Source organism: Scardinius erythrophthalmus, assembly GCF_964197995.2.
Source record: "Scardinius erythrophthalmus genome assembly, chromosome: 2".
Lineage (NCBI taxonomy): Eukaryota > Metazoa > Chordata > Actinopteri > Cypriniformes > Leuciscidae > Scardinius > Scardinius erythrophthalmus.
The window spans coordinates 41,929,366-41,990,481 of record NC_138222.1 but is presented as its reverse complement, the minus strand read 5'-3'; the positions used below and the strand labels follow the sequence as shown (position 1 = coordinate 41,990,481).

At 38.9% G+C, this 61,116-nt stretch overlaps 2 protein-coding genes across 3 annotated transcripts in view; one reads left to right on the top strand and one right to left on the bottom strand.

The window, feature by feature from the left end:
* Positions 1-837: 837 nt before the first annotated feature.
* Positions 838-45,920, top strand: kcnc1a (potassium voltage-gated channel, Shaw-related subfamily, member 1a; the record flags this gene model as incomplete). 2 transcript variants are annotated; one of them, XM_081355081.1, is made up of 4 exons in its annotated part: positions 838-1,416; positions 27,967-28,897; positions 41,969-42,154; positions 45,781-45,920. In XM_081355081.1, 4 exons carry the CDS (start codon positions 847-849, stop codon positions 45,918-45,920), a joined length of 1,827 nt encoding a protein of 608 aa, XP_081211207.1. The 2 variants fall into 2 exon arrangements, with proteins under 2 accessions (XP_081211207.1, XP_081211206.1); XM_081355080.1 differs by lacking the exon at positions 45,781-45,920 and adding an exon at positions 43,934-44,061 and having other exon boundaries at positions 847-1,416.
* Positions 45,921-58,760: 12,840 nt separating this feature from the next.
* The window catches only part of tph1b (tryptophan hydroxylase 1b), a gene marked incomplete at both ends in the record, with an annotated part of 4,890 nt that continues 2,534 nt past the window's right edge, over positions 58,761-61,116 (bottom strand). The window contains 6 exons of the mRNA XM_081355579.1: positions 58,761-58,935; positions 59,020-59,153; positions 59,666-59,761; positions 59,866-59,992; positions 60,563-60,698; positions 60,839-61,035. Of these exons, the coding sequence (XP_081211705.1) occupies positions 58,761-58,935; positions 59,020-59,153; positions 59,666-59,761; positions 59,866-59,992; positions 60,563-60,698; positions 60,839-61,035 (865 nt within the window). The remainder of the gene's footprint in view (positions 58,936-59,019; positions 59,154-59,665; positions 59,762-59,865; positions 59,993-60,562; positions 60,699-60,838; positions 61,036-61,116) is intronic.

The following is a 61,116-nucleotide window of genomic DNA, read 5'->3' as shown; positions in this document are numbered from 1 at the left end:
GGCACGCGCGGAAAAGGAGACTGAACATATTCATATGGTGAAAATAAAGAGGATACGACCAACCACTCCCGAACAAACACCGGAGGACCTCGCCAAACTGGACATTGTGGAGTCAAAAAAAGATTTTTAAAGGACCCCTCCTCTTCCACTTCAAACCTGACGTCTCCTGTGCAAGTATAGCTTCATATCCAGGGGCAAAACATTTTCTAGATGTGATGTCTGTCGTGATTGTCAACAAACGGCTTCTGGTTGTGGGCATCTGGACATGCTTTGAAGAAAAGGACTGATGTCAGATCGAAAAACCGCTTAAAATGTGACCGTTTCTGTGTAGCCTCGATCCCTCCACTTTGTCGGATTTGAGGAGTCTACTGGGAATCAGGGCAGTGCATGTGTTTCGTTTTGGAAAGAGGAGGGAAAGCGTGCGCCCTGGAGCTGTCCGTTCAGAACCACACACACACACACACACACACACACACACACACACACACAAACACGCATTACTCTGCCACCAGCGGTGCACCACAAGCCAATAGCCTCGCACCTCATCTGGACCTGATGGTGTGGAGCGCAGATTTATGACATTCTCTGCATGCATTTTGTTTGATTAACATCCTTATTTTCTAATTTTCTCTTGGCATCTGGAGGCAATCTCTTATTCACCTGACAAGAACATTCAACGCTCATGCACCGATTTCCTGCAGATGACTTGCCTTTGCGCACCTGCTTTTCTGCGTTTATTCATCCCAGTCTCCTTTTTCAGTTGCCTGTCAATTGTGCACATGTATCCTCCGGGTCTTTCGGCGTTTTAATTCCTGGCCCGGGCTCGAGATATGCCTAAAAGACGAGATGGGCCAGGGCGACGAGAAAGACCGTGTTGTGATTAACGTGGGAGGGATTCGACACCAGACCTACCGCAGCACCCTGCGCACTCTCCCCGGCACTCGTTTAGCGTGGCTCGCCGAGCCGGATGCCCACAGTCACTTTGACTATGACGCCCAGATCGACGAGTTTTTCTTTGACCGCCACCCCGGAGTTTTTGCACACATTCTCAATTATTATAGGACTGGCAAGCTGCATTGTCCCGCTGATGTTTGTGGCCCTCTTTATGAGGAAGAGTTGGCCTTCTGGGGCATCGATGAGACAGATGTGGAGCCCTGCTGCTGGATGACGTACCGGCAGCACCGGGAGGCCGAAGAAGCGTTGGACAGTTTTGGTGGAGGGCCACCTGAAATGGGGAACGATGATATGGACACAGAAGTTTTGGGTGATCCAGGGGATGGAGACGATGAACTTGAGATGACTAAACGCCTTTCCCTCGGCGACTCGCCTGATGCCAAAGGTGCAGGGTTGTGGCAACGTTGGCAGCGTCGTGTTTGGGCGCTGTTTGAAGATCCGTATTCTTCGAAATATGCAAGGGTGAGTTATGAACACACGTGGCAGCTCTGTCTTTAGCCCTGATATTCACTGTCCGTAAGCACGTGTTGCATTGGATAAGAATAGCCTGTCCATATTAAAGCGTTCTTGAGTTGATGTTTTGAGTTAGGTCAAAAAAAAAATACATTAAAAATACAGGTCATTTTATATATATATATATATATATATATATATATATATATATATATATATATATATATATATATATATATATATATATATATATACACATACACACACACACACACACACACTGAACAACTGTCCGGAGACTGTGATAGACTAAAAGGTGAAGGAACAGAAGAATATTTTTGAATAAATAGTTTGACATAATCTTTTGTTATTTCTTGAAAACAAGCAGTGAAGCAAATATATAAATATTTATTAACTTTTGAAAACATTTTTCCTCCAAATCCAAGTCATGCTTAACCGAGTGAAAAACCGACATGGAGGTAGCCATGTGACAAGATGACAAGATCCGTGTTTAGCCTATACATTTTACTTGATGTTACAGCACTTTTCATGAATTCAGAATATTTATGTTATAGGCTAAACTATAGTATTTTAAGACTATTTAAAAAAAAACCTATTTATAAAACATGTTTAAAAAGATAATAACATGGCACATGTCTAGATTTTTAAAGGATTTGTCCTTGTTATAATTGACATGATTTGAATCACGCAATGCTTTTGTATGTCACTTCTGCTAAAAGGCTGAAAGCTGAGAGGCAACTGGTTGTCTATAGCCTATATCTGACAGTGTTTTCGATTGAATTATATTCCTTGGTTTTAATTTAGCGTTATTAGCGATAGGCCTATATCAAACCGAAGCGACTAAATTCAGTCACCCTAGGGAAAACATGTGCAGTCATTCCAGGCGTCTTGCATGTAGCCATTGATCGACAGCTCCTCTGACTGCAACACTGCTGTGCCACGCGCCGTGAGATGCCTTGCCTTCCCAGCCGCGGGCGTGCTCGTGCACAAATTGATCACTCCGGGAGGACATTAAAGAGAATACATCACGAAGCAAAGGCTTTTCTTTATTTATGTGCCCATGCTGCTTTGAGATAAGACACACAAGGCCGATAACATCATTCTGATCAGGAGGTCTGAGTGACGGCACTTGAGATGCTAGATGATTTAGTGTTACATGTTGAGCATTAGTTCGGTCCTGTCAGACTTTTATAGTGGGCATTAGCTGTTGTAATGTGTACTGTCAAACAGCAGGGCTCTAGCAAAGCCAAGGTCATGGTTTCAATTGCAGGGAATGCAAAAACTAATCAAATATATACCTACTTTCAATGCAAAGTTGATTTTTTATAAAAGTGTTTGCCAAATGTGGTCAGTCAACAGACTTTTATGCATTCTGTACATGGCAATTAATGGCCAGTCTGGTTTGGACAATAATCCGAGTGTCCTGTTTGTTTTATGCCTGATGTTAAGATTAAATGTATCAGGACTACTGCCAAGATCAGGGTATTATATATCGCCCTATAGGCGACGGAACGCTGATAAACGAGTTAAGGAATGTCGATGTACAGTTAGAAGTAGAGTAGATTTATGCCAGGAATCAGTCAATCAGATGAAATTATTCTGTGATTAGACAACATTGAACTTCTCAAAGCCAGAGGCAAGGGTATTTGAATTGTGCTATTACAAGGGAGTATGCTTTTGCAACAAGAAATGTATGACCATACCGCTTGTTTGTAAATTATTTGTATTTTAATTGTTAACAATAATTCACAAAACGCTCATTTATTTGATGCTATTACAGGTTTCCATCTTCACAATTTTTCAAAATATGCAGCAAATGTATGTTTTGTTAGTTCATTTGGATGATGAAAACAGTCACCAATATATTTTAATAATGTGGCACATAACATTATTTTGAATATGAATAATTTGAATATTATTAATGTCGTTTCCTGTCATTATTTGTATATTCATGTTTGTTTTTTATGATTGATGTTTGTGAAGTGCTCTGAATCAGATCTGAGCAAGTCAGCCTTATAGCATACAATCGGTGAATCAGCTATTCAGCACATCTGAATTAATAATAAAAAATGAGTCATACATCTGAATGAACTGCAGGCTTTACCCAACACACAATGGACATGCCTCAGACATTCTTTATGTTTATTGTTCCTGCACGTGTGTGGGAGCATGATATTGAGAGCGAAAGAGTGAAAGAGAGACAGAGTTGTTGTTATCTCGTTGTCATCTGGCAGATGTTTGCGCTGGTTCCCAAAGGCACCTGATATTTTTATGTCCTTGGCAGGCAAGATGCTGCATTTTACAGTGTATGTCTTGGGAATAAGTTGTCATGGCAACGGTTTCAGAGCTCTGATGAAACCGATGAAAGCTGGTCTTCCTCGTGAGATTTCAGGAAAACGCGGCAAACTTCTCTGGAGGCTTTTTGATGATGATTTGTCTATGTACATTTTTGCCACATGTTTCTGTGTTGTATTTCATATCCATCATTTAGAATGTTTTGTTTATCCAGTGACGAAATATAAGCTTATATATTAATAAAACGTTGGAATGAAATAAAAATCTTCAAGCACATTAGAGAAAGTGAGAGCTGTTATTAGTTCCCAAAGGTTTAGTTTGTAGTAGTTAATAGTTGTTTGGAGGCTAATAATGATTAACAAATTAACACAAACCTTTGCCAGACCACAACTTATACCACATATTATTCATACTTCACCAGATGAATTATACAAATAACAAAGGCAATTTGCTTAAAATACAGCCCATACTCAGACGTCTTCCCAGTTGTGTTATGCGATATTCCCATAATGTCCCATTCTCCCAGGAGGCCATCTAGGTCATTACATGCTCCAGTGGACCTTGCCTTGTATAACAACAGGAAAAGTGTTGGTAATTAATGCACTGGTCGATATGTGAATGCACCTGCTGAATGATTCCTGGATGAGGGAATTGGCATGTCTCCCAGACTTCCTTCTTCCTTCCAGGCTCTCCCAATGGACGCCCCACCAATGTGGGATAGAGAATAGATGCTGGGATTTACAGCATCTAGTTATCTTGTCACACTTGTCTTGTGAGAAACAAAGCAATTCTCACTTTCCGCCACATCTGCCTGTGGTTAGCAACAACTTTTTAAACAAAGATAAAAATAAGGGAGTTTGAGCTTTTTTCATGAGCAATAATGAAATATTTATTTAGCAGATACTTTTTCCAAAGTAACTTGCGTTTAAAGGTAAAACAAGCAATTAATTATTAACAGTGCTGCAATAGCAAATTTTAAAATGTGATTTGATGAGGAAAAAGCTAATGCATTGCAGGTCTATTAACATTTAATAAAAGATCCAGGCCTTAAGGGTTGTAAAAATACAGATCCAGTTAAAAGCTTATAATGGGAAGTGAAAGTATAGGTGACACTAACAGCTGTTTTGGATAAACAGTAATATTTTATTTCTGATTGTACAGAATTATATATATATATATATATATAGGAAATAACTATATGGAAATAACTGGAATCTGATACTGTGTCGTGCATATGGGAATAAAGTCGCAATAAAACAGAAATAATTCTTCTGTATTGTGGCGTACGTCCAAGTGTAACGGATTATTTGGAAAAAAACTTGGTTCTATCCATTGGTTGTTGATTGGACTTTACAATGTGGGTGTTACTCAAAAAGAAATAGAAATGGAAGTTTGCAGTCAATTCTGGAGGGGAACTGGTTTGTGGACTAAATGATTGGAGAAGTCCTGCATATGTCAGAGAGAAGTCTTGTCAGTTTTCTTTTTGTCGCTATGTACAGAAAATCTTACATTTAAAGAAGCACAAAGACAACTCCAAGTGTCTTTTTCAGTCCTCTGTTTTGTCCTGGCTCTTATGAGTTTGTTGTCAGACTCTTGTTTCTTTACCTGCAGAGAGGGAGGATTCACACATTATCACCTTTACCTCAACACCCCGACTCCCTCCAGCCCGACCCGCTCACCCACTGTTCAGATACTGTCATAAACACAGAGTAGAAAGCACTTTCCTCTCCAAACTAAATCACAACAAGACTGTCCTACCTGCCCCTTGGCAGATCTCAAACAGCCTAATTACGAACAAAACAAGTTCATAGATGCCTTGCTTTTTCTAATAGTGTCATTGAATGTACTGTATAATGACAGGCTTTAATGGTTTGATACAGTTCTTAAAGTAGAAATGTTTAAAAAGATTTAAAATGTAGGGACAACTATATGTATATATATATATATATATATGTATGTATATTTCTATTTATATATATAAAATAATAGTGTTTATAAAGTGATGGAGTTTGGATATAGATTGTTGGGGCAAACTTAAGTTTTAAACTTGAGTAGCATGAAATCTATGAAATCTTGTTTGCCATATAGTGACATTAGAAGGGGGATTAATAATCATTTGGGGGAGGAAACCCAACACATACTGACAGAGCTGACCAGATACAATCATTTATCATGACTTTCGGTAATTATAATATTTATCAAAGAGACAGGGCTCATATGTTCTTGCATGGGCCACAGATGAAAATTTAAGAGGGTCAAACACTTTCATTAGTCATTTAAAAAACAATTTTTTTTTTACAAAAATATAAGAATTGAGGAAATATTTGTACAAAATCTGCCCATATATGTTTGAGAATATTAATCCAAAAGTAAAAATTTATATCTTAAAAGGTTAAACTCATGAAATCAAGTGACAATAGTACTAACTAGTACTACTAGTACTTGTGTAATCATAATAATGTGCACAATCGTGAACTGTGCTGTTTGGACACACATTACAAGTCAGGTATACAATCTGTTATAATAAACTGGGTGTTTTTGTTCAGGCCAGGTTACACACTCCAGCTGTGTGTGCTTTGCTGGGTGTTTGCAGACTGTGGGTACCAGGGCTCCAGAAGATTGGAGAGTGATCAGGTATAACAGGTCCCTCTATGTGTTATTTGTTGTTCGTTTATGCTGAACCATTAAGCATGGCTGTGATTTAAATGGAAAGAGTCTTTGACTGTTGCCTGGTCCAGCTTTTAAACTGAACATGCAAGCTACAATGGAATATCTCTGCTAGCAGTGTCTTTCATAGGACAAAAAAAAACTCCTTAAAATGCAATGCTGGGATCGCCTCTGATTGTAATGTTTACTGTCAGTGTTAGTTCTGCCCACCTTATTTTTAAAATAAGAATGAGTGTGGCCATTTTTAACTTGAATGTTCAAGGCTTTCGGTGTCAGCCACTTCCAGTTATTTTAGCTGTACAAAAAAGTCTGTTATGCTGCATGATGTTGCAAACTGATATTTGTTATAAGGTAATTTTAGAGTAATCATAAACACACTGCATAGTTGCGCATTTAGTTTTACAGAACTTAGATATTCTTAGTTACCTATTTTGGATAATGAATCAGTCTTGCACATTCACAGGAAATAGCTTACTCCTGCTTTGAAAAATAAGGTGGGTAAGTGCTGGAATATTTCGAGACAGAGTAAGAAATTGGGAACATGTGGTAGTGCATTTTGGTACATACACAGAAGTGGATTTATGTAATATGTATTTTTTATGTAATATAAGACAGCATGAAAAATTGAAACTGAAAGAGGTTTCCCAATCCCTGAATTCATTTTTATTTAATAGAACACTTTTCTATCTGCCTTGTGGCCACAGGCACATTTATTTCTTTTTTTCTTAGAATTTATTCCCTTCTCTGTCTCCCTTAGTGAGTCATTTGTTTACATGCTCATTTTCATTATTATGGTACAGTTCAAGTTTTTCTCTTGGAGATGGTATTCAAAGACATCGGACATTAGCACTGGCAGCCATGGAATGATTAGGGGTCAAGGCTAGTGATAAGACAGACCTACCTGTTGTGAGACGTCTAACCCTTCTCTCATCCGAACCTTGGAGTGAGACTTGCACAGATTCTTGCTATATAAATGCAGAACAGAAGTCAGCCCCAGAGGAAGCCTACAGTGATTAACGTTAATTAGACTGCAGTAGCAGAGCAGAGCCCAGACCCCCTTAATTACCGGAGAGAGTGGAGAACCTTGACACAGCTTGCATGGCAACCTCCGGCTCATTCCACTGAAAATGATCTGCTGAGAAAGGGACAGAGTAAGGTAGTCCTTATCTGTAGCCAAAAGGCACATTACACAAACACACACACACACACACACACACACACACACACACACACACACACACACACACACACACAAATAGCAGAGCATATACTGTAATATACAGACCCTGCTGTGCCATTCTCCCTAATTTTTAGGACACCCTTTATTTCTGACTACGGTACCCCGCCCCATCGCTCCCAGTTCTGTCTATGAGCAGTAAGTAGAGCAGGACACCCTTTTAAAAAGCTGCAGGGCAGTGGCTCTAGAGACCCAGCAACTGTGAATAGCCTTGATACCATGGGCCGTGAGAATTTGGTGATAGATGCTCAAACTGGGGCACCCAAATGCGAAGAGTCCTGGTTTTATGATGGATTTTGCTCAAGGCAGGTGGAAATGCATTAAAGGAATAGTTCACACGAAAATGAAAATTCTGTCATTAATTACTCACCCTCATGTTGTTCCAAACCCTTAAGACCTTTGTTCATCTTCGGAACACAAATTAAGATATTTTTGATGAAATCTGTTGGCTCAGGGGGGGGGGGGGGGCTCCATTGACAGCTATTTAATTAACACTTTGAATGCCCAAAAATGTAGGAAAGACATTGTTAAAATAGTCCATGTGACTACAGTGGTTCAACCTTAATTTTATGAAGCGCCAAAAAAACTAAATATCGACTTATTCAGTCATGTCTTCTCTTCTGTATCAGTCTGTATCGCGTTCACGAGAGCACCACGATGCATGCGCGTGTTGATGGCGCAGGAGCTGGCGTTCTGACATATGACCTACAAGCCGAGGAAGACGCACACGAGGTCATGCATACGTTGTGGTGCTCTCGTGAACGCGCGTTGTTTGGTTGTTATAAAAAGATGTCAAACTGAGCTGTCATCAAATATTTGATGAATATTATTTTAGAAATTTCTTTTGTTTAATATTTGTTTTTCAACAACTAGAGTACCTCATTTTGTGCATGTCTTAATTTGAATGCTAGATTTGCACAAATTAACAGATGTCATTGCACAAGCTAATTATGAGTCGTCATCAGACGATTGATGATCTCATGTGCGACTTGATTTTTTCATCATTATTTACTTTTCTATATTATTTAAAATACTAAAGTGACATTTTTTTGTTGTTGTTCTGGATGTCCCAAATTGGATAATAAGATTTGCAATTTTCAGAGAGTTCAAATAAATGATTGTGTTATAAAAACAAGGAATGCAAAAAGTGCAGCACGGGGTGTAAATTCAGTATCTCTGTGCTCTTTGGGTGTAGGGATGGTTCAGCTCATTAAAAAAAAAAACAATCCAAGGCACTTGAGTAAATTCTTTTTAGAAAAATATAAAAAGTCTTTATTCTTTCATGGCTTAGGTATTTTAAAAACAGATGACAAACAACGGCAAACCAACGCGTTGTAGCCAATGAGCCTTCATCAGGATTTTATAATCTTCATGATTGTGTTATATTGTTGTTACATTTGTGAGTAAATAAAACTTTAACTGTTTGTGTAAAATAGGCATATACATACATAATATCAATATATCAGGCCCCTGAATCTAATCAAATCATGGCATGTTTTGAGGCATCAGCAAATATCATATTGCTGACTTGGAGAATCAGTGTCAGAGCATTATTGTGATGAAACGTCTACGGCCAAATCACAGCCGTGCCGATATAGAGCAACGATATAGGGCAACAAACTCACCGGATCCCCTTTTTCCTTCAGCCCTGCCTTAATTCTTTGTGTCATAGATTCAATAAGGTGGTCGAAACATTCCTCAGAGATTCTGTTCCCTATTGACATGATAGCATCATACAGTTGCAGCAGATTTGTTGGCTGCACATGATCGAATCTCCAGTTCAATCACATCCCAAAGGTGCTCTATTGGATTGAGATCTGGTGACTGTGGGGGTCATTTGAGTGTGGTGAACCCATAAGACACCAGTTTTAAATTATTTGAGCTTGGTGACGAAGCACGTTATCCTGCTGGAAGTAGCTATCAGAAGATGGGTAAACTGTGGTCATAAATGGATGGACATGATCAGCAACAATACACAGGCTGTGGTGTTTAAACAATGCTCAATTGGTACTAATGGGCCCAAGGTGTCCCAAAAAATACCCCCACACCATTACACTATACCAGCCTAAACTGTTGCAGGATGGATCCATGCTTTCATTTTGTTTACCCCAAATTCTGACCCCACCATCTGAATGTTGCAACAGAAATCAAAACTCATCAGACCAGGCAACGTTTTTCCAATCTTCTATTATCCAATTTTGGTGAGCCAGTGTGGATTGTAGCCTCAGTATCCTGTTCTTAGCTGATAGGAGTGGCACCCGGTGTGATCTTCTGCTGCTGTAGTGCGTCTGCTTCAAGGTTCGATGTGTTATGCGTTCAGAGATGCTCTTCTGCAGACCTTGGTTGTAACGAGTGGTTATTTGACTTACTGTTGCCCTTCCCAGTCTGGCCGTTCTCCTCTGACATGTATCATTAGGCATTTTCGCCCACAAAACTGCTGCTCACTAAATATTTTCTATTTTTTGTTCCATTATCTGTAAACCCTAGAGATGGATGTGTGTGAAAATCCCAGTAGATCAGCACCAACAACCATGTCACATTCAAAGTCACTTAAATCACCTTTCTTTCCCATTCTGATGCTCAGTTTGATCTTAACCACATCTACTAAATGCATTGAGTTGCTATCATGTGATTGGCTGATTAGATATTAGCATTAACAAGCAGTTGAACAGGTGTACCTAATAAAGTGTCTGGTGAGCGTGTATATAATATATAAGATATCTTCAATATAGAAATGATATTATAAAAATATTATTGTTTGTGTCCAACAGAAGTTGTATAGGTTTGGGAGGATGAATTTTATACCCTTAAAGAATCTCATAGAAATAATTTTAACTGACAAAAGGTTAACTCAAACAAACAAACAAATATGTTTATTAAGGTAACTTGAACTTTGCATAAAATCTGCTATTTAAATATTCAATTTTCAAATAAGAAAAAAGTTCATTTTACAACAGTATGTCTATAGCAGTGTTAATTTAGAATTTATCCATTTAATTTATGGTAGATTTAAAATCCTGTTTTATCCTGAAGGGAGATCCCAGAATAGAACAACATATTAATCGGTGCTTAAAACAAAGCACACAGTGAGAGCTTGGGGTATAAAGTAGCCTACTTGCAGGAGGGGCTGGAGAAGCGGTTTCACTGCAAGAGACGTTCACTGCAGCTTCTCTATGAAAACAGGAAGATAGCTGATATACCTTTCTTTTTAAAATGCACTCTATTAGTCAGACCACTGTTTGTTGTTCGGAGAGAGTTTCTACCTTTGTTTCTGTGACTACAGTAAACAATGAGTTAACATGATTCTTAACCCAACCTGTCCAGCAGGGGTAATTCATCTGTTTGAATATGGAAAATGAAAAGAATCAATATCACAGGTAAACATTTGTGCTGACAATGCCATTCAACAGTGCATGAACTGGTCATTGAGAATCTACCACCTGTCAGCCTCACATAAACTAATGCTCTAATGGCTATTGGGGGGTGGCTTATTATACATCTAGCAGAAAGGTATTTGTGTAAACAAGAGAAGATAACTGATACCTTTCGTTTTAATGGACTTTATGCTTCCTTTGCAGATTAGTCAGACCACTGTCGACCACAATGTTGTGTGCTTTATTGAGGCAGAGCCAGCTGTCTGTTTTCCACAGTCAATAAGCGTGGTTATATTTTTAACCAAAACACTCCAGCAACAGCGTTTTATCTGAATACAGAGAAGAGTGATGCTGACAAAACCATTGAACATGGACATTAATAGAGAATGTGAAGCTGATGTAACGCCGTGTTGAATTCTGGGTAACTATCTTCTTTAGACGGCATGCATATAAGAAGGATTGTTCTACATTTCTGCTAGGTAGTTTTTGTGATTGTGAAAAATTGCGCTATTATAGGTCATTCATGCTGCATCATGTATTGCCACAGTAACTCACATCATCGTTCAGGGAGAAAACTGGACAATGTAATATGCAACTCATTCAAATGAACTTGCATGGTACTCCAAGGAACATGGCCCAAAATTAATCTTTTAGTGTTTTCATGTAGTGTTAGTGTACGATTCTCCTAGACAGAAAATGTCTTTACCTGCACAGACTTTTTCACATTTGCATACATTGAACTTCATGAAGACCTTCTTTCCATTTTTCTTAAGAGTCTCATTATTATTTGAGAAAGTGCTCCAAACAATTCAGTGTGTAAATTGATTCAGACTGAATCATAAACCAATTCAGACCATTTCGACCTGTTCACGTAAAGAACTGATTCTAAAGTGATTCTTTCAAGAATCCGGCATCGTATGAAATAGGAGACACGTGCCATGCTTTAATGTTGTTTGGGAAAATATTTATCTTGTTGTAATCTCCCGTTGTGTACACTTGAGGATTGAATGTAAGAGGTCAGGCAGGGGTCCTTATTCCTTATAAGAAACTTGCGTTAATGAAGGGAATCATTATAAATAAATGTGATACTGTTTGCTAGGGGTGGGAATCTTTTAGAATCTCACGATTTAAATCAAATCCTGGGCCCCGAGGATTCATAGAAAACAAAAATGGAATCATCCATTTTCCAAACCACTGGTCCAATGTGGGTACAGCATAAAAGAGTGATGCTGGTATGACGTCAGAACCCGGAAGTCTAATTCGCCACTGGTTCCTTTGAGATTTTTCTATGGGTTATTATCATGAGGGTTTTCCATTTATGAGTCAAATAAAGCCTGTGGTAAACATAACTTGACAATACTTTGACGTTTTGTTCTACATAACAAGCACACACACCCCAAGCTGTTTCAGTTACTTATTAAAATTGTATGTTTTTAAAAATTAACATAACTGCTTAAAAATTTGCGTTTCTGCTATGGGTGTGTGTAATTTACATTTCATAAGTTACTTTTTAAGAAACATGCGCAGTAGCATTCCAACACATTTGTTATTGTTCACGTCCTTGAAATGGTCTATTGTTCGTTAACACGGCATCTGCTTGCACATCTACATAGAAGGCGCTTCTCGTGTGTAAAAAGTACGTCCTGTACACATAAGAAGCGGCAAGATCGGAAGAAAAGCTTGACGTGCAGGTAACTACATTATTTAAGGCTATTTTCTTTTTATTAAGATATTGATATAGGAACTGTTGTTGTCAAGTAAGCTTCATTCATTAAAGGACATTTTATACTTCTGCGTCGAGTGTACGCCGTAGTGTACGTCGTAGTAGCACACGTAGGCGACGCCGTCGTGAGCATTTATACTTCTGCATTATGTCTGTGTTGCTCTGCAGTTACACCGCCGAAACGCTAGTTGGCGGCGGCGGGCTTTGATGTTCCACTGTGTTTAGATTCCTCGCAGCTGTTTTGGGGAACGTTGGAGGAAATCTCTCTCCACGAATTCGCTGCCATCTGGCAGTCTTTGTATTCTGCTGAAGACGAGTCATACAGATGGCTGTATTTCCGCACCTCTTCAACCAATCGCTCGGTCACTTGGTCCATTTCCATGTTCTTCAGTGAACTTTCACTGAAATTCTGAATTTAAAAATGGCGGGCGGTGCAGAAGAACAGGCCGGAAATGCTTAGGAGGAAACGCAATGCTACCAAGCCGACCAATCACAGATCTTGCGGTCCGCGTCGTTGCGATGTGTAGTTACATTTTTGAGGAGGTGCGCATCAGGGTACGGCGTATGGTTCACGCCTATGTGTATGCTACGCCGTACCTACTGCGCGCACCCGACGCAGAAGTATAAATTGGCCTTAATGCTTTCCCTGTAAGCATTGCATTCTCTAAACTGTCCAGGTGCTGCACTGCTCTCGCAGTCAGTTGACTGCCACTTTCTTTGTACTGACAACATCACGTTAATAACAAACATTTAGAAAATCTTTGTTTTCTTTTTTTTTGTGAATTGCTTCGAATCGGTAGAAGATATAATCACGTCTCACATGCGAATCGATTCCACCCCTACTGTTTGCTGAGATGGACCTGTGTTTTATGCACTGAGTTGATGATTTTGCACATGGATAAATATAGGTAGGCTAGAAAGAGATGTGTGCTCAGTTGTGTTGATACGAGTTGCTCCATGAATAGTCATTTGGACAATGCTGTTGTCATTTGAGATCTAATGGTGATAACATGAACAAACACAAACATGATGAATGAAGCTATTTAACTGGTTAATTAACTGACCGACTTCATAAATCTGTTTACGAATGTTAATTTTGTACAGTGTGCTAAAGTAACTTACACAGCCTTTATTACTTCCATACCAGTAAAACCATGTCAGTAAGCTTGGAGGTGACGTGTACCTGTGCCACTAGTGACACTGAGCAGAATTGCAAGAATATTCATTAAAAAAATGTAAAAATAAATAACAAAACAAAAAATGCAATTAACATGTCTCAAACCCTTCGACTGCAAATGCAAAAAGCATGCACATGTGAGAGATTTGAGAAGCCCCTTTCTGGGCAAAGGCAATTGAATGCATCAATCAAAGTGTTCTACATTTTTATTTTTTACATAACAAATAACAGGCAGCCAGCTAATCAGGAATTACAATAAATCATGTCAAAATCATGTTTTCTCAGACTGAGACAAATTATTTTGTGATTTTTGTAGCATCCTGCTTCTGTCTGCATGCTTTTTAAACGACAAAATACATTTGCACTTAGAAGCGGTGGATTTCACTCTTCGATCAATATCCAGAGCTTTTAAAGAGACGGTGTGTCCCTGTGTACTGCACACAATGAGCAAGAACAGGCATCTTTACACATTTACAAATTCAATTCTGTAAAGACGCAATGCTGCATCTGTAGGTCTACCAAACCAAGCATCTGACTCACTTCATGCCCTATATCAGAGGCAGCTCAATGCTATTGGTTAAGCCAGTGTTCTGTCACACCCATCAGGCCACTCAAACTAATAGATTTAAACTGACTGATATAGAAATGTCACCTTTAACCATGTACATATCATCCAGTAATGCTTCTTTCATTGTCAAGTGTCTCGTGAGCCACTCTGCTGCTAGCCATGAACACAGAAAACCCAACTAACCAGATGAAAGAGTGTCAATAGCACTTAAAGGTCCCATATTGTACACCTCTCTGAAGTTTTATTTTAGGTTGTGATGTCCTTAAGAATATATATTTGCGGTACAAGTACCAAAAACCATCCCAATATATTTTTACAGCTTGGCCTGACTAATTAATATTCATGAGCCTCTCTTCTGATTGGCCTGTTGTTTTCTGAGTGACGCACGGCCAGGCCAATCACAGGTAACTAGGGTCATGTATGCTGTAGCCTGCTGTGGCTTGGTGATGCTCACAAGGTAAATAAAACACCTGTAATGATGGACATTGCTGAGGGAATTGTTATCCGGCCTTATATGTTCTAGCTGGACTCAGATCCCGAATCAGCGTTGACAGGAGACAAACAGCCACCACCTTACTTTCGGCGTTATTGTAAGAGTATAATAATTACCATCACATCAATGCTGCACACAGATTTAACATTAATGCTAATTTAAACTGTTTGTAAACAAACTCAGACTTTTTTTTGTCAAATCATTTAAATCTCCAAAATATGTACATTAATAGCTAGTTATACACTGATTCTGAAACACTTATCTGCTTTATAATATGTAACGTTAGCAGACAGACACCGAATGCAGTAAGCTATGCAACTATTGCTTTCCTACTGATACAGTAAGTTGACGTGCTACAATTTCTTTTACAATGTTACTTTTTTCTGTAAAAGTTGTACTTGTGGTAAATGTGCAAAGATGCCCACAAAACGAGAGAACATATGCTGCAATTGACACCCAAGGTAAACTTGTAAAACTATGAACTGTAGGGACTGCAGCATCTTTGAGGAGTAGCTTCTTTGAAAAACCAGCATTGAACTGTGCCTGATTGATTGATTGATTGATTGACGAAGCAGTCACTTGTGAAATGTGCAGAATAGACGGTTAAGGTCGAACTGAATTGCTGTGGTATTTCTGAATTAATACACATTAGCCACTAGGGCTGTCACTTTTATGAAAAAATCCTGTTCGATTTTTGAGACATAAGTGTTCATTGAATCGATTGTAAAATCGAAAATTGAAAAATAAAACGCCATATATGGGCAAATCCACGGACAACTAACAGGCATTAGGACGAACGTAAAGAGGGCGCGCCGCGCCTGACGCGCACAAGTCAGCAATATTTCTGATGATTTATTGGCGTGAAGTTTCGCGCACAATGACTAGTGCAACATTCTCGAAAAGCAATAAGCATAGTGGAATGCCATAGCACGCAGCATATGAAAAACATTACCTCATTCTTCAACATGGCTGTGTTTACGATTAGAAATGCCAAACAAATTTCGCCTATGTAGGCGATAGACCGTTGCCCGAATCTGTATCTGAATGCATGAGACTGTCTGAATACCGGGAAAATTCACAGTTTTGTAGTAAAAAGAGACACATTATGCAGAAGGATCATTGCTGTTATGCGTGTTTGTCAGAGCCTGCAGTTGCAAATGACGCGCGTTCGCTGCGGGCATAACATGACGAGCTGGACGTGCTCCGAGAAAAGACCGTTAAAATCGATTCCCTATTTTCGTTTTCGAAACTTGCATTGGTTGGTCCGATAGATTGTGCAATCGATTTTCGAACGTAAAGTGACAGCCCTATTAGCCACTGTTCTCTTATATTATAGTCAGGGGACCAATTCTGAAAAGGGCTTCCGTTAAGACTTTTGCGGACATGTTTTGGTACAAGCTGTCACCCTATTTTTTTAGTTAGAAGACACCCATAGGTAAGATATTAGGGTGGTTGTCAAGCTGAAATTTTTTTTGTGTGACTTGTACAAGCAATTTCAGGCCAATTTTTTGGTTTCCTGCTCAACACGACATGCCAACAGTAAATGTTGAATATCTCCACAACCACGAGGACCATATTCATAAAAATGGTATCAAATGAAAGCCAACACTCATGGGATGTCTGCTGAAGTGTCAGAATGAACATTTATTGTACAGTGTAAGAGACAACAGAACTAGAACATGAAAAAAACTATCTCCGCCTAAAGAGAACCAGTTTTCAAAGTGAATATCAGCTTGGAAACATAACCTAGTATCCCAAAACCTCTATCAATCAGTACCCATACCTACGGGAATTAGTCAAGCCAAGTTTAAAGCTTGTAGGGAGAGATAGTGCAATGCTGCACAAGTTATAATACTTTAATGTCAAGGCGGAAATTTAGAACTGTAGATGATGGTCTATGGTGCTATTTGACTTAGTGTACCAGGTTGTAACACAAATTATATTACATTCACATATCACTATAATTATTAATTCCATCCTAACAAAACTGCTCTCTCACTTATTTAGGGTTAGGGGTTAGTAACTAGTTAGTAATAACTATGTAATAGTCGTATGGCAAAGGTATGTTTTTCCCCATCAAAGCAGTGGCTCTCAGGTTGGCAGAGGTTGGCTCTCAGGTTGTCAGTCTCATCCCTTTGAGACTGAATGGATTGAATAAGCAAGGTCAAGCTAAGGGCAATGCAAATAATGGTGTGTGTCAATTATATTGCAAAAATATTGCACAATATTATACTAAGATAATCTCCAGAAAGAGCACAAAGACACCACTTCCTGAAAAATCACTTCAATCAAAGGGCTTTATCTTGGCTGTATTTTCCATATTTGTCTTTACAAATGAAACATTTTTCCCAATCAATATCTCTTCCTATTTGTTTTTCTTTGGACGCTAGGCTTACAGCTTCCTCTGGATCCATTTTATCTCATCTGAAGGCAAATTACATTTTTCACTACACTAGTCTGATTGGTTTCTGAGTGGATCACTACAATGTCCTCTGACATAAGCTAAGGGCTTTGCTATAACAAACTTATTAACGCTTTTAGCTATAGCAGACTGTAAAATAGGCTGCTGTGCAGCAAATAAATTAAAAACAATATTTCCATTACACATCTGCACAAAACTTAATTTACCTATTAGTAAGTAAGCTAGTAATTATGAAAGTAAATTAGCCTAGCTATACACTCACCTAAAGGATTATTAGGAACACCTGTTCAATTTCTCATTAATGCAATTATCTAATCAACCAATCACATGGCAGTTGCTTCAATGCATTTAGGGGTGTGGTCCTGGTCAAGACAATCTCCTGAACTCCAAACTGAATATCAGAATGGGAAAGAAAGGTGATTTAAGCAATCTTGAGCGTGGCATGGTTGTTGGTGCCAGACGGGCCAGTATTTCACAATCTGCTCAGTTACTGGGATTTTCACGCACAACCATTTCTAGGGTTTACAAAGAATGGTGTGAAAAGGGAAAAACATCCAGTATGCGGCAGTCCTGTGGGCGAAAATGCCTTGTTGATGCTAGAGGTCAGAGGAGAATGGGCCGACTGATTCAAGCTGATAGAAGAGCAACTTTGACTGAAATAACCACTCGTTACAACCGAGGTATGCAGCAAAGCACTTGTGAAGCCACAACACGCACAACCTTGAGGCGGATGGGCTACAACAGCAGAAGACCCCACCTGGTACCACTCATCTCCACTACAAATAGGAAAAAGAGGCAACAATTTGCATGAGCTCACCAAAATTGGACAGTTGAAGACTGGAAAAATGTTGCCTGGTCTGATGAGTCTCGATTTCTGTTGAGACATTCAGATGGTAGAGTCAGAATTTGGCGTAAACAGAATGAGAACATGGATCCATCATGCCTTGTTACCACTGTGCAGGCTGGTGGTGGTGGTGTAATGGTGTGGGGGATGTTTTCTTGGCACACTTTAGGCCCCTTAGTGCCAATTGGGCATCGTTTAAATGCCATGGCCTACCTGAGCATTGTTTCTGACCATGTCCATCCCTTTATGACCACCATGTACCCATCCTCTGATGGCTACTTCCAGCAGGATAATGCACCATGTTCTGATTTTAAATCGAAATCGATCGAAATTAATGCTCAATCTCGATTATCGAATCAAAAAATGGAATTGTCGATGCTGCCACGCCCCCATGTCATGGCAGCTTGGCTTGCCTGTAATAGGTAAATCTCCTTTTCTCGAGAATATTGAAGCCTTTATTTTAAAACGCATTGCAGCTGCACAGCAAGAGCATATCTCGTCTGAGCGAGCTGATTGTCTGTGCTGCGGCAACTGCACAAACCTATGGCGAGTTAGCAGTGGCGTACAGTCCAATTTGGACGTGGCTGGAGAGTATAATTTACAAAAATACTCGCCAAAGGATTTTAGGTTTAAATCGACTGAAGCGAAGTACCTGATATGAGCGAAATAGCACGGCAAGGCAAAGCAGTACTCGTTCCCTTATCTCTAAGGGAACCGAGGTTACGCAAGTAACCAAGTAGCCTACGTTCCCTTACGAGAACGTTCTCTCGTACTGCGTTGCAAACGCTGTGGGAACCCAATTTAAAACACCGTGCTATTCGCCTGTGACTGCTCTGAGGAGTCCAGGGAGCCCCGGGACTATGATAGCCAGGTAATAGGTTATATTGTTTAAGTTTCCAATTGACTGAAGATATAAGTTATTGTTACATTATGTTGTTAATAAATGTTTTAAATTTGACAATGTAGTGTGTGGTATTGCGAACAAAGGTCAGATATTATTATATTGCATAAAAGTCTTAAAATGGCATAGCTTGTGCTTTCAATTTATTTTTTTAAAATCGAGAATCAAATCGAACCGTGACTTTAGAATCGAAAATGTAATCGAATCGAGGATTTGGAGAATCGTGACACCCTTACTAAAGAATGCTTTCAGCACCTTGTTGAATCAATGCCACGTAGAATTAAGGCAGTTCTCTAGGCGAAAGGGGGTCAAACACAGTATTAGTATGGTGTTCCTAATAATCCTTTAGGTGAGTGTATGTCTGGTAAGTATATAGCTAGTTGGAAAACAGTTTAGCTTACCTGTTTCTGGCAACATTTGATGGTAGAATGGTAGAATCTTGAGGTAAATGTTTGTGTAGACAAATATATCAAGTTAATCTGTTGTGTGATTGTGTGATTCACTCCTTTATAAAGTTTTGTTCAGATTGTACTGTTGACACCTGCTGCTGTGATCATCTTCTCTGGATCTGCTGCCTCAATCTGCTGCCAAATCACAGCTGCGCTGACACAACAGTGCCCCTTGTGGTGTGATACTCTTGTGGTATTTATTGATTATTATTTTTTAATGATCATGCTTGCACATAAGTTGGATTATATTGCACATTTGCCCAAAATTACAATAGGTAACATGGAAGAAAATGGAAGCACTTTGGGGAAAAAAATCCGCTTTTACTACTTTTAAGAATATAGTGTTAAAATGGACAAAAAAACATTTTCTAAGCTGACAACCTGGCTAGAACACATGTTGAGGGGATAAATATTAATACTGGATAGGTTGTATACTTGTACCAAAAAGTGTCCGACAAAGTTTTAATATCAGTTTTGGCCCCCTGACTATTAATGTTGTTTGGAAGCCTGTGCAATGATGTAGTTTCATGACAGTGGGCAGCGCTCGGGGTGGAGACTGAAGGCGGTGACTGAGTAGTTCTGACATCACATTTATACGGAAGTCACAACGGCTTGTGAATAGGCACAGCTACTTTATGCAGGCTGTGTGCATTTGTCTGTGGATTGACTGTTTTGAAACTTTTATGGTAGTTTCATAGCCCCCAGACCTCTGTTATCATGAAAAAGCTAGGAAATTTCAATTTTGACAATATGGGACCTTTAAGGTTTACCAATGTTTAAGAGGAAGTCAACGGAGAGGCTGTGTTTACATTTTGAGAGAAAAGTGTTGGTTTGGGTGTTACCTGTGACTAAAAGAGTGTGGAAGAGGCTGAGCTTTATTGGCGGCATTTAAAGGAAATAGGCTCATTTTACAACTCCCCAGAGTTAAACAGGTGAGTTTTACCGTTTTCGAATCCATTCAGCCAATTTCCGGGTCTGGCAGTACCACTTTTAGCATAGCTTAGCATAGATCATTGAATCGGACAAGACCATTAGCATCTCTCATTCCTGCGTAATAATCAAAAAACTTTGCTGCCGTACAATGGCTCCAGCAGGCGTAATGATATGACGCAGCGCCTGAAAATAGTCCCCAGCTCGGTAGACTATAGGGTTAACTATTTTCAGGCGCTGCGTCATATCATTACGCCTGCTGGAGCCATGGTACGGCAGCAAAGTTTCTTGATTATTACGCAGGAATGAGAGTATAGTTCCTAGCCATATCAGCCTAGAAAATCACAACTGTTAATTTTCCGTCGGTCTTAGTACACAATGTAACTACAGAAGAGTCAAGTTTTAAATAGGAAAAATATCTAAACTCTTTGGTCATTTTTTTGAGAGAGATGCTAATGGTCTTGTCCGATTCAATAATCTATACTAAGCTATGCTAAAAGTGGTACCGCCAGACCCGGAGTTCGGCTGAATGGATTCGAAAACGCTAAAACTCTACTGTTTAACTCTGGGGAGTTGTAAAATGAGCCTATTTCCAAAAAAAAGTGGAGTATCCCTTTAAGGCCATAATAAAATTACAGTTGAGGTTTGTGATTGAGTATGTTTAAATAAACTCAGTTCAGGCTTCTTATCTACAGTTAGTTTGAAGTTTATTATGAGATGAAGTCAAGTAATTGTGGTTACTAAATTAGTGGAAAGTCTTACATGTGCAATGGACAATGTTAAAGAGGTTAGCCCTTCTTAAATATTTGAATGAATTGCTAAATATTTTAAGAGAGGAATTGCTACCTCTTGCTCCTTCAGGAATGGCCAGCACCATCATCCCCATTAATCTCCCATCAGTGGAGAGGGCCACTTATTTCTGTTTTGAGGAGAGGAACTTCATTGTACATTAATGGCATAACAGTGTAATGTACATTTAACAGCCCTCCTCCTATCTGTACATGCCATCTTTACTGACCTGGCAAGCTGGACAATCTGAGGCTTGAGTGGAACATACTGTATACTGAATTACTTTAAGCTAATGGAATTTTGTTGCGATTCAATGTCAAGATTGCTACAAACACATACACAGGAAGTTTGTGTTAATGTGGCCCACATCCTTTTTATGTCTTGCCTGAGTGTTTTTATTTTCTGTTAAAATATTTAGCATACATAATTTAGAGAAATGTGATTTGAAGCTTGAAAGGGCTGTCCTTGCTAATGCAATATTAACTGATAGACAGGTGCTTATGAAAGAGTTTGAGACTGGATTTGGCATAAACACAAAAGTGGAGTTAAAGGGATAGTTCACCCAAAAATGAAAATTCTGTTATCATTTGCTCTCCCTCAAGTTGTTCCAAACCTGTATGATTTCCTTTCTTCTGCTAAACACAAAAGAAGATATTTTAAAGAAGGTTGGTAATTAAACAGTTGCTGGTCCCCATTGACATCCATAGTATTTTTTTTTTCCTACTATGGAAGTCAATGGGGTCCATCAGTCATTTGGTTACCGACTTTCTTCAAAATATCTTCTTTTGTGTTCAGCAGAAGAAAGAAAGTCATACAGGTTTGGAACAACTTGAGGGAGAGTAAATGATGACAGAATTTTCATTTTTGGGTGAACTATCCTTTTAAGGATGTAAACTGTGCATGAAAAAATGCCTTTTCCTATAAGAACCCTATAGTTTTGTCTAAAGCTTAATGAGCTTCAGAAATTAACGGGGGCTTGGGACAAAATGCCCCAACATTAAAAAAAGTATGGCTGATTGATTGATTGTGTAAGAAAAAATGATGTGGACGTCGAAGATCTCAAAAATTAAGTTTATTACAGCATAGCAGTGGCAAGGTACACGAAGCACCTTGGGTTCACCGGCATCAGAATGAACCCAGAACATCCAAATCTTAAACCTTTTATCCTGTTCTTAATGCAAATTAAGTTGCTCTTGTTGCAACAGCTGTGGTCTGTATGTTTTTTTTTTTTTTTTTTTTGTGGTCTGTATGTTAATGAAGTTGTGACACCTCATTGTCTGAGAAGGTTCTCTGTGTCCCACACCCATTCCCATTCTACAATTGATGATGACCATTTGCTCAGGATGTGATCAGCCCAAATGGTGAAGAAACAATATAACTTGACTTCCTTCATCTCTATGATTTAAAAAAAAAAAATAAATAAATATATATATATATATATATATATATATACATTTTAGGTGACGGCCTAATTACTTCAAAATTACATAATACAATTCAAAAAATTTATTAAATACCATTAATTTTGTTGAAAATAAAAATAAATCAGTTAGATCAACACAATTGAATTGGTTTAGGCTAAATAAATTTAATTTACGTTCTTCTGTTTAAACAAGCAGTTTCATTCATCATTATACACAATAATGAACAAATAATAAAGGTGTCAGCATTGACATTTGTACAGATTATAGTATTGTATTGAGTAGAGTATTGTATAGTAAAAAGTGCCCACAGCCAAAGCACAAGCTCCACTCTTCAGCACACAAAATTCAAAAACATTACAGAAACTCCTCTAAATATCCAACATAACTGAACGTTAAACACTAACATGTCTTTCCCTTTACTGGAAAAACACATAAAATAACACTTAATACCTAAATGTTCTCTCCTAATGTAGTCCCTTGTAATGCATGCAGGGAACTACAGATCCACTGCCCAGTTAGTTGTCAACAAAAATGATTCATGTAGTCCCAAAACAAATGGATAAGTAAACTTCCTTTTTAAGTATATAGGTGGATTGAACATAATGAGATTAAGTTGAACATAATTTTAAAAAATCGTGTTACTTTAGCACATTAGCACTTTATATAGTGTTTCAATATGGGTAGAAAAATATTTTCTCATAAAACTAAAAAATGCCCCTGGATATCAGGTCAGTGGACAAATACCTTTTTTAAATACTTATTTTTTCCTACTAGTATGACCTGCAGAAAGATCCACTAAAAGAGTCCCAAAGATGTTGGTGCTCTTGAATGACTCTTGGAACACTGTTCATTTACTCAGAATATACTGTATATTGTGTATTTTAATAATAAAAATAGCCAGACAAGATGGAACAGCAAATGGAAACAGTCTACAGATATGTGAGATTGATTGACATCGGTGTGTTTTTGGTATTTTTTAGTAAAGAAAGAAACCAGCTTTGCCGGCAGCTCCTTTATAATTAATACAGATGGCCATAAACAGGCAGGAATTAATCTGGAATCCCCAACTGTCTTTTCCATCAAGGCCCTGTAGGGCATTATTGTCCAAAAATGAAAGCACAGCAGCGGAAACACTCAGTCATAAACGAAAAACCCAATAGCCTCCCCACAGATGCAAAACACATGAATCTACAAATACAGTCGCAGTCCCAAATGTGGGTGCACTGTGTTAGGCAGTGTTTGGTTACATAAGAGAATGTGACAAGCTTTTATCTTCAGAAGAGAGGTATAGCCAGAGAATGAGAGTAAGAGGTGATGTAAGGGAGAAGGGGGAGGATTTTGTGCTATTTGTGAGACACTTGAATGAGCCTCTTTCCTTCTCTTTCACTCTGTCTCTCCCTCTTGCACCCTCACCATTTTGCCATGCAGTGCTGCAGAAAAACTTTGGCAAAAGGGTCACTTTGCACTTTTCATCTTATCTTTGTCTGCAAAAGCTGAGTGTGATACTTTTATTGTATTACTCCAATTTATGTTTATTAAAGTGCTTTTAACTTACATATTTATTATAGCAATAAATTAACATGTGGGCTGAGTGTTTTTCCACTGAAGAAAACAACTATGCCATTTGCCTGAATGAAGCAAACTTAAGTAATTCACATTTTATTAAAAAAAAGTGCACTCTGAGTGTTCAACATGCATTTTAATTAGACACAATCCATTCATTGTGGGTTTTGTTGAGTAGAGCAACTGACCGAGAGAGTTTTGGGTAACTAGTCTTTAATCATTGGATGATAGTAAGCTGAGTAACATGATTCTCAACCTAAACAGTCCAGCAGGGGTAATCTGTTTGAATAAGGAGAAAATAATCAATATCACGGGTAAACAATAGTGCTGACAAAGCCATTCAACATGGACATGAACTGGTCATTGGGATTCAGCCACCTGTCAGTCCTACAGACATTTATTTGGTAATGTTTTAATGTGCATTGTGTTGATGAATTATAACTTCTAATGAGAAATTCAGAAATTGTGATTTGATTCTGTGAAAGTTCTATTTTTTCAGGATTCTTTGATAAATATAAAGTTCAAAAGCATTTCTTTCTCAACATTTATTTAAGATAGATGTTTTTCCATGCCGAATAAAAATATAATTTTCTTTAAATAAAATGATATATATGAATAATAATTATTAAAATTCTGTTCATTTCCTGGAAACTACAGCCAGATGTGTGAAATTACCGATGACATTATAGACTAATTTATAATGCAAGCAAATTCGAATTCAAATGTTTAGAAAAGTTAATGACCAACATAAGATAGAGCTTTATGTTACACGGCTAAGGTAAATCAGGGGTCAAAGGTCATTATTAGGGCTATAATATTGCCTCCTTTGATTTTTGTCTGCTGCTGTGCACTGGACTATTACACCTGACTTACTGGGATCCTTCAGCTAAGCTGTGGTATTGCTGCATTGAGTTTCACCTCTGAGATTGGAAGTGTTGCTCAAGCATGTGGTCTTGGTGTAAGACTATATGCGTGGGACTTGCTGTAGGAGGTTTGCACAAGGCCATGTTATGCGGACCATTCTTCTCACCTGTAAAGAAATTTAAGGACACGCTAACAGGCGGAGAACTCATTGTACTTCAATATATATATATATATATATATATATATATATATATATATATATATATATATATATATATATATATATAATTAATATGCTGTGAAAATGAAACATTTTTTGAGAGGACAGCTTGAGGATGCATTCTTTCAGGTCATTTTTAACAGTAAAAATCAAATGCTCATGGTCAAATTTTCCTTTAATGACTGAGAAATGTATTTAGGCATAAAAAAAACAATACGGTTTATAATAGCACACATTTTGTAAGCTCAGTTCACCATCCTTTCAGAGAAGGGCAATGGAGTAACAGTCCATATTTATTTAGCTAAGGGACTAGACTATTAGGGCATAAAGATTAAATAAAACAAATAAACAGAGAAATGACCGAGAGGGTGTGAGAGAAAGAAAAAAGTAATTCAGTTCCCATGAGTTGCTGACAGAGTTTCTTTATTGTTCCTTCATTGTGCTCATCAAAACACTTCTAAAGCATCTTTGAGAGCGCCTTGCTCCTGAAATCACAGCTAATATCTTTCTAGCTTAGTTTAATCATCACTGGTTTTGTTTAGATGGTTATTTACATAGTTTCCAACTTGTATATAGAAAATCACAGTGCCACAGTGTTGGAATGTGCTTTCTGGCTAACATTTCTAACAATAAACACACAGACTGGAGAGTAAATGTTATTTATGTCATGACAACTCTCTGAGAGATTGGCATGGTAATGGATGTGGGAATGTTAATGTATTTGGTCTATTGCTGCTGCTGAAGAGCAAATAAGACCTGCTACTGCCAATACATTCACAAACATGCTGCTGTGAGCATGTAAGACATGCTGCTGCTGCTGCACATATAACACATGAAATACCCCCGTAGCAGATCTATACAGGTGGAGCTGGGGAAGATGGAGGGTTTCTGAAAGCGCGCTGCAGACTGCTAACAGCAAACAGTGCCAAGTATTTGAATGTAGCTCATTGGCCGCTGATGCCATAGCAACCAATCAGCTGCACTATGTAGATGATGTGATCGCTAACAAATTGAGTTAAGGACCCTTCAAACTGCGCCATGACAGAACTTGAAGGCATCCTTTTTTTTTTTTTTTTTTTTATAAATGCCCATTGGAGTTTATATCTTTGTTGTTATATGAATAGTGCTGTTCTGTTGGGTCTGACTTGTTTATTCAATAACTATTCTACTCATTTGCTTTTCATTAGCTTGTGTTTGAGAGTGTTTTTTTTCCAATACTGTTTGTTTGCCTGTGACTTTATTTAGTATTTGTTCATATTGCTCTACACACAATGCTTTCTTCTAGATGTCAGGATGAACTTTTTAGTCTTTTGACAGTAAACAGACCTACACTACCATTTTAAAAGTTTGGGTTCATTAAAGGCCACTAGAGGTTGTTTATTCAAAACAAAGGCGTATGTTAGGCGATGCACGGACATGGCCCGTGTCCTGGTTAAAACTGCTTATACCATGGTCTGGGTGAATACTCAATTCTGATTGGCTGCAGGGTGTCCGTTTAAAAAGTGATAATGTACACCTAGGAAAGGCGTCCCATCAATTTGCCTGATGACAGTTCTAAATGATTGCGCTGGCTCAAACTCACTGATCAACTGCTGCGGTCGGGTCGCTGTGGCCACGTTGCTTGGCAACGCCTGTATACGGGAGATATTAAATAGTGCGCTCGACTTAATAAATAAAAACCCTCACGATTTTTACTCTAAAACACATTAAAGTATTATTAATTGATTAAATATTTCTTTATTTCGTAAGTGACCATGGTATAAGCGGGTTAATGCCCTTCGAGGTGTCCATTGTCAGGTATTAATGGACTTCGGCGGAGGCAACTCACGTCTCGCCGTCGTCCATTAATACCTGATAATGGACACCTCGTCGGGCATTAACCCTTACTTATTTCTCAGGATTTAAACATTCTTAGAAACATTTGGGATAATGTAAGTACAGAAATCAACAAAATATATAACATTGTTATAGTGGTTTTTGGATATTTTGATCGAAGTAAAAAATTAAATAAAAAAAAGCAAAAAAATTAAGACATTTTTTGGTAAGGATGCATTAAATTGATCAGAAGCGACAGAAATGACATTTATAGTGTTACGAAATATGTTTAAAATAAACAGTTCTCAAAATGAATCCTGATAAAAGAGTTTTTCACAAGAATATTGATCATAATAAGAAATGTTTCTTGAGCTCCAAATCAGAATGATTTCTGAAGCATCATGTGACACATTCAAATAGAAAATTTTAATTATTTTAAATTGTAATAATATTTCACAATGTTACTGTTTTGACTGTATTTTTGATCAAATAAATGCAGCCTTGAGAGACTTCTTTCAAAAACATTTTTTTAAATAACAACCCCAAAGTTTTGTACGGTAGTGTAGCCCTTATCTGACACATTTTACTAGTATGTCTAAATCAGCTCTAGGCTAAACAATAAAAACACCTATTCAAATCACTTAGCAAATCACTGACAGGTATTACATGCCTGTATCCTTGGGAAGTTGTTTTTGGATGCAAACAAAAGGATTTTTAAATCAACATTGTGTTTTTTCCCTTCTAATTTTTTACCCCTTCTCTCTCTCTCTCTCTCTCCTGCAGTGGGTGGCATTTGCCTCGCTTTTCTTCATACTGGTGTCCATAACCACATTCTGCCTGGAGACACACGAGGCCTTCAACCCCATTGTTAACCGCACAATTTTTAACGCTCTTGACAACACCACCAAGTTTCACCTGGAGACAGAGACGGTGGTCTACCTAACCTACATCGAGGGAGTGTGTGTGGTGTGGTTCACCTTCGAGTTCCTCATGCGTGTCACCTTCTGTCCGGACAAAATGAAATTCATCAAAAACACCCTAAACATCATAGACTTTGTGGCCATCCTGCCATTTTACCTGGAAGTGGGCCTGAGCGGGCTTTCTGGTTCAGAAGCAAAGGACGTTCTGGGTTTCCTCAGAGTGGTGCGATTCGTTCGGATCCTCCGAATCTTCAAGCTGACGCGACACTTCGTGGGCCTGCGCGTACTGGGACACACTCTCCGCGCCAGCACCAACGAGTTCCTCCTGCTTATCATCTTTCTTGCGCTTGGAGTGCTGATCTTCGCCACCATGATCTACTACGCCGAGCGAATCGGTGCCAATCCCAATGACCCGCGCGCCAGCGAGCACACCCACTTCAAAAACATCCCAATTGGCTTCTGGTGGGCAGTTGTGACTATGACCACGTTGGGCTATGGAGACATGTATCCTCAGACTTGGTCAGGCATGTTGGTGGGTGCATTGTGTGCTCTGGCGGGTGTACTAACCATCGCCATGCCTGTGCCTGTTATCGTCAATAACTTTGGGATGTACTACTCTCTAGCCATGGCTAAGCAGAAGCTACCAAAGAAAAAGAACAAGCATATTCCCCGTGCCCCCCAGCTGGGCTCCCCTAACTACTGTAAGTCCACCATGAACTCACCCCACCACAGTCCACAAAGTGACCATTGTGCTCCCGCTGCCCAGGAGGAGATTTTGGAAATGAACAGAGCAGGTAGGACACTTGTTTCAGTAATATCCATCTGAACTAATATCATAGAACACGTTTAAGCACAGAAATGAGATTGAACTCACCTTCCACCTCACCATGTTTCTAGACCTGCCTGAAATCACAGTCTCTCATTTGGGAATTGTTCAAATACAGATCAACCATCTGGAGACATTATAAAATCTCACCGCACTGCATTCTATTCAGCCTCTTTACAAAGACACACATAGAAACAAACACAAGTCTTCACCATGGTTGCATAACGACCAATACCCCATGCAACATTTTGCATATCTATATGTTTTTCCATTAGACTCCTGTGAGGGTCAATTATATCCAGCCAGACAAACAGGAGCACACTCATTCAACAGCTTGCTTTTCTTTTTGTCCATCAGCTTGCCCTAATTACTATTTACTGTAAATGTCATCACGCAGTATGTTTTGTTTCCTTTTGTGACATTAAGCATATTTGATTGTATGGCTTTCAGTAGCTGCAGTTGAATGGTTATGAGGAAGTGAAAATTCCACAGAAGAGTATAAAACAAATAATCTAGAGTAAAAACATAATAATGAATTTCATTATCGATCAGTTTGGTTTGTGTCACTCATTTGAAAGGTGGCAGAGTGAGCTGCTACATGCAAAGTGATTGCCATAAGCTGTGCAAAACTTTATTAAACGGTTCAAAGCTGATCATAAGCAGTTTCACATGGGTTGCCCTCCCTGTCAGGTGCTTGTGCTGTTCAATCCACCTGAGAGGTGTTTTCCCCAGTGCATAACCTTTTAGCATTTGAGTGCTATTTTCTTATCTGTACAATTGTATTTGTGTTTGTAGCTTTTTAGAGGACGACAGGGTGTGGAGTAACATGTTTTTTTTTGTTCAGCATTTACAGAAAATAAACCATAGCCTTATAATCAGTATCCATCAGTGGTGGACACTTACAAAGTAGAAATACTTTGTTGATGTTCACCACTGATGGATACTGATTATAAGGACATTTTTTTCAAGTATCTGTACTTTATCAGACTATTTTTTATTTCGGGAAACTTTTACTTTTACTTCTCTGCATTTAAAGCCTAATATTGTACTTTTTACTCCACTACATAAAAACGTCTCATTCCTTTTGAACTGAAGAAATCGCCTCCCCCTCTGAGACGCAAAAGAGATGTTCGATTTGTGAACGAGTTCATTCTTTCCAATGAACGTTAAATTGGTTCACAAATAATCGAATTGGACTGATCCATTTGCAGCTGTTCTTGAGTCAATGTTAAGCTCACTGATTCAACGATCCGGTCAAAATGAGCCAAGAACAAGGATATCGTCGGAGCTTGAATATGCAAAAAGTAAGTTACTAATAAATTTTAGTATTGATTATTGTCAATGAAATTATATGTCTTCAGTAAAAGGGCAAAGCTTTTTTAAGCTTTGCAATGCTTAAATGTGATTTTAGATAAAATAATGCAAATTAAATATCCATACATCTTCCCCGCTATTTGCATAGCATTCCTCTTTAAATGTTAACACATTTTGCCCTATGTGACATCTGTAATTTTTTATTTTTTTTGTATTTGTCTCCTCATATTTGCACAAAATTTTTTCCCCCTATTTTAAAAATCCTATATGGTATATTATTTCACTAGTTTGCACACTTGAATTATCAGTAACTAACAGAGCTTAATGTTTTGATAGTCTATAATAAGTGTATGCAGTAAAATAAAACATTTTCTTATTAGCAATACATTTTCAATGCATCTTATCAGTGCTGACTTGTCTGGATAGAATAAATATATGGTTCATCAATCAGTACTTTTTACTTTTAATACTTGAGTAGGCTACTTTAAAAAATCAAGTACTTTTGCACTTTTAGGGCCCGATCACACCTGACGCGTTTTTTGCAGTGAGAGGCGCCTTTTTTCAATTGGTTTGCTATGGCAGTGAGCGTTCTGAGCGCTGTTTATGGGAGACGGGCCTTCCGTTTTAGTGATGAAAGCTACAGTTGCTTGAACGCCCGGAGAGTGCGATGATGGAGGATAAACTTGTGATGCTCTCGCGGGTTACCAGGAGCTTAACGACTTCACGAACTGTTACAACCACAATGTTAACAAAAAGTAAATAAAGTTAATAAAAGGCTGATTTGACATTTACTTGACTGACGGGACAGCTGTTTCAGTGGTTGCCTAGCAACATAAAAAACGCAGCGCACTGCTCGTTCTGTGTGATGGGGCAGTGCTGTGCGCCTCGTGTTTTCAAACCGGAAAAAAAACAATATTTTAATAGTATCTGTACTTTTACTCAAGTACTTGATTTGTGTACTTCGTCCACAACTGGTATCCATGTTACCTAATGTTGGTTTGAGTTCAGTTTTGTTGTAAAACTGTAAATAAGATAAGTAAATAAGAACTGATTTCGATGTTGCCTATCCGCCACACACACTCACATATGAATGTGACAGTGTCACAGTGTTGGGTTTGTGTTCCCCGGTTGTCCAGTAGATGTCCTCCTTCCCCGGTGTCACTTACATCATGAACTACGTTTCCCATCATCCTGTCTTACTATCACGATCATTGCACTCAGGTGTTCCCCGTCATTATTGCACTCAGCTGTTTCCCCTCACCTTGTTAGTTTCTGTGTATTTATACCCTTGCTGGTTCAGTGTTTGTTGTGAATTCCTTGTTGTATGTATCACGCCACTTCCGAGTTCGGTTCTTGTCTTTGTCTTGTTTGTTCTTGTTCATGGATTGCGTCATTGGATTTTGACCTTTTGCCTGGACTAGATTGTGAGTATAGATTATCCCAAATAAACTGCAAATTGGATCTTTCCCCTGTTTCCAGTGTGTGGATTGTGACAGAAGGAATCCACCATGTCTAGATCCAGCAGTGGGATTTCTCGATCTGGAGAGTCGGAGCCTTGTATGATGCTGTTCGAGTGTTTTGCCTTGTGGGCTGGTAGGACTAAGGAAACCATGGCGGTAAACACCCCTGTCCATAGACAATTTTTTGAGGGAACCCGTCTGGCCAGGTTTCCTGGGACCCGTGGAGGCCGCAGGGGAGGAGGTGGTGGATATTGACCCCAACACCACTCTCCGCTTCGGTCTTTTTTCAACCCCGAGCCCGAACTGTCCAGCGGTTCCAGATCTGAGCCAGAGGTTAGCCCAGTGGTCCCTGTTCCGGTGGTCCCGAAACAGAGGAGGAGAAGGAAGACTTCCTCCATGCCTGTTCCGGTGGTTCCTGTTCTGGTGGTCCCAGTTCCGGTGGTCCCGAGTCCGGTGGTCCCAGTTCCGGTGGTCTCGGGTTCGGTGGTCTCGAGTCCGGTGGTCCGGAGGCGGAGGAGGAGGAGGAAGACTTCCTGCCTCCCCAATGGCCCGGAGGCCGTCCCCTCCGAGCAGCCCGCTGTCGTCCCGGAGGCCATCCCCTCCAGTGGCGGTACTGCAGGCGTGGAGGAAGCACAGGACGTCTGCCGATCCAGAGACTGTTCCTGAGCCTATGTCTTCGGACAAGATGGCCGCCGCCGCCGAGCCTGTTCACGTCATGCCTGCCGAGCCTGTGTCTTCGGACAAGATGGCCGCCGCCGCCGAGCCTGTTCACGTCATGCCTGCCGAGCCTGTGTCTTCGGACAAGATGGCCGCCGCCGAGCCTGTTCACGTCACGCCTGCCGAGCCTGTGTCCCCTGACAAGATGGCCGCTGTCGAGCCTGTGTCTGTTCCTGAGCCAGTGGTGTCTGTTCCTGAGCCTGAGCCGGTGGTGTCTGTTCCTGAGCCTGAGCCGGTGGTGTCTGTTTCTGAGCCTGAGCCGGTGGTGTCTGTTTCTGAGCCTGAGCCGGTGGTGTCTGTTCCTGTTCCTGAGTCGGTGGTGCAAGTTCCTGTTCCTGAGTCGGTGGTGCCAGTTCCAGTGCCTGAGCCGTTGGTGCCAGTTCCAGTGCCTGAGCCGGTGGTGCCAGTTCCAGTGACTGAGCCGGTGGTGCCAGTTCCAGTGCCTGATTCGGTGGTGCCAGTTCCAGTGCCTGAGCCGGTGGTGCCAGTTCCAGTGCCTGAGCCGGTGGTGCCAGTTCCAGTGCCAGTTCCGGTGGTGCCAGTTCCAGTGCCAGTTCCGGTGGTGCCAGTTCCGGTGGTGCCAGTTCCGGTGGTGCCAGTTCCGGTGGTGCCAGTTCCGGTGGTGCCAGTTCCAGTGCCTGAGTCGGTGGTGCCAGTTCCAGTGCCTGAGTCGGTGGTGCCAGTTCCAGTGCCTGAGTCGGTGGTGCCAGTTCCAGTGCCTGAGTCGGTGGTGCCAGTTCCAGTGCCTGAGTCGGTGGTGCCAGTTCCAGTGCCTGAGTCGGTGGTGCCAGTTCCAGTGCCTGAGTCGGTGGTGCCAGTTCCAGTGCCTGAGTCGGTGGTGCCAGTTCCAGTGCCTGAGTCGGTGGTGCCAGTTCCAGTGCCTGAGTCGGTGGTGCCAGTTCCAGTGCCTGAGTCGATGGTGCCAGTTCCTGTTCCTGAGCCGGTGGTGTCTGTTCCAGTTCCTGAGCCTTGGCCGCCCGAGGGACTGTCGTCTTCGCCCCGGCCGCCCGATGGACTGTCTGTTTTGCCCTGGCCGCTGGCTAGACCGTCACCCCCTGTTCCTGTTTCCCTTCATTGACCTGGCCCCCCATCCCTCCCCCTGATCCTCCACCGTTCCACCTCCCGCCTGGGTTATGTCACAGTGTTGGGTTTGTGTTCCCCGGTTGTCCAGTAGATGTCCTCCTTCCCCGGTGTCACTTACATCATGAACTGCGTTTCCCATCATCCTGTCTGACTATCACGATCATTGCACTCAGGTGTTCCCCGTCATTATTGCGCTCAACTGTTTCCCCTCACCTTGTTAGTTTCTGTGTATTTATACCCTTGCTGGTTCAGTGTTTGTTGTGGATTCCTTGTTGTATGTATCACGCCACTTCCGAGTTCGGTTTTTTTGAACAGATAAACGCTATAAAATAGAACTATAAATTACTCCAGGTGTGGGTGATTCAAACATCTAAAGTGCAGTGTTATGGAAGAACCATTTCCTTTTCACATTCAATATCCAATAATTTTTTATATATGTATTTAGCAAACTAAACGTCTGTATGAAAACAGGGAATGGCAATAAAATAATATATAAATAAAAAATAAATAGCCTTGCAGTATAAAGATATTTCTCAAAGCACTCACACACAGGCCTATTGCAATCACTTGTACAAACTGAATAATAAAACAAGTTTAAATGGGTACATTTTCTGTAACCGCTTTTTTGTGAAACCCTATTTAGGCTATTTTATCCATCAAAAGTGTGCTTTCCCTTTAATTGAGCGCGAGCAGTGCAGCAAATAGACTCGGCGCCGAAACACGCGCTTCACTGCTCGCCTCGCGACGCTCCTGCTTGACGCTCACGCGCTGCTCCTGCTCCCGCTCTGAAAGCACTCATCGATTAACATGCACGCTGAAAAATACGCGCTTGCGGGCTGAACGGACGTAATTCACGAGGTTTCCTACATGTGTGCATGTGTGATGCTGATGTTGTGCGATGTTAATCATGCGGCGCCCGAGTGCATTTGACCGGCACACAATCGGCATTTGTCAGACTGACCGGCCGGTCGCCGGTCACGGCCGATCACGTGAAAATCGGCCAATTCCGGTCACCAGCCGATCAATCGGTGCATCTCTACAAGATGCGTTGGCAGTGGGGTTGGCATCTCTACATGGGGCGTTGGCAGTGGGAGTTCCCCTACGTTACCTAGACAGCGAACATCCCATTGTAATCCTGAAAGTATTCCCCCTTTTTTCAAAATGTAACTATAATCTGATTACTACGTTTTTTGACGTAACTGTAACGGATTACAGTTACTGGATTTTTGTATCCTGATTACTGATTACTGATTACATAACGCCGTTACATGTATTCCGTTACTCCCCAACCCTGTATATATATATATATATATAATCCCTTTGTGAGGGGCTCAACAAAGAGAGAAGTCCTGTTTGAAAACCACTGGATTGGTCCTGTATCAGTGAATGGCCATTCTAGCTTTAGCATTTAAGGTGGATCAGTGGCCTCAGGAAAAAAAATCTTTGTTGTGAGAGTTTGTGAAAAACACTTAACTTTGAGAACTCACTCAATGAATAATAATACTATTAAGAGCTCAACTATGTCAGCTATTTATACTAGGAGAGTCCTTCCTCCAGTCTTTACATACGTGATCATTCTGTCCTGTTAGTTTAAGACAAATCTTTGTTATGAAGTGAAAGGATGGGTTTTCACACAATCTCTTTATTATTTCATTCTCTGTATTTTTACACTGCACTAGAGCCTGTTGCTATGGCAACAGTGTCCAAGTAACCACACAATAGGAATCGCACTCTGCAATGAGCTGCAGTCATTCACTCGCCTTGCACGACTCCTGTGCCGTTCACACGGTACTGCAAAAACACACACACAGTAAGATGGTCTGAGGATGAAGGCAGTATAAATCAATGCATGACCTACTGTTAATTGGCTCTCTGGATTTTACAAATAAAATGTCTCTGGTGTTTTTTTTTTAGGGATTCATCTGCATCATTTGTATTGTTTAGACTTAAGATGAGAGTGAGACACATAATACATATTGAAACCAATTCAATTTTGGTCTTCATGCCAACTGGATTGAAAATATTCTAACAATCTCTACATAAAAACAATTTTAAGATGTTCTTCCTTTCCTTTATTCTCTCTCTCTCTCTCTCTCTCTCTCTCTCTCTCTCTCTCTCTCTCTCTCTCTCTCTCTCTCTCTCTCTCTCTCTCTCTCTCTCTCTTGTAAATGAGTTTACAGATGGCACAAAGGCCTTGATTATCAGCTCCATCCATTTGACTTTGGGCAGAGAACCGTAAGAATCACCAGGACATAGAGCGAAAGCATCTGTTGAATTGGCCACGGTTGCAGAGAAACACAGCAAACACTCTAAGCTCTGTGACACACACACACACACACACACACACACACACACACACACACACACACACACACACACACACACACACACACACTCACACAGCGAGAATTACTGTTTGAGATGAGTCAACACTCTGTCCTTTATAGACAGTGCCTATATCCATCCCTGTCGTATAGTTATTTCTAAATCTGAGGTCTCCTGAGAAATATGAGTTGTGTAATTATCATTATGCTTTTGGCCCTGTTTTTTATTCAAAATGCTCCACTCACACTTAACATCCAGCCTAATGATATTTTAAGAGCTGCTGTAAATTGTGTCATTCATAGATCTGAAATAATATTGTCATATGTATCATAAATATATACTGTAGTTTGGGTTCGGTATATTTCAGCACCCCTGTGTATTCCAAGGAATAGTTGCTATTAATTGGATTCAGTCACAGCCGTAGGAAAGAAGATGCTATGTATGTATATTTGCTTGTCACTACATGAATCTTTCAAGACTGAATTTGGTTGTAGAATTTAGTTGTTCCCAGAAATCCATAAACAACTGAACTGTGTGTACAGAACAACATGCGTGTATGTATGCGTGTGGCCAATGATTTGAACTGATGCTTAAACGTTATGTCTGTTATTCATATGATAGAGGTTTATGAATGGATAAAGTTCAGAAAGTGAGGAGATTGATGAAGAAAAAGAAGGATTTGATGGTTAGCAGCGAGGCCCCAGCAGATCTGTCCTTCTCATTCACACAGAATTAGAGCTGAGGAGATTCCTGCTTGAGGAGATAACATGCAGTCTGCAGCTAGAAGTCTTTGGATTTGTTTTTTATCCTGTATTCACATGCTATGTTTAACCACACATACTGTACAGACTTTTTTTTAGAAGAGACAATGTTGAATTGAGAATCATTATTGGATGAATTTTCTACACTAACCAGCTGAACAAAATGTCTCGAAAGCCTTTGAGATTTTAGTTACTTTTAATGGTTCATTTGGTACTGTTATATTCTTATATGGGGACCGCGGGGCACAACCTAACACGGGGTTAGTTGTAACACGCTTGTTTTAAATACTTCCGCACATGCTTGGATGACGAAACTTTGTGTATTTAGTAATTGCCATATCAACACTATATATAAAAAAAATTCCGCCAAAATTATTATTTTTTTTGGAAGATATCCATAGACATTTATTAAACCATAGCAAAAGTAAATTTCTTAAGTTAATTTTTCATCTCTATTTTTTGTGTTTATTTAAAATAAGACAAATCTGATATTATTTTAATCTCCAATATGTTATTTAACAGTTGAGATAGTTCTTTAATGCTTCGCTAACTAGCAGAAGACACCCTAGCAGGGTTTAAATCCCAGTTGTGCAGGCGGGGGCATGTTGTAAGTAACACTGCGTTACAATCTGCCCCTATTAGAAATATGCTATTATATCCTATACTTTTATTAATTTTATTGAGAAAACGTGAGAAAAAGGTGAATAAAGACTGAGAGTCAAAGTTCAGAAATTACTAATTATTTATTTGTTTTGAACTATGTTGTATATCTGTGTTTTCATGTGTTCGTAGTCAAAACTCAAAAATGAGTTTATATTTAATTATTAAAAATTGCCATTATTTTATTTGAAAAAGTTTTTTAATTGTATTTTATTTAGAAAATATTTTAGTTTGTTTTGTATATTTTTTTATCCGATCAGATAACATTTTAAGCTGTCATATGGTCATGTTACAATGTGCCCCTCACATGTTACAATGTACCCCACCTATGGGGCATGTTGTCACATTTCACTTCCATTCTTTCGGGGTATATCAAGAAAAAAGTATGTACTGTATTAATAAAACAAAAACACATAATTTTACTAGACATGTGGGAAATTAATGTGGGAAAAAATAAATACTCTGAACCATAAGTAGATTTACACAAACTGAGAAAGTCAAAAAGCGTTACTTTGTGCCCTGCTCTCCCCTACATTTCATAAATTTTTAACTAGTTACAAATTATTCATGTGTTGTGACTATTCATGTGTTGTGACATCACAAATGTGACTGCGATAGGTAGCAAAGTCAGGCATAGCAGCACCAAACACCATACAGGTTCAGTAATCAGCATTCAAACATGCAGTGTAGGTAGAAACTGAAAATATCGACACACACACACGGGTCGCCGATGAAGGAAGATACAGAAGACTGAATCAAGATCAAGGTCAAGGTAACTTTATTGTCCCCGAGGGGCAATTATTTGTACAGCCAACAGATAAACACAAGGACACACAACAATACAACAAGACAGCATAACAATGAATACCCACAGTCTCTAAAGCACAATAGTAAAGAAATACATTTAAAACAGTTCTGACAAATTGTTTAAAATCGAGATAGAAGACGGGATAAGAGAGTTTCTGAATCTATTTGACCTGCATCTGGGCATTGAGTACCTACGGCCTGAGGGAAGTAGCTTAAACTGGCAGGAAAAGGGATGACTAGGGTCAGCTGCAATAGATAGTGCCTTCTTTGCCACTCTGTTGGAGTAAATAATATAGTTATAGAATAATATAGAAAATAGTTCACAAAGAGTTTACTGGTGACAAACATGCAGACAAGCATGACATTCAACAATAACCGACAAAGGATAGAACAGAACAGCGAGTATAGTTTCAAATACACAAGGTGAATGAGGGAACTAAACAGGCACAGGTGGAGGAAGATTAAACTAATTAGGACTAACAAGAACGGGTGCAGACAGAACAAACATAATCGTTACATTACGCCCCCCCTCGAAAAGGCGCGACCTCACACCGTGAGCTCACACATATAATATATATATGTGACCCTGGACCACAAAACCACTCACATGGGTACATTTTTTAAAATTGAAATAAGCTTTCCATTAGGATAGGACAATATTTGGCCGAGATACAACTATTTGAAAATCTGGAATCTGAGGGTGCAACATTGAGAAAATCGCCTTTAAAGTTGTCCATTTATGTTCGCGATTTTGCTGCATTCACTCACAAAAATATTTTTTTTATATATTTACGGTAGAAAATTTACAAAATATATTCATGGAACATGATCTTTACTTAATATCCTAATGATTTTTAGCATACAAGAAAAATTGATAATTTTGACCCTTACAATGTATTGTTGACTATTACCACAAATATACACATGCTACTTTTGACTGGTTTTGTTATTCAGGGTCACATATACTGAATATGCATACAAGCTACAATATAGATTGTTTCACATCAGCTTAACAATAGTAACGAATTCAAAACAAATTCTGCTGTAAAGCAGCTCTAACAAACAAATAGTCTATTCATCTCAAGTTACTTCGGTGTTGATTCAGTTCAATTCAATAACTGTAACATTCATTAATTGTGCTTACATACTGCATATACAGTGTATTTGTGCACATACCTGTACGTGTGACAAACTCCTGTACACATGGCTAATAATTTGATTTTTGTGTGTAGAGTTACCACACAAAAACACCATTTTTGGAAGAGTTAAATTAATTTTGTTTGCTTTTGCAAGATATGTCTTATGTTGTGCATGTTGTGTGCATGTTTTGTGGGTTTGTGTGTAGAGTTTCAAGAAATGGAGCCATAGTTTCAGAAATTGTGTGTAAGCAATTTTAAAAAAAAATTATACTTCTGATATTTCTTCTAATGCATTTTACATGAGAAAAAAATATACTAGGTATATGCAAATTACTAAACTTCACAAACACAATCACCTGAGCTGTAAATGCCATGTCACCAGTCACTCCATAAAATATCTATTAATATAATGAAATACTAGAGACTTTATTATTGCGTGATTTTTTTTCTTAGAATACAATAACTGTTGATTAATTTTTAAATGGCCATCATAGAGAAACTTTTTGCCTGCAGTGTGAAAGTGAAAGAGAAACAACAGTAGAGAGACTGAGAGGAATGCCTGTTCATCAGACTATTCATAAAGATGAGTCATCTCGTCATTCCTCCTTGTTTTCAGAAACTTCTCCATCACAGAGGCTTGCATCACTTCACAACTTTTCCTGTGTGTGTGTGTGTGTTGTGTGTGTGTTTGTGTATGCTTTTAAGTATTTGTGTGCTGTTAGCTCATAAATGTGCGCAAACCATGAACCATGAATAAACGCACAACAAAATACCAATAGGCCTACACATATATGCTGCTTTGAAATTTCTTCGAATTTTCTATTCTCTATTCACAGTTGCAGAGCTGAACTTACAAATGACAAGATGTGACCTGAATCATGCTTAGCCTCATATTTTATTTTAAGACTATGACCTAAAGGAAATTAAAACACCAATTAATGGGATAGTTCTCTAAAATGAAAACTCTGTCATCGTTTACTCACCCTTATGTCATTCAAAACCTGTATGACTTTCTTCAGTTAGTTTTTAAGAATATCCTGACCGCTCTTTTTATTGTAATGAAAATGGAAAAAAACCTGGGGCTGTATCATAAAATATTATGAAAGTGGCTTAATGTCAGAAGCTTAATGATAGATTTGTGGGAGGAACAGAGTCCAATTGTTGAACAAATCATTCTTTTGAATCTTTCCAGTTGATTCAGCTTCAGTTTGTTCATCACAAAACTTTTGTATGGCTTTGGAAGACAGTGGGTAAATGACAGAATTTTTATTTTATATTTAGGATAAATAAATTATATTAAGTAGGTATCAATAATATTTTGAGTCACCGTGGTAATATACACCATAGTGCGTATGTGTCTACAGGGTATGTTGTACTATCTATCAATAGGCCATAATGAAATGTAGCCAATCTAATATGCCAACAGTACTCCTGTCCAATTTAAATAACCGTAAAATTGAAGCCTGCCGTACTTGCTGATAAATGCTTTTTTTTTTACAGTAATATGTTAGCAAGAGCCTGCTTCAATCAATGTTAGAGATACAATGGAAAATCCAGGTGGGAGAAATGATAGTTCACTGCGCTCTTTCCTCTGAGGAGCTTTGGCAGTGCTCTGCCTTCTCACAGGTCTGATCGATGAGGCGTAAATCGCCTGAGCAGAAGCTTCTGGCTGCCAGAGAGCTCACAGGTGAAAAGGCAGGTTGCCATGAGCTGTTTCTTTATATTACACCGTGGCTAGGGGCTATAATTCAATGCATCTACCTCACTTTTTTTGGAGCAAAACCAGAGCTGCACCCTGCTGTTTGGTCAAATATAATGCTGAAAACAAGTGAGGTTTACACCGTGTCCTAACTACACGTGACGCGTCGACGTGCGATAAAAGGGATCTTTTCCATGTTAATCGGAGTTTTTGTCCTAACCAGCTGCGACGGCAACACGCGACGATTCTATTTTAGAAATGGTTTCTATTTTTCTGGAACATCAAACACATATTGTGGCAATGATTATCTCAGGTATTGTTTATGTGCTTTATTTAATGTTAAAAGCGTGTAATGTGACTTTGAATATAATTTAGTGCCCCCAGCTTTGTAGCTGTAAATGGTGTAATATTTGTGAATTTGATTAGGCCTACGTAGCCCATTTTCTTGCGACTGCGAGTGCCGTCAAGATTACTCTCTGGTGCTGTGCACTCGCCGCGAGACTCCGCCCATACGTTGTTCTGATTGGCTGTGGGATTTGATTGATTTTGACGCATCTCGCAGTCGCGTCGCGTCTAGTGTGAACAGACAAATTATTTGTCGCTGGAATCTTATCACATCGCGTCTGGTTAGGACACAGTGTTAGGTTTTTGCAGTAGGCTTCTAGCATTTAGGAGATTTTTGTATTTTAACTAATTCACAGCTAAATTTATTCCCATACAAAAATATATGGGTAAAAACGTGGAATACAATTATATTATTAAAATTTATGGATTTAGCAGCCATTTTTATCCAATACAAAACAATATGATTTACAACTGCATCTATTATTTTATCAGTTCATGAAACACTGTAATCAGGAGAACAGGTTAACATTGCTTTTGTTGTTGAATGAGTATGCTTTATAGTCCCTTATTTAAACCACAAATTAAATTAATAAATGCAAGCATTCATAACATATATTTACATCCATGTCACAAGCAGGGCTTCCCATAACCCTCTCCCGTCCTCGCTTGCATCAGTCTTGATGTATCGCCATTGCTATGTTCTTCTTACATGTGCTTGTGTGTTTGAAGATCCCAAAGTGAACGGTGATGCAGCTAAAGCAGCGCTGGCCAATGAGGATTGTCCCCACATAGACCAAACCCTTTCTCCTGAGGACGGCCATATCTTTAACCCAAATGAGCCACGGGGAGACACTCCTTGTTTTCTGCTAAACGTCGGCAGACGATCTACAAACACGGGCACCCGAGTGAGGAAGGGTATGTAACCTCTGCGTGAGGCTATTGTCTGACACACACACACACACACACACACACACACATACACACATACATACATACATACTGTACATATATACACACACACACACACACACACACACACACACACACACACACACAAACACACACATACACAAATGTATATACCAGGTGCATTACACAGTAAATAAAGACAGTCCAAGCATACAGACAAGCAGAGCGCGCCCACAACAGACAGTTTATAATGATGCAAAGCTGCTATTTTATCACAAATGAAATAAAAGACCAAATTTATTCTTAAATTTCCTCAGCCATCTCAGATTTTAGTCAGAACAAGACATTATATAAAGTATATGGCCTCACAAACCGCATCTTTTGTTTAAAGGGGACCTAGTATGCAACATTCACTTTTACATGGTGTTTAAACATAAATGTGTGTTGGCAGTGTGTGTACACAACCACCCTATAGTGATTAAAATCCACCCACTTTTTATCCCTATAAATCAAGTAGAGTCTCAGAACAAGCTGTTTGCAGATTCTGGGAAAAGAGATGTCACATTGCACAGGCCACGCCCACGACTGTTGACAGACTCTGCCGTATTAGCATAGACCCGCCCTAAGTGGGTTGTACACTGTCTGCTTTTTTCTCCAGGCCGTATAGGCTCAATTCAAAGGAAAAAAACAAAACACAGGTTTTGTAAAAATGTAATTACTCAAGGATGGATCAGTACCAACTGTTCGTGATCCAGCTTATAGTCCTCGGAGCGATGCTGGTCACAACAGTAATGAAAGGGAGAGTGCCCCCCCCCGAAAAGGCATATTTGGTTACTGTTAATTGTAACTAGTGGTTTTGTGTAATTCGCTGTGTATGTTGATGATAATGCAAGGCAGAGAGAGAGTTTTTGGATAAGACTTTAATGCGTACTTCTTGTACAGTGTTTTATTCAGCTCTTACGATCATTTTCTGGAGTGAAAACGGACGCTTTATCTTTTGTGTGATGTGCAATAAACTTTAAAAAAATTATTCGGATCAGGTCCGCTACAACAGGCTTGTACTAATAGTGGATAAAAGCAAGATGACAACATAAGTTATAACCATAATTAAACTAAACTATACCTGTTCTACAGTTTCTGACATTGTTAGTGCATGAGATTGTCCTGTTTTGTTGTTACATGAGCTCTTGAAGCTCCGCCCTCTTCTAGAAAAGGGTCTGAAACCAGCTCATTTGCATTTAAAGAAACACACACAAAAGTGGCAATTTTAACATTCTATAAAAAATTATCTTTGGGGTGTGTTGAGCTAAAACTTCACATACACATTCTGGGGACATCAGAGACTTATTTTACATCTTGTAAAAGGGGCATAATAGGTCCCCTTTAAAGTTTAACTTTCATTAGTTATTTTATTATATTTCAAATACTACTATCAGCATTTTTCAAATGTAAATAAGATGAGACAGGGAGTTTCCAATAGAGTCCCTTCCCTGCACGTTCAGATCCTTCCACAAACCACATTTCTTCAAATCTTCTTTTAACATAATGTAAATACGTTTTTTTCCCACACCACGCTGCATTACGTCAAACTCATATTAACACACATACAGCTGCCTTCTGGGGCCAACCTTAATACTCCCTTTTTTCTGTTTTTCTTTGTTGTTTGTTTGTTTTTTTACTTGTTTCTTCCACCACTGTACATGCCTGTGGTCTGTCTCTATGTTTGTACCTCCTTCCATCTCTCCTTCTCTCCCGTATTCCTTATGCTACCCGATTGGCTCATAGCCGGAATGTTCTCAGGGAGGTCAGGGGCGGAGCCGGCCGGCCCGACGCATGGCACACAGGGTTACCCACTGCTGCAGCTAGGCTGGGCGCACAGCCCAGAAGACGGCCATGCCAGGGTCACCACCTGATATCCATCCATGTTTCGCTGTCTTACACAATAGCGTTCAAAATCGCTCACAGCAGCCTTAGATAAATAAAAGGCCCCTACATGCTATGTAGCTTCACAGGCTGTCAATTAACATCACCAAATGTAGTGATATTAAGACCAACACGTTTTCATATCATCTGACACCACTGTTCTAGTTTATACATAGACTTCAGATCGCATACAGAGTGAACTTTCCACAACAATTACACCACTTACAACGACAACATAAACCTGCTATTTCTGATCACATTCAAAAGAATTTCCTGCTACCGCCCACCAATTTGTCCTGTGATCATTTTCTAGCCAGTAACGCTGTCTGTCTGTGTCTTATGACATGTTGCTCTGTGTGAGCATGCTCTGTTTGACTCCAGATCTCACCTACAGCCAAAAGCACCACAAGATCATCACCAAGCAAAACTACACACACTGTTCCCAACAAATATGTTTCTTTGTCTTTGTGTTTTATATATGTTTGTGTAAGTTTATGAGTGTTTTTAGAGATGTGTGTGTGTGTGTGTGTGCATGTAGTGCTTTTTCGGAGTGCCGTTTTTTTCTGTAGCAATATGTTGTGCATGTGTTGGGACAGTCCTACGGTCCTTGCCGCAATCTGTCCTGATGCCTGTATGGTATTGGATGAGAAAGTGAAGACTTGGTTTTGCACAAAGGCAAATAATATGATGAGATGATGTATACACCACTGACACATGAGACACCCTCTTTCATTTTGAGTCAAATGTCGCAATGAGCCATTAGTGGAGAAATGTGATAAGCAAAAAAAATCTTTATTTTTAATAAAAAAGCTTCTGCTTTCAAATTATGTACATTTTATTAAAAAATTCAAACAATTACAGAATGCACGTAAACTGACAATTTCTTTTTTACTACTAGTTGTAGCACAAAAAATAAGCAAAAATGAATGAACATCAGAGAGGGTTTGATACAGTACAATTTATCAGTATCATCTCTCAAGTGATCGCCCAATAAATGTTTTAAGATGTCAACAAAACGACTCATGTCACCAGACGATACAGTTTCCTCAGGAAATTCATTCATGGTCTGTAGCTTGCTAGAAAAATTTTATCATAAATATATTAAATATATTCAATGTGTTATAAATGCATTATGTTTTTATGTTACTGATGTCTTAATTGTTTAATTTATGTTTGAATAAATGTCCTAATTCTGGAAAAACAAGTTTGAAAAGAAACAAAGTTTTCATGACAGCCACCATTAAATAATTATAATTATAGCATTTGAAAGCAGAGACTTTCCTTTTTCATTGTGCATATACAGTACTCAAAATGATTTTGGTCAAAATGACTCAAAATGATATAATTTAAACTATGGAAAAGTGCCTGAAACTGAGGGTCTGACCCTGACAAATCAATGGACTGGATTCTCAGTTGCCTTAATTTCAAATTTATGAGTTAATTTGAATTTCTAGATCAACAAATCTGCGAACTGCTAAATTCTACTTCAAACTTTTGCCTTGCAATCCACAGCCTTCTTTGCTCACTCTAATGCCAGACTAACCAGCCGATCTTTGTGCATGCCCTCACGCAGAGATTGCATGCAATCTTAAACCCTTTAAACCTGACCCATAGCAGCAAACATTGTGTGGAGCAAACTGAAAGATGTCAAGACAAAACCTCTGAGTCTCAGCAACTGCCATGTGCACATTTCTCTCCACTAAACCAAGGTTATCAAAAGTCCCAAAGCCTGGGCACCATAACCAGCAAGGCCCGAACACTGGCCGAGGTAGTATCGATGTCCACCCGGTCCTGCGGCCCACCTGTTCTCCTGCGGAGGTCCCATTCTCCAATCCCCTCCATTCTCTAAGAAATGGAGCAGTGGTATAGTTACAGTTACAGTCTCCCTGGGTCTTCTTCCTGATCTGCTGCCTTCTGTTCTCTGCTGTGTTTGCTTTGGTCTGGATTGTCTTGTTCTCTGGTCCTTGTCTTCTGGAGCTGTCTCCTCCTCTCTTTTTCTGTCCGCTTTGCTTGTTTCTTGTCTTTACATATACAGAATCTTGACTCACAGAAGATTCTGAGAAAGAAAAGAAAGAAAATTCTTTCATCAGAGAAAGAAAACTTCCAAAAGATCTCAGGGAAATTTTGAAGGATTCCCTAGTTACGTGTTTATTTCTTGTTTATTAGACATAATAAAAGAACTGGGATGATTCCAGGGACCATTAGAACTGGAAACTTCTGCAATCAAATGATATAAATCATGATTTGTTTTAGATTTACTATGAATATTTAAATCCTCTCCCATCTGAGTATATTCTTGCACAAAACCCTTTCTGACATCTGGAAGACGAAACAATCTGTCCTCTATCGGTTTCTTTTTTGTTTAGTTTCCCCATTTAATTTTTACTGTACTTCCCCTTTGCTCTGGAGTCTTGCTCCCTTCTTTCTTCATCACCTCTTTAATGAGAGCCCAGGTAGGAGGTATCAGGACTCCCTTTTTCTCTCCTCCTCTGTCAACGGCAAATGTCTCTACTTCCTTTGCAATTCTTTCATTCTCCCTGTGCATTTCTGTCCATCTCTCTTTCTCCAAACTTTTTAGCCCTGGATTGCAAAAGCAACCCAAATGAATGTTTTTACCATACAGAAAAAAAAGGAAGTCTTATTTTCTCAGCCCATTTCCTCATTCTGTGAGCTGAATGAAAACAAGGCCCAATGGCTGGATGACCCTGAGCAATCCCATCCTCCCCTGTATTTTCTACTGCAGATCCATGCAAAGAGGACACTGCCCTAGTTAAGTATATGCAGTCAGAGGTGCTTAAAGTGACCTGAGAAGGCAGCAGCATCTCAAAACCTTCTCCAGCCTTGCTGGACTCCACAGTGGCCAGAGGGATTTCAGGCTGGAATCCAAAGGAGGGACGTATATGTAGAGGGAAAAAGAGCACAATAGAGGATGTTGCCAGTCGACGCCGCAGTGGCAAACGTTTTTGATTTAGATTCCGACAGTGTGAGTGATCTCATGGACCAGGACTTTTATAAGGAAGACCTTAAGGACCATCAACTGCAGAGTGACACGAATGGATGGCTTTAAAGCCAGCAAAATGAGTTTATAATCATAATACTAATGATAGTACCTGCAGTGACAGATGTAGTGGACTCTTACCTGTTCATTTTAGCATGAGCTGCATGGTGTTGCATTAAAAAAAGAGGAAAATAATCTATATCTGTTATGAAAAACTGTATAAAACAAATATTTTCTTTCAAGAGTTCTTGACTTTTGCAGAATTGACATGTAGCCATGGATAATGAGATTTTCAGAGACCATGTTCTTTATTTCAGCAACAGATTTCTTTCATGTTATTCTGTCTTTGTTGCTAACCACATGACTCAGCTCTGGTCACATTGACCTCACGTTCTGAATGAGACGCTAGTGGTTACTGCCATGAGATAGATTGTAAATTCCACTTTTCAACATTGTTTCTGTCTGGCATGCTTGTGATTCTGGATCTTATAGAGAAAAAACTAAAACTGAGCAAAATGAGTTATTTTTCTGTTTCATGTCATAATTATCAGTGAATAGATCCTGTGGAAAACTGTCGTGCGCAACTGTTTATTTCACATATCAAGTGCAGACTTTTGACAGTGTTATTTTTGGAGAAAAAACATCAAAAATAAGAAAAACGGCATCCTGTCGAGATGTTTTACATTTTCTCTCGTTACTTTTAGGTACTGAAACACAAAGAAAAGCAAAAAAGAAAGATGTATATTTACACTTTAAGAGAATTGTATGCAATTGAGAACTTTGGGGGAAAACAAATGCATGCACTATGTTATGCAACAATAACTGCATAGAAAAACAGGAAAACATGACTACAATCATAGCATGAAATAAATTTTGTATGAAACTTGTTAGAGTGCTTGGGGTTTTTCTTTCATTGATTGCAGTGGAATGTTTCTTTCATTGGATGATGTACCAATACTCTCGTTGACCTGAAGTTGACAGGCACAAAGAGCTGGATTGGAAGGTCTTTGATGCAAGTGAAAAGGGGGGGGAAGTGTCTCCAGGTGGAGCAGCATGGCAGACTGCACTGATGAGCATGTTGATGAATTAAACCATTAACATTTGAAGGAAACAGTGAAACACCTGCATGCTGTGAACAAGCTGAAGTTTTGAACAAGTGGTGTCAACATACACTCTGCTCAATGAGGTGTGATGCTAAAGCCTGCCTTACGCCTGCTGAACGTGCCTGCTAGCAGACCGCATTAACGTCACCCTCTGCTCTCCTTTCATCCCTTCTTCCTACTTCTCCTGACCCTTTCCATCTCTCCTCTGCGCTGGCTCGCAAGTCATCACGCACCCTCTTCACCCGTCTTTGTTTTCTAGGTGTCTGGGTAATAACTCGTCTGTTGTCTCTCTTCTTTTTCATGTCTGTAGAGGCTTCCCGGCAGGGCCGGCACAAACCGCCTGCAGAATCTGTGTGTGTCATGAATCGTGGTGTTCCAACCACTTTGTGCATGGCCCAGAACACCTCTCCCACTTCCTGATAACGCTCTATAAGTCTGTTTGTTGTTCACAAATAGGTGAAGGACCCGTTTTGACACATTTAAATGTATTTCAGAGGGACATGTTTGTTGGTGGCTGATAGTATTGTCAACTTGTAGTGGTGTAAAATGTGTATTTGAGTGCATGGGTGTTCAATATGTGTTTGTACTGTAAATATGCTTTTCGTGTTGCCCACGCTTGCGACTGAATATTTAGACTAGTATCTAGTTATCTTTACAGGGTTATAAGTCAAACCTATCCATTAACCTTTTGTTGTTTTTGTGAATCACAACAAATACTCACAAAGCTGCCTTTAAATTAGAATGGGCTGAAACTAATGATGTTGTTCTCTGTTGTGTTGCTGCTGTAAGTCATCAGTTGCCTTTCTTTGCTGTTTGCACTTCGGGACTCAACAATAAGAATTTTTCCTGCTGGCCCCGTCACAGATAAATGTTATTTTTAGTAACATTATTAAATATGTTAGAAAAACATATATTTGAAAATTACATTCGGTTTTTACTCGTTACTTTAAAGGGATATTTCACGCCAAAATTAAATCTCTGTCATCATTTACTCACTGTCATGTTGTTCTAAAGCTGCATGTATTTCTTTCTTCCATGGAACATGAAAGAAGATATTTTGAAGAATGCTGGTAACCAAACGAGAACCAAATGAGTTGCCAGTATTCTTCAAAATATCTTCTTCTAATGGAATACAGGTTTGGAATGACATGAGGATGAGTAAATTATGACAGAATTTAAATGTGTTTGTTCATTTGCTGCTTTCAAAGAAACTTCACAGTATGTTAACCTTGATTTTTGGTCACATTTTTAATTAGGAGAATTTGCAACAACAATGTTCAGTACATCACTGAAAGGCAGAGAAAAGGTTTGGAAGACATAAAAAAATTATCGGTGATCAATGATCACATGATCTGTGACAATACAACACTGGCCCTACTAGAATCTGACAACTGACCCTAAACTCTTTCACTCTGGCCTTGGTCCTTACTGTTGAGTCATGTGTTCACTGAGGTTATAAATGTTAGTGGACCAATTGTATCTCAAGTTGGTAATTTTGCAGTGTATGTATTTATAATGTTCTTAATCACTTTCTAACACTTTCTTTTCCCAATCCCAGCAAGGACATCAGTAGCCTACACGCCAGTGAAAGTGAGAGGTTATTTAAACAAAATGAGATTCTGCACTGATTGAATCATGCAGCAGAAACTATCAAATTGATGTGTCAAAATGTGCAAGACATTTTAACCAACCATTCAGTATATTTATATCCAGTTAGTTTGAAGTGAACTCACTGCCAATTCGTTTTCTATGGAGTTTTTACAATCTACAGGTGGATAAACTAGATTGACAAGTAGCAATACTTCCTCAGAACCTTTGCAGAAAATGTTGTTCAATAATGATACCAAGATAGACACTACTAAAATGTTTTATTTAAAACAATCTCAAATTTTCATAAAGAAATAGCATCTGTCTTTTTATATATTTTTTTTTGTAAGCTATACTCTTTAGCCCACAGATTAATGTATTTATATTTTAAGAACCATGGTTGACCCTAAATCTGTCACCAAGCATTTATATGTTTGTAAATATTACACTAATTGCAGTAATATATATGTTATAATATGTAGCTAAACTTTGCAAGGTTATTATTAGGTAAAATTTCCTCCCACCCATTGGTAGATACTGTACAATCTGCATTTGTTAGGTGGATAAAGAGTTGATATTAATGAATGCAAAATGAAAAAAAAAAAACAATATCTGCATGATTCTACTTATACAATGAGCTAAATATAACCGAATTCTGTTTAGTTGATTCTTCAAAGGCTGTTTTACACTTCTAACAGATTATCTTTTTGTTGTTAACCGTTAGTTATCTGCTTGTCAGAAAGGCTGCATTATGATAATCTACTATTTAGTAAACTAACTAAATATTTTTAGGGGAACCTCTAATGATTTCAGTCAAGTTCAGTTCAATTCAACTTTATTAAGATCCCTTGCGGGCAATTTGGATGCAGCAAAGTAGACATAAAATACACACCGCAATATAAAATAAAACAAATAAGAACTTACAACAGAAACCTAAAATGCTAATGTTTACTATTCAGAATATTTAAACATCTGATTGCACAGGGGACAAATGAATATTTATATTGATTGCTCTTCATCTTTGGTAGTCTGTAGCGAGAGCCCGAGGGCAGAATAGAGAACTCTGAGTGCAAAAAAATGGTCACTATCTAAGAGCACAGATTGAGCACAGTTGAGGACATTTCTGTTAAAGTGCCCCTATTATGATTTTTCGAATATTCCCTTTCATGCAGTGTGTAATATAGCTATTTAGAATGTGAACGTTCTACAAATTGTAAAATCGAAAGATAAATGCATGATAAATAAAGATATTGTCTCCCAAAAGAAAGAATCGACTCTGAACCGCCAATACGAGTCGTTTTTCATTCGAATCCTACTGCTTTACAGTTCTACATCACTAGAAGATACATTTGCATAATGCCCGCCTATGTTGTACGAACGCTGTCAACGCGGAACGCTTTCTCTTGCTCTCTACCCAGTTTATTTGGACCAGCTTGCTCCTCAGAATCACAACCAAACAAAAAGTATGAATAATTATTGATGTATATATTTTCTACCGGGTGTTCAAAATACTTCGTTTTGTATTTTATATTGTGTAAGTTTCCGGCTAACCGGCTAACTCACGTTATTACTGTCTTACTGAAATACTTCTGCTGTGAGCCACTATTACCTAAAACTGTGTCTATTAATGCAGATTGTCTGTTGTTCTTACTACTTTGAGTAAAGATAAAGGATGGAGCAAGATTTGTTTTACAAACGTTTGTTACATTTATTCATGTTAGTGCTGGGTGAAGCCTATGCACCGTTATTGATATAGTTCCGCATGTGCACTGCAATAAATAAAAAATATACACATCGGTTTGTTGATGAACATACTCTTGGTAATGCTGATGGTGAGGAATTACAGTTGAAACATCTCATAATGTAGCTCAAACTGAGTAGCGTATCACTGAGAAACGTCCTGCTATCATCCTTGCGATGGAGGTTCGGGTTGATTAAGTTCTTCCAATGTTTCATCATCGGACTCGCGCTCTGATTGATATGGTAAAATCAATGTCATCGTTGCTGTCTTTACAGTTCAATCGCTGAGCTTTAGGAAGCCTCCGAAGCTGATGTTCAGTTTTGGTAATGGGCGTGTAGTTTCCGACATGAGGTGTAAGCGGTAGACCAATCACAACAGACAGGGCTATCTGGCCAATCAGAGCAGAGCAGGCTCTCAGAAAGATAGGATTTAGAGAGACTGATTCATCCATCGAGTCGCTTGAGAATCATTGAAAAATGTGGTTATGTGCAATGTATATAATGAGAAAATGAAACTGTTTTTTGACTTTTGATGCATGTAAACCTGTTGTAGGAGACCTCTAAAACAAAATTAGGAGCCTTTAAAATAGCATAATAGGGGCACTCTAAATAAAACTGACAGACTTCTTTATTCGTTTCCTATAATCTTCCCACTGTTAGTAACAATCCTGTTTAGGGTATTCTTATGTTTCACATTAAGATTCCCAAACCAGCAACTAATGGAGAAGGACAATACTGATTCTATGTCAGTCAGTGTCTTGTCTTAGATACATTCAGCTGCAGACAAGGATCATCACACCATTTTACAAAGTCATCAACAACTGGACCATGACAAATTGAATTATTTTCCAAGAGACTCACAATGACTGTGTCATCTGCAAACTTTAAGAAATACCTGTTGTTGTACTTATTTGTACAATCATTTGTATATAAGATATATAATAAAGGAGACAGAACACAATCTTGTGGAGAACCTGTAGATGTTGTCAAGGAAGCAGATAAACTGCCATTTACTAACACACTCTGAGTTCTTTCAACCGACCAACTAAATTAAGATCAAGGCCAAAGTTCGTAATTAACTTGTCTTCTAAAATATGAGGTTGTATGGTATTAAAAGCAGATGAAAAATCAATAAATAAAAGCTTAACGTGTCTTGCTACCTTCCAAATGATTCAATACCATGTTTAGTAACTTAGGCTAAGTGCATGTGTGGCCTTGTGTGAATGTGTGTATGGGTGCAAGGGTGTGTGTTTTCTCTGCTTGAGTGCATGTACCCCCATCTTTGCTCTGCGGCTGAGCTTTGATCTTTTCACACACTGTAGCAACCTAGTTACCTAATAGGGACTGTAACCATAGCAACACAAGTATGTGATCTGCTTTCAAGGGCAGCATTTCTCCCATGCCTCCCTGCTGCCTGGTTACAATTGTACGTGCAATTTGGGTCTACAATTCATCAGACACGTTTACACATCAGAAAATAAAGTTCTTCACATAATTATCATTGGTGCTATTCTATGTCAGTAACGGTATCATTACAATCTGCTGCATCTGCATACATAGATCCAATGCTGTTCATGAGGTACATAAACAAAACTAGACCCTGTGGTAATTGGGATTTTCACAGTGATAATTACCTCACCAGTAATTACATACCTGTGTTTATGTGTGTGCATGAAATCAAAACCCTGGTTATTCACCTTCTGCTTCAGCAGTTGTCATAAATTACCATACATACCCTCACACACAAGAGGCTGAACACCTGTAAAGTTCTGTAGGATGGCCCAAGTCAAGGTAAAGAGACAAACAGTTACACTTCTGAATGCAGAGCATGATTAGCAGTGTAACAATGGGTTTTAACCAGCCTTATGCTCCTAACAGCCCTAGTGTCCACTATCCACCAAGTGCCACGTCGTCAAAAGACAGCATGTAAGACACAAGGAATTTTGCTAAAAGCGTTGGGTTTATTCTGTAGATCAGGGGGGTCCAAACTCGGTTGTGGAGGGCCACTGTCCTGCAGAGCTTATAACTTGCCTCAACACACCAGCCTGGAAGTTTCTATGCCTAGTAAGACCTTGACTGTGTTCGAAATTGCCCCCTATTTAATCATTCACTATTGCCTATACATTACTCCTCTAATAGTCCACTTGAAGGAGTGAATGAAAACGAGTGAATGAATTTGGACTCTGAGTGCGCCGAAGGGCTGCCGCTTTTGCATAGTTTGTTTAAAACTTAGCAAACTGGCAGCTCCAGTAATGAAAAGATTTATCTTGAACTCTGTCATGGAAACTATGTATAAACCTTAACCAAACAGTTTAATAATCAATTAAAAAGGAATTTATACCTGTATGATATTATGCTGTAGCCACATTGGACCAGAGGTTTGGAAAATGGATTGATGAATGATTCAGCTGCGGGCGCTATCTTCTGGTCAGACGCAGGAATTCATCCGGCACACAACTTTCACAAAGTGCATTATGGGTATTCTCTAGCCGTTGAGTGTACATTGGTTGTACACTCGTTATCGGGATTGAATGAGTGTATTCGATTACGTCCACTATGGTTTCGGACACCACTAAAAATGGCTGTCCCCTCAAATAGTGCCCTATTTATGGGTATATGGGGCGATTTCGGACAGCCCTTGATTAGTTTGGTTTCAGGTGTGTTTAAATGGGTTGGAGCTAAACTCTGCAGGATAGTGACATAGGAGCAAGATTGGACACACATGCTGTAGAGATTAATAAAATGTGGAATGGAATAGCATGGTAATTTTATATATATATATAATGTTCTTTGTAACTTTATATTCATCGAAGAATCCTGAAAAAAGTATCACTTCAGGATCACTTAAAAATCACATAGGGTGCTTCTCAAACTGAAGGCTGCATCCTAGTGAGGCTGTGTCCATTGGAGGCTTGTAGCTATAGAGTCCTCAGCATTAAATGCTAGAATGAGACGGTCTAGAAGTGTGCATGTCACAAGTTCCCCCCCATATTATGAACAGTCTTACTTTTCCTGCAGGACATCTGAATTTATCTCTGGCCAGGACGCCATCCAAATACATTTTTCTTATCTGTTATTTTGCAATAACCAAGTGACTTTATTTTCTTGTAAGATTCACCCCTGCTGTTTCCCACAATTAAGTTCTTCTCGCGCCTTTCTCTCGAATTTTGGAATCCTGCCCTTTCTCAGTGGCAAGATGTAACATTTTCCAAGGACAATCAACTCTTTCCCAGAGGCAAGACGCCTCCAAGTGACATATTTCTTTCCCTCCTCTTAATAATGGTTTGAAATCTACTTTGGTCTTTCACAGCCATCTGTTATTTGAGGAAAATCCCCTGACTTTACAAAAACTGCTCAGTGAACTGCTCAAGACTTTCTCAGATGCATCTGACCTTTGTAATAATTATTTAGCACAGCTTCATAACACTTCTTCTACAATTGTGTTCTATAGGATGAATAAAACATTTCATCACTTTATACTGTTTGTGTGTGTCTGACTGCGTGTTATTTACTGTATATGGGTAATTTTCCTTACCATGCATTTTTCTTGATTAATGTGTAGTTTTATGGGAAAGTAGTGTGGTATAAGTGTATTGTTTTGCTAACTGTGCAAAAAATGGCGAAATGAGGTAACTTTAAGTTCATGGATTCACAGATATTGCACTAAAGTAGCATACGTGGTTTCCCATCAGCTAACAACAAGTCTTTTTTTCTCTTGCACTATAATACATTACAAGTAAGAGAAACCAGCTTTTCGATGATGCAAAGATCAATGCTGTGTATTGGAATAGGGCAGGGTTTCACTGGCAGGTTGAATTTCATTTGGACCTGAAATCAGGAAAGCCCTGAAGAGTCTTTTTCTTCTCTTTGGAACTGTCATATTTCACAGAGGGAATCAGAGTATGAGAGCGACAGAGATTCCATTAGGTCAGGATATAAGAGTTTTTTATATAGCTTAATTCAATGATTCCAGGGCAATGACAGTTACATATTTGATGATGGGACTTCTTCCTGTAGGACATACCCTCCTCAGCTGCTCACTGGAGGTGAGTAATGAGCTAAACTATCAACTGTAACTGTGCTGATGATGTGGCTGAAGGCCACTGAGCATGTGCAGTAAGTCTGCTCAGGGCCTTCTGCTGCTCATGCATTTACTTCATCTTCCTGTGCTGTCACAGGACGGCCTGCCATCGAGCAGCCAGACTTGAAAGTTTAATGAACAGCAATTAAGCCTTCACAATCGCTTAAGTGGTTTGGACTACTGGCAGTGAAGATCGAGGAGCGATGAGATGAGATAAGGAGAGAGGAGAAAAGGAATGGAGAGGAAAACAGAAAAAGAAGCCGATTATAAAAGATTATATATAAAACTTTAAACTATTTCAAAGTTATGGACATACTTATTTTAATTAGTGAAATATGATCTGCTCCTGCAGGTAATATTATTTAGAATATTATGATAAAATTAACCTTGTGTTAATATGAATGTCATAATATTTAATAAATTCATTACCGTTGCAGCTCATGTGCTACTCCAATATGCCCTTTAATATTTCTCTTTTTTTTTATTAGTGTCATCCTGTGATCTTTATATCAATGCTGAGTTCAGAGCAGCTCTGACTGCATACTGACTGCTTGCCCACATGAAACACTGACACACATGCATTTCATCTACAGCTCTTTGCTGTCTGCCCTTTCAAATCTTTTCTGGTGGGAACCCTGTAAAGCAGCCAAGCCCCCTTTAACTCTCCCTCTATCTCTTCTATGAAAGCAGCACTGGTGTGCGTAGGCCTCTATGGTATACAGATCTTTTACTGCCCCACTGGAATAAGCTTGAAATGCACACTCAGTTTATGCACAGATATAATAAGCAGATAGGAAAACCCATGTGGTCTAACAATCAGTGAAAATATGTAGCCTATTGCTGCAACTGACAGAGACTGAGTCAAGCATCATAGATGAGTTGGATCCAACAACAAATACTTATAACTGCATGGATTAACATACCCAGTCTGTGGGCAATACAGTACACACAATGTAGGCTATGTATACAACAAAATCTAAATAAGTGATGTTATTTTAGTGCTCCTCCACTAAACACAAACCAAGCTTCTCCTTCGTTTGACACAATAGGTCTATGTAATGTGCATGAAATCAAATCTTGAAATGTAGACTATACTGCAGCTGTTAATCTAATTATACGTCTTCATATTTGTAATAAAAAGTGAGCTTGGAAATGCAGTAAGCTTGTGCTTTTCTCTTTTTAGACCCCATAGCTGATCAGTCAGTAATAACTGTCTGTCTAGAACAGACAAATTTATATTTGTGACCAATTCATATCTATGAAGAGAATCTTGCTTAATAAGTGGCTGCATCCAAACTCGCATCTTCTCTTGAGTATACACTATAATGCCAGAAGTATTGGGACACCCCTGCAAATCATTGAATTCAGGTGTTCCAATCACTTCCATGGCCACAGCTGTATAAAATCAAGCACCTAGGCATGCAGACTGCTTCTACAAACATTTGTGAAAGAATGGTCGATTAACAGCTATTTAATTAACACTTTAAAGGCCCAAAAAGGTGTGAGACATTGTTAAAATAGTCCAAAGTGGTTCAACCTTAATTTTATGAAGCGACGAGAATTTTTGTGTACCAAAAAAACTAAATAGGCCTATCGACTTTATTCAGTAATTTCTTCTCTTCTGTATCAGTACGCGCATTGACGAGATGAAGCATAGTTAGTTAGCCAGAGAGTATCAATGACAGAATTTTCATTTTTGGGTGAACTACTGTAACCCTTTAACGGACGCTCTGAGGTAAAGTGTTCAGACTGATTGAACAAGCTCTGCTTTCGTGTTTGTTTTCTTTAAATTAATGTTGTTAAACATCATAGGCTATATTTGATTCACATAAGTGTGACGATAATGATATAAATAACATATGATAGAAACACAAGATGTTTAGCAGTCATTTAAAATGTTAACATATCAGCAATACATGTTCTTGCAGTGCCTTACTGGAGTAGGCCTATAGCCTACGTATTTCAGCAATAATTGTAATTTTCTCATAACTGTAAGCGCAAAACTTTAAACACTACATTAAACAAATAAATCAAATCAAACCAAATTTTTTTTTTTTTTTTGCAAACATCGCTATGGGATTTGTTACTTTAAATTTCAGGGTATATTGATTGTATTCCGTTAAGTATCCACTGTAATAGAACAACATTGCCCTCTGCTGGTAAATGTCATTTTTGAGGGGTCATTTTTAACTTCGTGTCTGAAGAAACTAATAACAATCTTTGATGGAAAAAATGAATGGAGATCATGATTAAAGGCCAACAAACACATCAGAATTCTGGGGTTTGTGAGCTACTTTGTCTCAATAATTCCACCTGAATCATTTGTGTGATTCAGATTAAGTTTACTAATAAATTATTTAATTTGTGCATTAATCTATTTATTACATTTAGATTTTTTTTACTTGTTCAACATTCTTAATTAGAATTCAGTAAAACACAAATGGACACGGACAAGCAGCAAATAGGCTACACAGTCTTCAGAACACAAAACACAATATACACACCACAGCTTCACATCAGGATAATTAGAAAAGGGTGAAACATTTTGGTTATAAGGCATATTTTTATCACAAATTCCAATAAATAAATTATTCAGCTCATGATAAGAAATGGGTACATTTTCTTGAAGATACAGGTGTGATGTTGGGAAAACCTTTTAACTGGTTGAGAGTACACACCAAATTACGAATTTAGAGTAATCTAAGAGTTTGATCATTTTACGACTATAACACGTGTAAAAGTCTCAAGATACAATGTTTTTCAAATCTGAGCTTTGTCTCTGAAGATAGACTCCAGACTTCTATTTTCCTGTGTATTTAATGAAGTCATAGTGGAGAGGAAGTTAGACTTTATGAATATAGTGGTCATGAATTAAAGTGGTGGCTGTAGTTTTTGCTGTGGTGGTGTTTGAATAGCAGTGAAGGACTCTGAGCTTGTTGGTGTATTTAAAGAGCACTTAAAGACTCTCCTGAAAGCAGTGCTTGGATATTCAAGTGCTTTGGCAGATTATCAGGAGCAGAGGAAAGGTGCTCACAGAAACATTAAGAGTGATTCAGCTCTGCAGTCAGAGAAGGCAGATAATGAGATAATACTATGGCAGTGCTGTATGTTTAGTAACGTGCTCTGATATAAGAGATAGCTGGAGATAGCCTATTAATATGAGCGAGAGTCATATTGGTTTCAGACACCAGGGTGTGCGCTGAGTCGACAGAGAGCGTCTCCTACAATGTCCAGCTCATGTCTGAGCTCCTCGACCACATCGTTGATGCTGGGCATGTCCTTCAGCACACATACGCTCTGTGTGTACGGGTTATAACGCAGGGAGAATGGACGCTGGATTGTCTTTGCAAACTCACTGTGAAGGATAAAATGTATGGTTAAAACAAAATAATCATGATATAGAAATATAACAGGTCGCATGTACAAAAAATTGATTTACCGCATTCTAAATTTAGCTTCCTCAAAGCTCTCTGAAACAAAGTAAACATCTTGAAAGGTGGTGATGAGACACTCCTGCTTACAGGTGACCTTGGGCTCAAAGGGAAGGATTTTAGCAGCGCCTGAGAGAGAGTGCTTTTAAACAAAACATGTGTTTCAGTGTTATATCACAGTAATGTTACAGTTTATATTACAAAGTATTTCAATTGCAAATAAATGCTATTCTTTTGAACTTTCTATTCATCAACAAAATCCTGATTTTTGTTTCGTGCGATGATAATAATAAAAAATGTTTCTTATAAAATAAATGTGCCGCAAATCAGCATATTAGAATGATTTCTGAAGGATCATGTGACACTGAAGCCTTGATTAATGATGCTGAAAAATCAGCTTTGCCATCACAGGAATAAATTACATTTAAAAAAATATTAAAACAGAAAACAGTTCTTTTAAATTGTAATAATATTTCACAATATTACAGTTTTTACTGTATTTTTGATACAGTAATGTAGCCTTGGTGGGCAGAAGAGACTTTTGAAAACATTAATAGGGAACAACTAATATTTTATACAAATTATTAGATTAAACATAAAAAGATTATTGTTCTAATCTTTAATTCTAAAACTGATAATGCGTATCTAGTGTACCTTAAGTTCGCTGATGGATGAGAGAAGTCCAGCACCGTATGCTCTGAGTGAACCCTCCTGCTTGCACAGGCCAAACTCTACCGTGAAGAAATAGCACTGCAATGGCACACACACCAACATAACAACAATCAAAACTACTGCAAAAAAATATTAAGGCTTTATATGCACACCAGGACAGCAAAATGTACTGAAATATATACTGTTGCTAATTTCTGCACAGCATCATCAGACGCCCCGAGAGAAGCCAGTCCTAATTCCTGAGAGAACTGTGCAAAACTTGGTTCAGCCAACAGAGGAACATGACCCAGCAGCTCATGACATGTGTCCCTGAAAGACATAGACATGAAGATCTCTTTCATTTATTCATTTATTTGTATGTGCCTATTTCACATGACACATACAAACGTGAAGTGAAGCAGGAGCAAGCTATTAAATGTGGTTGAGATGTTGTTTCATCGCTGAAATAACATTGAAACAATGATAAATGGTTGTAAAAAGGTTAACAAAATCAATGATGAAATTTGAACAAGGTCCGTATGAAAAGTTAGACACTAAAACAATGCTGCGATGTATCAACATTGATTTGATATTCAAAACTGAATAGCAAAATTCAACAGGGATTTAACATGATTCACCCATGATGAAATGTTAAAATGATAGCACACGAAATGGAGCCCAAAGTACAAAATATAAACTGCATGCTTAAATCATCTGGATTTAGTTTGATTTGTTTTGCTGTGTTTGTTTCCATTCCTGCGTGTGTAACTTCTTCATGCATCAAGTTTGACAGACAGTGTGTTGCTTCAACAATGGCTGCTGCTTCATAAAAGCCTGTTTCAAAAGATTGTGACGATAAATCGGCCTGAAGAGATAAAGGGACATATGCTTTGTACTCACGGTTCAGGAGTGTAGAGAGGATCTGAGCTGTGACGCACATATTGTGTACAGTGAAACACTCTGAAGGCCAGACCAGCCAGAAAGTCTCTTGGTGACAAGTACCCAGCAACAGGGCGAATGGTGAAGCCAGTTCGCTCTGAAACACACATACACAGCCACACATCTATACTGTCCCCTGCTGGTGACACAACTAATATTTCTCTTCAGTTCCTCTTGTACCTACTGTAAGGTTAAAATGTATCTGTGTGTGTACATATCATGTGTGCTCGGTCTCACCTCTCAGGAAGTTGGACACGTCCTCCAGTTGTGGTATGTTGTCCTCTCTGTAGCCGCAGTACTGGGTGAGCAGAGGCAGGTTGTGCAGGTACTCTCTACAGGCATGTGTGGGGTACAGCTTATTCAGCTCCCGAAACACTACACCCCACGTCTTCACCTCTTCCTCTGTGAACTCCACACGTGGTATGGGATCTCCACTGCAGAGTGAGATAGAACCATGTCAATATTAAAGATATATATACTGTAAATATGTATAAATATATTTAATATAACATGTG